The sequence below is a fragment of the Sebastes fasciatus genome, chromosome 3 (genome assembly GCF_043250625.1).
Source record: "Sebastes fasciatus isolate fSebFas1 chromosome 3, fSebFas1.pri, whole genome shotgun sequence".
NCBI classification, from domain to species: Eukaryota; Metazoa; Chordata; class Actinopteri; order Perciformes; family Sebastidae; genus Sebastes; species Sebastes fasciatus.
The window spans coordinates 1,212,390-1,284,478 of record NC_133797.1 but is presented as its reverse complement, the minus strand read 5'-3'; the positions used below and the strand labels follow the sequence as shown (position 1 = coordinate 1,284,478).

At 43.0% G+C, this 72,089-nt stretch overlaps 1 protein-coding gene across 2 annotated transcripts; it reads right to left on the bottom strand.

The window, feature by feature from the left end:
• Positions 1-29,404: 29,404 nt before the first annotated feature.
• LOC141763050 (axin-2-like) lies at positions 29,405-49,952 on the bottom strand. 2 transcript variants are annotated; one of them, XM_074627311.1, is made up of 11 exons: positions 49,417-49,952; positions 46,793-47,748; positions 44,186-44,326; positions 40,995-41,097; positions 38,973-39,113; positions 37,954-38,375; positions 37,684-37,833; positions 37,365-37,598; positions 36,426-36,530; positions 33,789-33,914; positions 29,405-31,247 (listed from the first exon to the last, which is right to left on the bottom strand). In XM_074627311.1, the coding sequence occupies exons 2-11, from the start codon at positions 47,635-47,637 to the stop codon at positions 31,121-31,123; spliced, it is 2,394 nt and encodes a 797-aa protein (XP_074483412.1). In that variant the 5' UTR covers positions 47,638-47,748; positions 49,417-49,952; the 3' UTR covers positions 29,405-31,120. The 2 variants fall into 2 exon arrangements, with proteins under 2 accessions (XP_074483412.1, XP_074483402.1); XM_074627301.1 differs by lacking the exon at positions 49,417-49,952 and adding an exon at positions 48,640-49,358.
• Positions 49,953-72,089: the final 22,137 nt, after the last annotated feature.

The window sequence follows — 72,089 nt, the reverse complement described above, 5'->3', positions numbered from 1 at the left end:
CTCTGGACCGGAGTATCGTCACCATCCCACTCCAAACCATCACTGTAGATGAAGCATACAATCGCTTTTGCAGCGCCATCTACAAAGCTACCCACACAGCAATTCCACGAGGCTACCGACCCCTCTATGTCCCATGCCTGGACGAAGAAAGTGCTGCCCTCCTACAAGCCTACAAAACATCAGGGGACCCCGAGATGGCAGACCATCTCATTGAATCACTATCTACAGCTCGGCGGAAAAAATGGGAGGAGACTGTAGCAGACCTGAATTTCACCCGCTCTAGCAGAAAATGCTGGAGCCTCATCCGCCGCCTTGGTGCTGCACAGAAACCACCTACCCAAAGCCGACCACCTGTCACACCCAATCAAGTTGCGTCCCACCTACTGACTATTGCAAAAGCAGCCCAAGACAAAAACACCAGAAGATCAATTACAACTGAGCTAAAGGCACACAGAAAAAAGCTCAGAGAGGAAAGCAACCCTGAGCCTTTTGAGGTCGCTGAACTGGAGAAAGTCCTGCAGGGCCTGAAATGTGGAAAGGCAGCAGGATATGATAACATCTCTCCAGAGTTCATGAAACATCTGGGCCCCCGAGCTCTAACCTGGCTGACCCAATTCTATACCAGGATAATACAGTCAAACTCAATCCCAAAGAAATGGCGGTCAGCAAAAGTAATTGCCATACCAAAACCTGGTAAAGACCACAAACTACCAGCAAGCTACCGCCCAATCTCTCTACTCTGCGTCCCTTTCAAAATCCTAGAACGCCTTATACTACAACGCATATCTCCAGGAGTAGAAGAGATTCTTTGCGTAGACCAGGCCGGTTTCCGCAAGGGCCGCAGCACAGGAGAACAAGTACTGGCCCTAACCACCTTCATCGAAAATGGTTTCGAGCGCAAACTGAAGACAGGAACAGTATTCCTCGACCTCACAGCCGCCTACGATACTGTTTGGCACAAAGGCCTCCTGCTAAAACTCACAAAAGCACTCCCTGCCTGGGCAACAGCAACAATTAAAACTCTGCTAACTAACCGGAGGTTCAGAGTTCACCTTGGACAGAATAAGAGTGCATGGAGAAAACAGTCAAACGGGCTCCCACAAGGGTCAGTCCTCGCCCCAACCCTGTTTAACCTTTACACAAATGACCTACCCACCACTAAATCCCGTAAATTCATCTACGCTGATGACATCTGTCTGGCAACCCAAGCACCAGACTTTGACTATCTGGAACAGGTGCTCACGGAAGACCTCGCAAAGCTGGACCAGTACTGCAAAACCTGGCGCCTAAAACCAAGCCCCGCTAAAACAGTCTCCAGTGTATTCCACCTCAACAACGCAAAAGCTGCTTCAGAGCTAAATATCCAACTCAGCGGACTTAAGCTGAAGCACGCCCTCAACCCAACTTACCTGGGAGTGACACTTGACAGGACCCTATCCTTCAAGGAACACCTGAAAGGAACGGCAGCTAAGGTGAAGACTAGAAACAACCTGCTCTGTAAGCTCGCTGGCTCAAAATGGGGGGCAGCAGCCCCCACATTGCGCACCTCGGCACTGGCCCTTGCTTACTCTGCAGCAGAATACTGTGCCCCTGTTTGGTCCAGGTCACCCCATACACACCATGTGGACACCCAGCTCAACACAACCATGCGAATCATAAGCGGGACTATTCGTTCAACACCACTCCCCTGGCTCCCTGTCCTATCCAATATAACCCCCCCACATATCCGGCGAGTAGCATCTACTCAAAGGATGCTTCAAAAGGTCGAAGACTCTCCCCATCTACCAATCCATGCAGACATCTGCAACCCACCCACTGCCCGTCTTCCATCTAGACGACCAATATGGAAGAATACCCCACCAGCCGACTTCACCACCCAATCAGCATGGGAAAAGGAATGGGAGTCCAAGGATGTCCCAAACAAACATCTGGTGTCAGACCCCACCCTACAGGTCCCTGGCACCAACCTGCCAAGGATACAGTGGTCAACTCTTAATAGATTCAGGTCCGGACATGGCCCCTGCTTGGCCAGCCTTCACAAATGGGGCAGCAGCCCAAGCCCATTGTGTGCCTGTGGAGAGGTGCAAACAATGGAACACATCATTGAAGCTTGCCCGCTCCACAGTCTAAAAGGAGGGTTAGATACCCTCCATACAGCAGACCAGGAGGCAACTGCATGGCTCAAGGACTTTGCATTCGCTAAATAAAAAAAAATGTAACTTACAAAACAAAACGGTCTCTTGGTGTATGTTGAGCCCATGCACCTCCCCACCCACCCACCCACCATAAGTGGTCTTTCTCACTTTTTATACTACGTCACCAACTCTTACTGTAGCATTTATACGTGGATGCGTTTACATTGTAGTCAGTAAAGGATACATGGCGTACAAATGACAAGCAGAAATCAAGAAAGACGTACTTATTGCATGTTAAATGCCTTGCACATTATCGTGGCATTTATACGCCTTTTCCTGTGAACGGGCTGGACTTTGCGCTGATATAAGTATTAGCTTTAATGTGTGATCTTAAATATGATTTATTTACATATCCCAAATGTATGTATATATACTGGAAAAACAAAGTTCGGAAACTTGTGTTTGGTGGATTATTTCTCTGTTGTTACAATGCTAATGGTCATTGTATTTTACATCGTTGGAAAGCCTGTTTATTTATCTTCGCAATGATGTCCAACTTGTAAGGATCATGCATTTGTGGGATGAGCAGCACAGCTGATTATGTGGGTAGTGCCCAAGAAAAATTTGCCAAAATGCTCTGTCAATGGTAAACAGTGTATTCTTATAAGGCTACCAGGAAGCCTGCAATGACTGCCCTTCACCGTCAGGCCCGTTGGCGCTGGTGTCGACAACACAGACAATGGAACCTGAACATGTGGGGGAATGTCATGTTCAGTGATGAGTCCAGGTTCTGTCTGTGAAAGTTGGATGGCAGGGTCAAAGTATTGAGACGATGTGGAGAACGCTATGCTGAACAGCTTTTGGTGGTCGGCATCTCCCTCACTGGCAAAACAAGGCTTGTCATCATTGAAGGCCATCTCAATGCAGTGAGATATCAAGAGGAGATTCTGCAGCCAGTGGCGATCCCATATCTCCACAATCTGGCACCTAACTTCATCCTCCAAGATGACAACGCTCGCCCCCACAGAGCCAGGGTTATCACAGACTACCTCCACAATGTGGGAGTAGAGAGAATGGAACGGCCTGCCAAGAGTCCACACCTCAACCCAATTCAACACTTGTAGGATCAGCTTGGGCGTGCTGTACGTGTTAGAGTGACCAACACAACCACGCTGGCTGACCTGCAACGAATCCTTGTTGAGGAATGGAACGCCATCCCACAGCAACGTGTGACCAGGTTGGTGACCAGCATGAGGAGGAGGTGCCAGGCTGTTGTGGCTGCGTATGGATCTTCCACCACTACTGAGGCTCCTGACGGTGTATTAAATGAATAAAGTGTAAAATAGCCAATATGTCTTGTTTGTTCCTTGTTACTGATAGAGAGTTCAATCATCCAATCCACCAAACAACTCGAAACAAGAGTCAATACCAACAGGAGAATACACTGTTTACCATTGACGGAGCATTTTGGCAAATTTTTCTTGGGCGCTCCCCACATAATCAGCTGTGCTGCTCATCCCACAAATGCATGATCATTACAAGTTGGACATCATTGCGAAGGTAAATAAACAGGCTTTCCAACCATGTAAAATACAATGCCAATTAGCATTGTAACAACAGAGAAATAATCCACCAAACACAAGTTTCCGAACTTTTTTTTTCCAGTATACAGTATATATATTTATTTATTATTATTTATTTTTTTCTTCATTCCAAGCAGCCACTGGTTCCTGTTCCTTTTTCTAAGATACAATCAACTGACTTGGCATTTGAAACTTGCTTGAGATCAGGTAATCAGTCACAGTTTGTCAATGAACCATGTGTGTTTCTAACAGCTATCATACCAAATGATCTAGATGGATAATCTTCTATGTCTCCAGAGTCTGTCGAGAACTTAGCAAAACTGCCTTTTTGTTTTATGCACCCTGGGAATAATCAACTAGACAAACTTCATTTGGAAATGCTGCCTTTGTATCACATATTCAAACAACACATTCAAAAAAATATTTCATGAGGAATTGTTTTAAATAGACAAGGATATCATTTATTTCATTCCTTTCATTACCTAATTTATTGTGCTAAATTCAATGTTGAAATGTTGATGTGTAAACTATTTAATGTTGCCTATGTGGCCAAGTCTCATGTAAAAGATAAAAGACCCCCTGATTAAATAAAGGTCAAATACAATTAATTGCATTCATTTAATTATTTTTTATTTGTTAAACCATGTAATGCAGTGTTTTGAACGTTTTCCTTGTCAGTGCCTTCAAGGACAAGATTTGAGAGTCAGCTGCCAAACACCAACCTTCATACTGCAATAAACGATCAAATCCTTTGTATCTTTGGATATCTTCCATGTTTGCTTGTTGTTTGTCTTTGATTTTGTGACAACATCACTCATGAATGCATTGCTTGTACCAGCAGACTAGCAATTCTTGGAGAGTGTCAGAGTGTCCTTGAATGCATCACCAAGAAGAGTTTTGAAGTTCGCAGTTGTATTATGGCACAGCAATAGCATGTGGCATATCATTTATCTCAAGCAAGTTGTCTTTGCGTTGCATTTTCCAACCGTGGTGGATGGGTCAAACAAACACAAGACTTTCAACCAGGAATCATCGGCATCGTCAGTTCCGTGAGTCGTTAGTCAGTGAAGTCAACCACGATCGTTTCCTAACCCTAACTAAGTGGTTGTGTTGCCTAAACCTAACTTCCTGTGAAAACTGAAGTTTATTTTGAAGGGACTCTATGCATGTAACAATCGTGTATTGACACACCGTCCATGGTCTGTCAAAAAGTAACGCAAGAGGGGTACCCCGTGCGTTGGTGTCTGATGCCAGGGGCACTGACCAGGCAGCGGTATTTGACGGGTTGGGAGCGAGAATGTGTTGTCCCTTGAGACCGGGTGTGTTACATACTGCTTACTCATTGATGTATTGCTATCGAAATGACCGACAGTGTCAACCTTCTTTCGGGAACACATCCTTCTTGACAAATCACCACATTTGGCCGATAACAACATGTGCAAAGAGAGGCAAAAATGAAGATCCGAAAACAATAAAAACAAACAAGTTTAGTGGGGCGGCTGGAAGAAAAAGGCCTAATCTGCATGATCATCACTATGGCACGCGCTAGTGATCAAATACAGAGGGGGCTAAATAATAGATCACAATGGGGCTGTCACTGCCTTTTGTTTTGATGTGTGCACTGTGATGAGGCAGAGAATGTGCCTTGCAGTTTAACTTACAGACTGCTGCTCATCTACAGTAGTGTGGCACATTTGCCCTGTCACCCGCCGCACATGACTCGATTTGGGAAGAGAAAGGAGCGGGATAAGAGAGAGCTGTCACACCGAGAGACGATATGATCGAGACTAAAATTAGATAGTGATAACATTTTCTGGAGAGAGACTAACAAACTGAGGCAAAGGTTGTCTCACCCCACCGCAACTGGTAAGGCGACTTTGAAACATTTGAAACGGTGACTGTGATGTACGCGGAAATGAAAGAGACAAAAATACAGGAGGGAGCAAACGGGTGCTGATTACAACGCTGAGGAAGAAAGAGAGGAGAGGGGAGGGGAGAAAACAAACTCCAGTCATCATCGCTAATCGTGTTCTCATACTTTGATGTGTCAGTGGCATACACAATGTATTTCTATCATTTATGACTTTAAGTGAACACATGATGGCAGAGGATTACATTTGTCAGTGGGGTGGGGGCTTTGAAAGAGATATGCTAATTTAGCCAGGGAGCAAAAGAACAACATCAAATATGTACCAGTGAATAGCCAAGGGACTTTCAAGTCTTAATATCCTTCAGAAGTGCTTTATCTTCGCACCACAACCTGCATTTACAGCACAAACAGGAAAAGAGCCAGTTGTAGCTTCAAAGCACCACTGGTCCATGAGTTTAATTCCAGATCAGGCTCAATAAAGGTTATCAGCTGGACCGCTAATGAAACAAAGCCGAGTGCACATATGCAGACGTTGCTAGCATGTTTTGCGCCGCCCCCTCTTTCTCTTCTCCTTTTCCTCTCTCCTTCTTTCATGGTAGATGTTTGATTTTTTTTTTGCCAGCATTTTAAGTTCTGCATCAAAGTGACTGGAAACAATACCGACCCGCCTGACTCTGACTCTCTTCTCGCTCTCCCGCAGTCAGCGTTTGGAATCATAGCAGGGTGGTGCTTGTTTGATAGCTTGATAGTCATTTGTTTTGATCTGCGACTCCTTTGTCTCTGTTTGGGTCTGAAACAATAAGAGATTAGAACCCTAGACTGAGGGTGCAAGCGCGAGAAAGAACAAATGCTTTCTTTGTTGCTTTCCTTTCAAGTTTTGCTTCTTTTTTCGCCACAAATCTCGCAATCTTTTTTCGCCTCCAAGTGACTTGCTGTGCTCTTAAAGCCCCCCAAAAAGCCTCTCTCAGAGGGTTGTTATGAGCTGGAGCAATAATGATTTTGAGCTGTTGCATACGAAAAAGGTTGCTCCGCTAACTTTCGAGCACACACACTGACAACAGGCAAAATTGGTTCCTGTGGTTCAGTGATGGTATCCCAATTATGAAACCACGAACACAGGGAGAAGGGATGCATGATGTGAGCATCACAGCGAGGAGAGTGGTAATCGAATAGGGACCATATTAAAGATCTTTTTCTCCGTCTTCGCCATCAAACATCAAGGCAAGAGACAAAGAAGAACAGGAAGAGAGAAAGTGCAGTCTACCAGTAGAGACCTTGACTGAAGATGAAAGCTTTCTAGGAATCAAAGAAGCCCCATCACTCATTATACCTTGGTGGGATGCCTCAATCCCCATTTGCCACTGTCACAGCGCAGGATGCCACACTAGAGGTGGACAGAGTATTCAAAGTGAAGGTCAGAACTTATTTCAATCCTTTCTTGGAATGACAGTGGTCAAACACAAAGCACGGACATCTCATATATTTAGTTTTTCTGGGTTAAATAACAGGAATTGCAGCCTCACTGGGATGGGAATGTTCAAAATGTGAATAATAATGTCATAAAGTGAAACAATATTTGGTCAATAGGAGGGCTTTCAATCAATTAAAATATTTAATCGCAATTAACTTTGGACAATCATGCAATTAATTAAATTATTGCACATATTTTTATCTATTCAAAATGAACCTTAAAGGAAGATTTGTCAAATATGTAATACTCGTATCAACATGGGAGTGGACAAATATGCTGCTCTATGCAAATGTATTTATATTTTTATTATTTGCGTTAACGCGTTATTATAACGTTAACTTTGACAGCCCTAGTCAACAGACAATACGGCTGAGACTTGTAGCTGCTGCAGGGCTGAAGCAGCACCTTCCCCTCACATGAAAGAATTCAGACACAGATATCTGTGTCTCTTTACTCAGAAAGCCCAAAGATAAGGCTGTACGGAGAGACAGAGAGCTCCAGTGAAGAGAGCATGGCAGGGTTGGCAGGGAGGTCAGCGATTTTAATAAGCAGGACACACAATCTGATAAGGATGTGACTCCACATTGACACACGTTGTCTCTCCGGCAATGCGAGGCTCGTCCCGGACAGTCACCTACCCTGCCTCCTTTCCTCCCGTCGTGCCTTCTCCCCCCTTCCCTTCCCCGCCTCCCCCTCCTTGTCCCCTCCCATCCCTCTGTTGTTTCGTTTTATCTCTGTGAAAAATAATGAAAGCAAGCACTTGCAACTGCGTCTCCATTGATGTTCGAATACACAACCAGCAGATTCAAAAACACATTCTGGGATCAAAGTAAAAAGTGTGGAGGGGGTCTTCTTCTTTCCAATGAAATTATGAGCGCGGGAGTCTAGGGTGCAGAGCTCATTTGCTAAGACTGTGAGGCAAATAGTCGTTAAAGAATGGCCTATAAGTAGGCATTAAATGGAAATGCCTGCGATTCCTGTGGATTAGCATAAGAACCTTTTCTTGCCAGGCCAGCTAATAATATTCATTTAAAATAAATACATGGGAAACGAATCTGTTTGAAAAGCGGGGCGATTGCACATATTTACTGAAGGGGCCGTCGGAAAGAAAGAATGGAGATTCACGGACTGCTCGGAGGGATGTGGACTTGCGAATCGTCAGTTCTTTGAAGTTCCAGAGACTAGAAAATTAAAGTCTTTACAAAAAATTAGAGGAGGAGAAAGGTTTTATGATTCAGTGTGCTCGCGAGGGAACACAACGCTGAAGATGTCAAGTACTTATAGTAATGTTAAATGAATTATTAATCTTGTCTCATAATGGTGTCACACAGCAGATGGTAACCTCTGATCTTTTACCTATGGCAGCAGTGACTTCCTGTTGAACTATGAGGAACTGAACTGCCAGGAGTTTTTGTCCCTGATTGAGCGTGTAACGCTAACAAGAGATGTGAAAGTTTTATTTTGTTGGCAAAGTCTTAAATCTGTGACATGAAAAAGTGAGTTCTCAGTAGTCCAAACACATCAGGCCTCTGTTGCTCATAGGTTCTCTGTTGCTTGTAAGTTCGTAGGCCAAGCCAATTAAAATGACCCCCCTACCCCCCTAAAAACAAACACACCCGCACATACACACTTCTACAAGGCCTTGTTTGTATACCCTGTGTCAGCAAATGTGTCAATGTGTGTCCTGTGTGCGCCGGCTTCTAATGATGCTGGCCCATCACGATGGCCCAGTCAGACGCTGACAGCCAAGCGCTAAAGTGGAGGAACTCCAGCCGTTTCTATAGCTACTGTGGAGTTCAAAGGCGGCCATCTTTTTCTGAGCATAACAAGAGAAGAAAGAGGCCATCACAGAGCAAGAGACCAAAGACGACCTCCAGGGTTACACGTCAAGCCTAGCCCCCTCGACCCACGGACCCTCGCAGCCCCCCTTACTCCATGGTGCGAAGGCACGGTCCCAGGATCTGTGGCTGGACTGTCAGAAGCCTCAGACGAGGTCAACACAGCCAGGTAAAGATTCTCCTATCAGTATTATATTAGCCCACTTTCTTAAAGTCAAAGCTTTGAAGTGACACCAAAGTCTGTTGCAAGTATCTCTCATCTTATGTCCTTTTTTCTAAAACACTGCAGCGTCGACATTTCAAGCATCTTTCAGCGTTTAATGTTGAGCCTTTGATTTTTTTTAAGACACTAATTTTAACATCTTCAAGGGAGAAGTGAAGTCTCTGCATTTGGGTTCTTTTGTCTGCTGTCTTCTGCCCTTTCTCTCTCTTTATGATATGAAAAGATCTTAAAAGGAGAACTTGTTCAAAGGCGAATCTCCATCAAAAGTAATGCAGAATGTGCTTTTTGGTGACATTTTTGCTACTTGGCCATTTTAACATGATGCCTGTCATCCTAGGGCTACTTCTGCTCTCAAAAAGAGATTTTACAAAGCACATAGACAAAGACTGTGTTTCAAGAGGCAAACAAAGTTAGATTGGGAAACCTTTGATATATTATCATACAAAGTTGAACAGCAACCAACTCAGACTGAGGCCAAAAATTGTGTTGTGAAATTTGGGGTATTCAGCAATGAGTATTGAGGCATCCGCCACACATCTGGTAGAGAAATCATGTCAGTATCTGCTGGATGGAACTGAAGACATATGGATTTACAAATGGGAGAAGTGAATGTTGAAATAGGGACAAGCACATCAAACTTTCTTAGTGAATAGTTTCCATCACTCTGTGTAAGCTGGATACTTAAAGGATAGGTTCAGATTTGTTTCTTATTACAATTCTTGGTCACCATAATCATTCCTTCTGTCCATATGGGCTGTGGAAATATCGTTTTGAATACATCTGCAATGTCAAGGTGTGTTCAGGCTGCGAATTTTAGATGGGGCCTAATACAACCTGTTCTCACTCCCATCCCGTCAAATACCGCCATTTGGTAAGTGCCTCTCGGCATCGGATACCGACATATGGAGGCACCATTTAGCAACAGTATGTGACGAACTTCAACTGACTCCAATCGTTATTCGACAGTCGGAGCAAGTGACGTAGTATTAATAGTGAGAGAGTCCACTAAGGGTGGGTGGTAGGTTTGGTGAATGGGTCAAACAGACACAAGACTTTCAACCAGGAGACCGCTGTTTGTGTGCCGTGTGAAAACGTTGTCTTTAGTCATGTGACTCGTTGGTATCGTCGGCCCCTTGAGTCCCGTGAGTTGTTAGTCAGTGAAGTTGACGTCAACCGTGACCGTTTCCTAACCCTAACTAAGTGGTTGTGTTGCCTAAACCTAACTTCCTGTGAAAGCAAAAGTTTATTTTGAAAGGACACTATGCATGTAACGAGCGTGTATTGACACGTTGTCCCTGGTCCATCCACAAGTAACGCAAAAGGGGTACCCCGTGCGTCGGTCTCCAATGCCAAGGGGCATTTGACGAGTTGGGAGTGAGAATGTGTTGCATAATAACATACAAAGTCAGGTGTCAACAGATGCAAATCCGCTCTACGCGGCACAACTTGAGCCAAAAATGTATCTGCACAAGTTGAAAATGATCTACCTTGAGGAACAAATTTGCGCTGATTTGGGGGGCTTCATGAATCTACTTCATGAACGTACAGACACGATAGGAAATTAAGACAGAGCATAGAAAACTGTTGAGTTCTGACATCAGTCAGAGCTGACACAAACACAGAAACACTCTCTGCACACACAGTCAGTGTGTACGTGGCTAGCTAGCTACAGCTAACATGTGTACAGTTAATGACCACAAATAAAGACTGCACAAGCTGTCCAGCGGTCAAATTTGTGCAAACAAGACAAACATTTGCTTTGCTTTCTGTCTAAAAATGAGGGACAAATCCGTCTTCATTATGCAAAAATTCATCCAAAGCTAATATGAGGCTCCTGGAGTCAGAGCAAGGCTGCATTCAGACCGATGTTGGCTACATCCACACTAACAGGTTTCCTCTGGCAAAATAAGCAGGTGTGATGAGCAAAACACAGAACACTGACAAGAGGTAGGTGAAGGTAAGATTTATGGAATAAATGGGGACAGTTGGGGAGGGCAGACCCCCCTCCCCCCCCCCCAAACACACACACACACACAGACACACATACAGAGAAAGACAGACTGGGGAGAGGGAGACACAAGAGACACCGGGAAAAACTGGAGCGACTTTTGCTGCAACGTGACATCATCTGGCAAGACAACACATTCTCACAACCCAACTCATCAAATACCGCTGTTTGGTCAGTGCCCCTCGGTACCAGAGACAGATGTATGGGGTACCTCTCTTGCGTTACTTTTGGACGTGTCAGAGATGGCGTGTCAATATACGCTCATTACATGTATAGTGTCCTTTCAAAACAAACTTCCGTTTTCACAGGAAGTTATCTAAGGCAACACAACCACTTAGGTAGGGTTAGGAGACGGTCGTGGTTGACGTTAACTTCACTGACTAGCGACTCATGTGACTCACAGGACTGACGATAGCTTACTAACGAGTCACATGACTAACAACTAACATGACTGACGAAACAGAAAAGACACGTGACTAAAGACTGACGTGACAAAATAAGTCAACGTCACTTTTAGTTTCACACGGGACACGAACAGCGGTCTCCTGGTTGAAAGTCTTGTGTCTGTTTGATCCATCCACTACCCCTCCCGCCCGCCCGCCATGAATGGACTCTCACGCTATTAATCTTACGCCATTTGCTCTGACCGTCGAATAATGTTGTGAGTGGGTATACATTGGAGTTAGTTTAAAGCCTGGTTCGTTACATGTTGCTAAAGGGTGCCTCCGTGCATCGGTATCCGATGCCGAGGGGCACTTACCAATCGGCAGTATTTGATGAGTTGGGAGCGAGACCGGGTTGGGCAAGACGCTTTCGGTGTGTGTAATGTGTAATATTATTTACTTCAAAATATATTTGCCATCGTGATCATTTTCTGGATTTCTAAAATTTAAGTCCGTTTTCGACCAAAGAAATTCTTAATCGACCAACACTCATATGATTTTGTTGACTAATTAACTATATAATCGACAGATCGGTGAATCTGAGTTTTTACATAAAGAACCACACAAAAGCACCACTTTAAATCTTGTGTTTACCAGAAATGTGCTACTATGTTTCTTGGAAATAAGTCATTCACCATGAAAAAAAGCATAAAATACAACTAATCGACTAAAGAAATCTTAGTCAACTAAGACCAAAACGACCGATTAGTCGACTAATCGACAAAGAGGGGGCGACCTGTCTCATAGTATAAACTGCTGTATAGCATTTTGGCATCTGATATAAACCTTCAAACCTGGAATCTTGGCCGCAGATGTTGTTAATTTCTCGCTGATTTTCGGATCAGATTCCTCCGGTGGCGTGCGCTGGGTGAAGTTTCTGGTTTAAGTAGTTTATATGTGAAACTCCTGCTGCCTGCTTCTCTGTCTAGCTCAGCTAGCTGCAGCCGAGGTTGCTACAGGGAGAGCTACACGGAAGATAGTGATGCTGTGTTGAGGGCGTTTGATTGACAGCTGACAGCAGGAAACGCTGACCAATCAGAGCAGACTGGGAGGAGACAGGCTCTGAATCAGGGTTTTTCAGACAGAGGCTGAAAAGGACTGCATGCAGGCAGACCGAGGCAGACAGTATGAGAAGAATCAAGGTTTTTTTTAACATTACAGCATGTAAACATGTTCTAGTACAACATTAAAATACATCTATGAACCTGGAAATGAGCACAATATGAGACTTTTAACAACATGCCTCCTCTCAGGATACTTCCTGGTAGTCGGATGTAGATTTGTTGCAATAAACACGACACGATGAAGATAAGATACCCACTTGATTTGTCCAAAGGCCCAGACACCCCAACCCGGCATCAAAGAACTAGCGGCGACGAAGGCCAGCAGCTGTGTCTCTTCACGTTGCCTTTGTCTTGGCCAAAAAGTTGCACTTGAACACACCGCAAAGACTACAGTCGACGGCCAGTTAGCACGTATACGTTCTGCACCTGTGTGAAAGGAAATAACTCTCCACACCAGCAGGTGGCCGTAGTCTGTATTTGTCATTCAAAAAGGGAAACAGGAAGACCGAGGATGGCGGATATACAAGCCGTTGTTATGATTCGTACATGAAACAAAGCGGTGTTTGCCGACCACTTTCACACCACTCTCACTCACCACTTAGCTTCATTCCAGATGTTCATGTTGCTGTGAAGATATCCGTGTGTTGGAACGATCAGATGAGACGAAGATGAAAAATGAGAAGAGCCTTCTGTGTGTGTCCTCTTGACTTTACTTGTTGGCTTGCTTTGCTTACATCCATTTCTCATCTTGTGCACTGATTGTTTAAGCTGAACAGCCAATCATTTCATTTCGATTTCGATTTCGATTTCTCTCACCGACTGGCTCCGCCGCCGATTCAACATGCTGAAACGGCCGAAAAAACTTTTAAACGGGCAGACTAGAGCAGACAGTACGGGACTCACCGAAAAAACTATCCTGACGGACGCTCACCGACGGCCCCAAATTGTCAGACAGCCGACTGTCGGCTTGGTGTGTCAGTGCCTCAAGACAGACTGCAGAAGCCATATACTATAGTAGTTTTGACTGAACTTAAGGAAGCATTTTTGCACAGAACAAGGATTGTGAATTTTCTCCCATATCTTAAGAATTGTTTCAAGGCCAGCATGAAAATAAGGACTGATAACTGCAACCAATAACCATTTCAACATAGGCTATATCATCATAGTGTTTTATTAAGACAGATTTGAAAAATAAAAAAAATTGTCCTTTAAATCTTTTTTGCCGTACTCTCTTGGCCAAACCTCAGCTACACTCTGTAACAGGTGTGATGCAGCTTTAATGTCAATCTTGTCCCTCTTCCATCTATCCATCCCCTCTCTGCTCCTTTTCTTACTCTTTTCCAGCCAAGGATACCAGTTTGTATCTATGTATGGAATCATCAAACAAAAGTGGGCTTCATATCACATCAGGTAAAGAAGGCATGCCCGGGCACTTCTAACAGCCTCCCAAAGATGCCTGTTTCAAGTCCTCACAAGAAGGCTGCCTCTCATTGAAGTTCAAATGGATAGCTCTTGGGCACAATCTTTCCAGGGGGGAGGGAGGGAAGCTTGCTCACCTCTGTACCAAACTCACACATCCTACCAGGGAGCTACGTGAGGGGAAAAAAAACTAAAAGTGCAGCTCATGGGCAAAGCAACTGATTCCTTCTTTTCTGTCTCTCAAGTAGCCCCCCCCCCCCCAACCCCCATCCCCTTTTATCACCCAACCGCCCCTCATCGCCTTCACCCCCTCGAGCCGCTATTGCAATGTCAACAAAATTGGGGCTGGGAATGTGGCCGTCTGATGAAAATCAGCTTGCTCAATGGGATCCTCACATGAAAAGAACAGCGCCTCAGCACAGATTTCCCTATCTATCATTATGAGCCCCATCTATAGTGAAAATGAACTAAATGTCTAGTTATTGGTGCCTTGTTATCCACAGTATGCCCCAGCTGAATGGTCTTTTGCCATGAGGACCTGCCATTGAATAAAGACGATTAAACTACAAAGGGCTCGATTACAACTCTGCCACTTTGATGAGGGAACAATAACTCCACCAATACCGATCCTTATGAGTTCCTCAGGGTTAAACATTTGGGGGAAAACAGTGTTAAGCTGTATCAAATTAAGTCAGAAGGGGGAAGTTCATTTAATAGCTTGGAACTCCCAATCTCAGACTAAATATCTTTTCCCATGAGCCCTTGCCTGCTGTGCCCCTCCTCCTTCCCTGCAGTGAGGCCTAATTTTCCTGTTTTCACCGAGAAGATTTCACGGTTCACAAGATCAAAAGCTTGCATAAGCTCGCCGTTTGTTTACATCAGCCTACACCCAGGCAAATAAAGTCATGTTGACTATCTTTCTCTTTCCTGGCTTGCATTCGTCCGCCATCACACATGACCTCCCACCTCCACTCACTGCACATTCTCTGCTTATTTTCTCCTTCCAACACTCCCAGGTGGATAGCAGGATCATTCCTTTCTCTAACTTTGTCCATATTCATGAAGGGATTCCAAAGAGTTTACAGCTAAAGCTAATGCTAAACTTGGATCCATCAGAAACGGCTGTCTCAATCTGTGAGAGCAGTGACGACATCTTGTCCGTCTCCACGTGGTGCATTTTGACACAGCCCAAATGAGGTCCTTTGACATTTGAGATGGAAGTGTGACAAGAGGGACAAAAACAACCACCAGATCAACACATGAATAAATAATCTGTTTGCCTTTACAGTGTCCCATTTCGTCAAACCACAGGCCATCCTTCCTGAAACATGTCTGTGACTCATTTAGTGCTGAACTGTTTTGAATGAACACATCTCTTTGATGTTTGGCTGAGTTTGACATGGCTTTATAGTTCTATTGTTTTATAATTTTCTACTGATTGTCCCTTAAACAATAAAAATCAAATATCATGCGAGCAAACATCTTGAACAAACTGCTCAAATATTACATGTTGCAATAATTTTGTTTGTGTTCAAATCTGTGCTTTCCACACATTAACACTCTCTGCAGCAGCAAGAGGTCTATAGTAAAGATGGTGGAGTGTTGTGAAGAGGCCATACGTGCCAAGTTTGTGTTTTTTTCTCCAAAATTGAGTAATGTTTTTTAATGCAATCCAATTGAAAGTTATGAAGTTACAGAGAAACTTTTGTTAGGCCACCACTGTTGACAATTTTTATTATGCAAACACAACAAATACAGAGAATCAAAGAGTAACCTCATGTATCTTGTTAAGTATAAAAATCACTTTGTATTGGCCTTGCAACATCTACTTTGTCATGTATTAGTCACAAAATGTTTGCTTCAAACTTCTAAGGCCGCCCCCTCTGAGTCGATTAGTTGGTTTGGTCTTAGTGGACTAAGATTTCTTTAGTCCATTAGTTGTTTTTTATAAATTTTTTTCATGCTGAATGACTTATTTCTAAGAAACTTATGAGCACATCTCTGGGAAACACAAGATTTAAAGTGCTGCTTTTGTGTGATTCTTTGTGGAAAAACTCAGTTTCACAGATCTGTCAATGAAATCCACTAATCGATTAGTCAACAATATCATACTAATAGAGGATTAAGAATTTCTTTGGTCAAGGACAGCCCTACAAAATTCACATACCATAATGAAAATGAAGATGCTCTTTGACATGAATTCAAACACATTTAATTCAAACAAAGAAGATAATGGGCCGAGGAGTATCGTTGAGGTCATATATTGTCAGTGGGACGCTCAAGATCCAGATCTTTTCAACTGTTGGTACAACATCTGTTCCACATCAGATACGTTCATCTGTCATCACTCACTGTGGTTCTTTCTCGAAGCTAGCATCCCTCCTGCTCCACTTACCAGATGCCAAAAAACAAATATTCATACAAAATAACTCCAGTCAGTCAGGGGCACATTTCACCAAAGTGATTTGCTAGCATTGCTTACGCACAGATGAAAATTGTGGCAGCATCATGTTTCCCGTTTGGGCTCCATACCATCTCACTAACATAGAAACAAACACAAAATCTATAATATGTCAAAACTTTTATGAATTTGGAAGTCCCTAGAATTACTGATAGTGCACTGTACAAAGGACTAACTCTGTACTCTGGCAACAACGCATTGCTAACCAGCACTGATGCTACACCAGCAACACCTGGCACATGATTTGATAACAGAAACAAGTCATTTGTGAAATCAATGTTTTGTTTCGATTTTCAAAAGCTTTACAATACTTTCAAACACTCCCAGTGAAAACGCTGCCATACGTAATGTGTATCCTTGTGTGGAAGGCTGTCATTTATTTCAATGTAATGCAAAACTTGGACCAGGACAAACCAACCATCATTTCTCCAGAGTACAACTGAGAGAGTGTCCAAAAACAGTAAATATGACACATCGCGTGTTCCTCCACCTCACCGATACATCAAACCGCCACTACGTCATCCAGAGTAGGCTCTCGTGACCACGCCCCCTTTTGGGGGAAAACAATCCCGTGTCCCTCGTAGACGGTAACAGAGTAAAGAGAAGAAGCTGAAACATGTCTCCAAACTTCTACTTTAAACTTTTTGGTAACAGTAATAACTAAGAGGTTTGGTTGAAGGTTCTTGAAACTTCAATCATTAACCAAAGTACTGCAGATGAAGTAGAGGAGGTGAAGGGAAAGTGGTAAATCACACAACCTTCAAACTGCTGTGGATCACAAAATGGCACCTGGAATTACTGATTGATGATATTTTGCAGTGTAAGAGTATCTAAGGGTGGAGTTCCTGCTATATAAAACCAGGCCAACAGTTCCAATGAATTTACACAAAACCTCCCACAATCTGTGGAAATGACGAGGATCTCGGGCGATAATACTTCCCACAGTGTATGTAAAGTCTGGCCTTGAGCAGATTACAAGCCAAAGGTGTGCAAAGGAGAATGGAATGCCCCCCCAACTCCCACTCCCACCTCTACGAGGCAATTGGACAACCAGCGACTCATGTGGGTAGGGGCTGGCACACCTCAGAGACAGAAGAGGAAGAAGGGGGAGCAAAGTACCTGGTTCTGGTTCTCATGAAGGCTTTATAATGGCGAGACCAGTGCCAGCAGTTGAGGTGCCCAAGGCGTACAGAGTGAAAGAGTTACAGCAGGGGAGTGTGCACCGTTGAGCCTCGGCCAGAGAGAGAAACTTGTGAAAGAAGGAGAGTTTGAATTACCTTTTTAATAAGCAAAGTTTTTCACTTTACAAAATCTTGTGAATGTCCTTCTAAAGACCCAAACTGCAGCTTTTCTGCTTCAAATGAGAGTTCTTGTATTTATGGAGGTATGTGTGTACAATGTATTGTTTATATATTTATATAAATATCTTATTTCAAGGAAAAGGCTAACCACTGCCTGGGGAAGAGTCAAATTTGAAGATGTCTACGAGGACGTGTTTCCCTCTGCTCATCGCAAGAAACAAACAGTCCGACTCTGAATTTAACTCAACAAACAAGAACCATATGTCTGTCTTTCCTCTCCCGTCATCCCCTTCCACCACCCTCTTTTCCATGAGAAACATGTAAATACAAAGACCCAGAAACACATGTGGTTAGTCATAAAGCTGCAAATGTAACCCCCCCTCCACTCGTCTTTCTTCTTCTCTCTGTTCCGCCCCCAGCCTCGACCTCCTCACCCGAGAAACAAACCCGCAAGAAGGGGGAGAGAGGGAGAAAAAAACTAAGGAACAGGAAAACAACAAAAAACAAGAACAAAGAATGTTGGAGGGGATCACAGAATTGGGAAACTGACTTAATTGCCTGTGTGTGAAAAGCAAAGGAGAAGAGGGACGAGCGGGCGACAGGGAGCCAGTAGGAGAAAAAAAAGACGGAACTGCTGTGGGCTCCTGCAGACTGCGAAGCCATTTCCTCACAATGGTGGCCTCTTGTCGTGCCAGGGGGGCTATGTTGGCCCATCAGTAAGTGGCATGTGAGATGAAGAACACAAACAAGGAAAGACAGAGCTACTACAGTCCTCATTAAGAGACGGCTGAAATGTGCGGTTGTCCATTAGCTCGTTTGGAGACGGACAGATTCTCTGACATTTCAAGCCCGCACCTTTCTACCTTCTCATCCAACTCAGTCCCCTCCCATCATCAAGGCCGATTAGCCTAATGGTTTGTGCTTCAGGGGTAGTTATCTTCTTGGGTGTTGATGAAAATGGCTTGCAGCTGGGTTGTGTACAGCTCAATCTCTAACAGGTGCTGGGCTCTGTGGGTAAAGAGTAAACAATGGCGGCTAAGCCTCAAGCTTTGCCAGGCAGAGCGTCTACGATGGGAAACAGTCAGGCTTGAGGGCTCACACACCCACAACCCAGGTGGTTTTCTGAGGTTCATTTAGGCATGTGTAAACTCTTGGTGTGGTTTAACTTAAAAAATAAATAAATGAAAGGAAGGTTTGGATCATTTTAGCCACTAAATGATCTGGATTCCATCTTAGATGCAAAGCAAAAGACTAGAAGATGGTAGCGTTATGGAATCATTAAGTCAAGCCAATTTTATTTTTATAGCCCAAAATCACAAATTTGCCTCAGGGGGCTTTACGATCTGTACATGAAACGACACCCTCTGTCCTTTACAGTGCGACCCTCTCATCGGATAAGGAAAAACTCCCCCCCCAAAAAACCTTTAAACAGGGAAAAAAGAAAATGAAAGCAACAGTAGGCAGATAAGAGCAAATATGATGAAACAAATATATTTTTTTGTCACTATATCCTGACAGTAGTGCATGAAACAGGTAATCTGAAAAAAATCATGTGCCTCTGTGTCCTTCGGCGCTCCTAATGACATTTGAAAGAGTTTAACAGACCGGAGGAAAACAACCAATCAGAGCTGATCACATATGAATCAATATTCTGTTACTGTAATGCCTATTTCTCTCCTCAGATGTTCTCAGAATCATCTTGTAGTGTACTGTTTAGCTGTGAAATGAGAAAGTTTGTGACCCGGCAGCCATGTTGAGATCAGTTGAGGAAATACCAAGCACCGCCCACCAGCTGGAGCAGACTTTCTCATTTTACAGCTAAACAGTACACTACAAGATGATTCTGAAAACATCTGAGGAGAGAAATAGACATTACAGTAACAGAATATTGATTCATATGTGATCAGTTTGATCGGAGTTTGCGAGTGATTGACAGCTGCCTCCGTTGAATGGACAGCCAATAGGAACACTCTCTCTCTCTCTGAAATGACCTGTGATTGGTCAAAGTCTCCCGTCACGGGCTAAATGTTCTAAAGCCTGAAAACAAAGCCATGAGGAGGAGCCATGAGGAGGAGCTTGAATTACAATATGCTGAAAGGGTATTATGGAATTTTTGCCCAATGATGCCCAAAATATACTGCCGACTGAAGCTTTAACTTAAAAAATAAATGATCTGGTTTCCATCTTAAATGCAAAGCAAAAGACATGAGATAGAAGATGGAAGCATTATGGAATCATCAAATAAGATATATTATGACATACTGTATGCAAAGTGGTCTGACCGAGTTGATGAAAATCCTCTGTACCCCCTTTGCCTTTCCTCCTCATACTGACTCCGCAAGAGTCACATGACCACGTCACATGACCGAGGCTAGTTTTTATCCCTGTGGTGCCTGGGAGGCCTCCAAACCCAGAGTGGCCTCACCACATTTCCCACAGCCGTCTGGGGAATGGACTGCGGACCTGAAGGTATGTGTGAGGCACAACACTGAAGCACTACGGCTGTCTTAGGATAAAAGTGCCGAGAAATTCCCCAGTTTCTAAAAAAGAGCTCAGTTCAATATTGTCTGTGGCAGCCACACCCAAGCAAGACACCATGTATGGATGACAATGTCTGGACGCTGCTGCAGGTTCTCTGTGGTTCCTGTTGTCGTTTTGGAACACAAACTGCTTATTTATGTGCCTTGAGCTGTAATTGGCGACATATATTGTGTACATTAAAATGCTGCTTTATCGATGCTAAATTTGTATCGTGCAACTTATCGATACATGCCGGCCACACAAATAGGGTCATTTGCAGCACCAGGACATGTTGGTGTACATGTGCAAAGCAATAACAGAACTGCAACAATTTCATCTTTCACTTTTGCAATTAGGTAAACTTAAGTGATAATATGACAATAATACACCTAAATCCTAGATTGGATAGCCAGATCCATGTTGTACATCCACACCCAACAACAGAAAGAACAACCACAGCAGCAAAACTCTAACAAATCCTGTTCTAGCAACGACAATAGGACCTCCACTTTCATGGCTTCTTCTTGACGCCTGAATGAGAATTGTGTTCTACCGTAATCCCAGTTCTCTTTTTAAATTAGCTTTTGTACTACCAACAGCAAAGTCATATATTTAAAAGGAACTGCTTGGCCACTTGTAACCAAAAAGGCAACCAAAATCGCAGAAGCAGCCTTTATCTGTAGTGAATTTTAGTTTTCCCACTTCTCTATGCCACCAACTCATGACTGGACTTCCAGGGCTTCAGTGTGGTGCTGGTTTATTGGTCTCATCTGTCCCAGATATAACTTTATGACGGGAGTATGTTTAGCTTCAAAGCCTTTTCTGACCCCAAACTCCAAACCGGTTCTCTGTTTGCATACCAAGCTGCCCGCAATGTAATGTGGGCCAATGTGTTAACAAGACTCAAGGTTGCCATATCTTGACACATTAACGTACTTTGTGTGTGTACAACGGCCCGGAGGGAGTTTGGTTGGAGCATTCATGTGAAAAACCACAACGCTTTAATCATTGTATTTTTAGAAATGCCGCTCCCAATATTCAGGATCGCACAAGAAAAGACAAGAGTCTGATGGATTCAAAATACACCACACAGCCTCCAAACTGAGGCCACAGGCGAAGCCTTTCGAGGGACTGCATTCCGTTGGGTCACTGAGGAATGTGGACAAAGTCGCTTGCCACGACAAACTCGTGTTATCGGATCATTTGGCCGTTCTGAAGTTCTAAACAATGGTGGTCTGAGCAGTGGTCGGCATAGACCAACTTTGGGCTGCCTGGCATGATTCTATCTCTATTCCTCCTCTTGAGATCTGAGAAAGATACCGTCCTGCGGTGTTTACTGACGAAAGAACACTGCTAAATGGAGCTGTGGTTCACCGATCTGTAAATATGGCCCTTGCCAGCCAAATTGTTCCCCTTGTTGACAGTGGTTTGGGCCCAAATCTCTATCTTGCCCAAAGAACACAGGCTTCCCTTGGGGGTGGTTTGAGACCCGACAGGGGGTAGTTAGACAAAATAGATAATGCCTATCCACTGCTGACACTGAGTTGGCAGAGGTAAAGAGGAAGGGAGAAAGATGGATGGATGCTCCAAAAATAAATGAACAAAAGTTGTCCAAAAAGAGTCCTCTTAAATCAGAGCCAGAAAGCTACTATAGGCTTCTTCTCCTTTGAGTTTGTCTATTTTTTGATTACTGTAGACATAGAACTACTATCAATGAGATATACAAAGAAATGTGCTCATGATTTAAGAGGGAAAGTTCATTCTTGACCTTGACCCCAGAAGTTCCATACTTAGACCACGTGATGACAAGCTAGAGCAGGTTGGACAGATCTGGCATCTCCACCTTGCTGACAGATTTCTATAAGCCCTATATATTTTCCTGAAAGTGTATTTATTTCAGTTGCATAATTGATAATCATTTGGCTATCAATTTACAATACTTGCATCCTGAAAAATAAGCAATTTCCCATCATAAGTGGTTAGAGAATTCCCATTTCAATATCTCTATTTTTAATTCATATCTTGTGCACATAATCTTACAATGAGATTTTTTCGGGTAAAGTCAGTAAGTTGAGTACTTGCTCAAAAGGCTTGCATTCTAGTCAAGGTTATGTTGAATCTAGATATTCCCTCCAGATAACAGATACCCCCACAACACCCTGACACCCACATACACATCACCCTCACAACAGAATGACAGAGAAACAAGATAGTTCAGGGAAGCTGGAGAGATAAGCAAAGATGACAACACGAGAGAAGGGGAGAGTGGGTGAGAAAGACAGACAGCCAGACTTGAGGAGAGAGAGAGAGAGAGAGAGAGAGAGAGAGAGAGAGAGAGAGAGAGAGAGAGAGAGAGAGAGAGAGAGAGAGAGAGAGAGATCTCCAGCAGTGCCAGTCGAAAAGAGGATCAAGGTGATTTTGGATGAGTTTCAGAGGTAAGCTGCAGTTAAAGCCCCTAGCTTGGACTGTTCACACGCAAATGCCAAGCCCCACTGCACACACCACGGAACACGAGACAACACTGAGGTGTTCGGTGACAGGAGAGAGGACAGCATCCACTGTTTGGAGTTCGTTTCAAGAATGCAAATGCTGTATCATATGCAGTATCCTTCCATCCTGTGGGGGAAATATTCTCATATTGCACTTTTTTTTGTCTCCTATCTAGTTGATACTGAAACTACAAACTAACTCATGTGCGTGTTAATAAATGATTTCCATTGCCTAAATGTTCCTGTGAGTTGCCTGTGGTGACAAAATGTTCCTGAATAAAGAATATAATGGTTAGATGTATCAAGAGACATGGTTGGTATTGTTTGGACTGGGTTTGTTTCATAGACTGTATGAACGTAGTCACCGTGATGCCATCCATTGGTTTATGGACTGCCGTTTTGTAGCCTCGAGTTTAGCACTTTGGCTGTTGCCATCTTGTTTTTTTGCAACCAGAAGTGACACGGGCGGGTGGAGCTTAGTACAACACAATTCTGAATAAGACAGTTGTAGGCGACCAAAATGTTACAATTAACTTTCATTAACTGAAAACACACTGTGAAAGGGTTAAAGTCCTAAGACAAAAACATGGACAACTCCCAGACCGGACAACAGCGTGGTACCAGTCCACTCAGCCTCTCTGTCCCAGTATAACCAGTCCACTAGGCCTCTCTGTTCCAGTATAACCAGTCCACTAGGCACAGACCCAGACCCAGCCCAGACCCAGACCCAGACCCAGACCCAGACCCAGACCCAGACCCAGACCCAGACCCAGACCCAGACCCAGACCCAGACCAGACCAGACCAGACCAGACCAGACCATTGTCAGCTGCAGCTGCTGATTCTCTCCTTTCTTCTGTTCCATTCTCACTCAGTTTATCAGGACTTCTTCAAGTGACTTTGGTTTTCACTCTGTAACGGATGTGTCTTGAAATGTAGCGAAGTAGGCCTACAATATTTGTGATCAATAATACAATTACAGATTTAACATAAATAAAGTACACACATTATAAAATATAAACATAAAAAAACTCAAAATGAATTTGTTCCAGTAACAGGAGTAAATGTAGTTCGTCACCTCCAGCCCTTCATTTGCCTCCAGCCTGGTCTATGCTCATGCTCTGTATAGAGTGCTACAGGAACGAGTCCTAAAACACAGAACTGAGTGAGCATTTTAGCACTTCCAGTTCCCTCGCCTGGAAGTCAATGGGTTTTTCAAATAGGTTTTTAGTTAGATGTCTGAAATAAGGTCCGTGGTTAACTGTGCTTTTGTTCTACGATATAAATTACGTTAGTAAATATTCCACTCGTGAATTTTGAAGCCGTTACGTGTCTTAAAAAAGGCGGTTGCTAACAAGTGTCTAAATGAGACTACTAAACGCCATCACACCGACTCGTCCTCCTTTACAGCCTCGTTGTGTATACTCACGCTCATGTGACCGTGGTGTAGCTGGTTTATAGCCTAACATTAGCTTTCTACTTCTGGTGATTGCATTCACACTTCAAAACTCATAAAGTGGTGTTCATTTGTGGAGATTATCTTGCTGAACAAAACGTGTCAGTATCATAAATGTGTGTTTGCCACAGAGCTTTTTTTCTGCAATAATCCAAAAGCCAATGGAACAATCCCGTTGGCTTTTTGTTGAGGGAATCAGGGCGATGCTGACTTCCTGGTTGGCCTACAAACATACGTCATCCCTGGAGCACTTTATTACTGATTGCATTTAGGATGTAGTGTAACCTCAACGGGCCTTTGTCCAATATTTGGATCAAAAGAAGTTCGGCTCTATGTTTCCTTAGAAGATTCATGCAAAGTGTTGCAAAATCAGTACATGCTAGTAGCTTTAGTTGTGAGAACGACATCCAACCTGATGTATTGTTCTCTGATGTCCTTGTGGCTTCAGATGAGTTAACAGGCATTGATTGGAATGGTGTGGTCTTTTTAACCTAAACGTTTAACGTGGCGATAGCCTCGTAATCACTGCCAGCCTCCAATCAGGCCATTTGACCCATCTCCTGTCTGTAAGTCGCCCTTCAGTCATTACAGGAAATGAAAGTGAACAATCCAACTAGCTTCTCTTGCTCTCACTTTCTTTCTCTCTGTTCAACCCCTCTATCTGGCACTGGGTTCCAATGTTTATGCATTTACTGAGATTGCTGGCGGGATTGTCAGAGAAAAAGGAGGGTTTATTTTTTTTTCTCTTTCTTTTTTTTCTGTGCAATCTCTTGCCTTCAGAAACCATTAATGCCCATTCAACATCAACATCAAGGCACAGCTTTGATGTCTATTCTGGCAACAGACCTCTTTCTTTCTCTGCTGCCTGCTGCTCTCTCTCTGTCTCTCTCCTTCTCTCTATCCCCCTTTATCCCTTCCTCTTCCCTTCGCTCACTCTTTACGGTTACTGTACAATCAAATAATTAAACGGATTGTCGACAAAATGATTTTACCTGGCAATTAAATATGCAAAGCGAGTCGGCGAGCGGTGTATGAGAAGGCGATTAAAAAGGGGCCCGCTGCAAATCTACAAAGGCTTCAGCAGCACAATAGGCAGCAGCCCCTGCCTGCCTCGCACACTAGCTTAGCCTGGGGAGTGACTGGTGCCTCTTTATACCAGTCTCACACATCTATGTTTACAATAGCCTCAACCATGCTATGCCAATTACCACAATGCAAAGAGAAATGAATGCCACTGTTCGGAGCAAAGACGGGGATGAAGGTAGCGCCGTATGGGATGTATGGGGGACGAAAAGTGTATGCTGCCAATGAAATCAAAGTTACACCACATAAATGTTCGCCATTGATGAAAAGACACTGTGAAAGTATCGTGTAGGTATTGAATTGAAGTTTGAGGAGTCGAAAGTCATGTTTCCGTGAAAGCAGGAACTTCAGAACCTGTGTATAACCTGCATTGCACTTCAACAAAGCACCTATTAGGACTGGAATGCCACAGAAAGGCTGAGAGAAGATAGCGGGGGGGGGGGGGGGGGGGGAGTCTGAGCTCCTGATGTGCAAGAGAGGGAATGCGACAGTCAATGTCCATCTATCAACGCTTCGGTGGGGAAAAATGCAAGCAATTTTCCTGGATAGGTTTCCCTTCAAAGCCGGAGCCCCAAGAGGCTGTAAAAATAGAGTTGGGGAGAGGCGGAGAGGGGTGGGGGGTTACACCTGCCCCGTTCCACACAGTTCAACAGAAACTAGCTGGTTCAGCCTGATTAAACCCTCCTCATTGTCAAGCTAAAAGCATGGAGGAATTGATTTGAAGGTTTTGGGGAGTATGTAATGCATTGATCATGTGTTGAAGTTTCACCGCGCCGTGCCTTTGATGAAAAGAGTCGGAGAAATTAATCCGCTATTTGTGGTGTTAAAAATACAAACTGTTCAGGGATGGCTGCAGTAAAATTATTTTTTACGGGGAAAAGGGAGTGCTTTAAGAAAGAGAAAAACCTACAGTATCTCCTAGATGTGACAAGCATTGGCGGCTTGTCTGTTTTTCTTCCTCTTTTTTGCCATATTGCCAGGAACAGCTACCAGGGGAGAAAGAAATGAGAAAATCATTTTGTGGGAAGTGAAAGCTTGTCAGTAATGACTGTTGTTATCTTTGTTACGTGGCTACCTCTGCTTTATGCCAATTGCAAGTCTCTTTTTATGTCAACAATTTGAATTGAGCTGTACAAGTGAGTGAGTCTGCACGCAGTAGACAGCGTGCGCTCCCCCACCAATGAATTATTTCCTCCCACTGCTGAAATAAAGCCAGATAATTGAGGCAAACATGGCTCGGCCCTCTGATAGGGGATGCAGGGTGCTTCGTTAATGTTTGTGTTGACTGTCAGAGAGTAGCGCTGGTCCTCATTGCTCTTTAATAGGACCAATTAGCCCGTGCCCCCATTTCCATGCTTAATGTCTCCCATTTAAGTGCTGAACACAGTACTGAATACTGAACGGGCACGTTTAACCACTGAGGGGCTGTAACGCATCACAAGGTTACAGGCTTTTAGTGATTTCTGTTTACGCAGTGAATTAACGGCTTATATTCAAGAATTTAAAGCAGCAGTAGGTAGAAATGGAGCAAATATGATTAAAAAAAGTTATTTTTGTAAAGCGGTCACTATATCCTGACAGTAGTGCATGAGACAGATAATCTGAAAAACATCATGTGCCTCTGTGTCCTCCGGTGCTCCTAACGGCATCTGCAAGATTTCACAGACCGGAGGAAATCAACCAATCAGAGCCGAGCTGGAGCCTCGCCGTCTCTGAGCAGCTGTCAATCACTCAGCGTTGATCAAATATTAATCAATATTCTGTCACTGTAATGTCTATTTCTCTCCTCAGATGTTCTCAGAAACATCTTGTAGTGTACTGTTTAGCTGTAAAATGAGAAAGTCTGTGACCCAGCAATCATGTTGAGATCAGTTAAGGAAATACCAAGCACTGCCCACCAGCTGGAGCAAACGTTCTCATTTTACAGCTAAACAGTACACTACAAGATGATTCTGACAACATCTGAGGAGAGAAATAGACATTACAGTAACAGAATATTGATTCATATGTGATCAGTTTGATCGGAGTTTGCGAGTGATTGACAGCTTCCTCCGTTGCATGAACAGCCAATAGGAACGCTCTCCCTCTGAAATGACCTGTGATTGGCCAAAGTCTCCCATCACGGGCTAGATGTTCTAAAGTCTTAAAACAGAGCCATGAGGAGGAGCAGAAGTCTAGTTTTCTCTCAGAACACTTGAATTACAATATGCTGAAAGGTTATTATGGAATTTTTGCCCAATGATGCCAAAAACATTGTGACTACTGAGGCTTTAATCATTTGGTTCCGATGAAGTCACCTCTCCACCTTCAATCTGCAATGTGATGTGATCACAGCTCTGCGCTGCTGTACCTCTCTAATGGTGATGACTATGACATTTTATGTTCTTCATTTCTATGAAAGACATGAAGGTTATACAGAAGGCAAGTAACTGTCAAGAATAATTAGTGCAAGTATTTAACAACAGGTTGCATGGACCTGTCCTACTTTGCAAATTCTTTTATTTTCATCACCAGTGCAGTGCACGTTGAAAACACGCCTGTTCAGAACGGGCTGAGTGCTCGGCCGGTGGTGTTGCCGCTTGCAGCTTTCCCGAGAACCGCTCATTCAAACAACCTTACACTCGACACTGTGCTCCCTTGGGTCCTCAGCAATACACCTGCCATGATATACTGTAGTTGTGTCACACACCCAAGTCACCGCTACTGGTGGGCAGAAGCTCCAGGGAACATTACCAGGGGCAGCCTTTACTGATAGGCAAGGTAGGCAACTGCCTGAAGCCCCCAACCAACACATCTATAGATTTCTTATGATCAGGGCTGTCAAAGTTAATGTGATAATAATGAGTTAAAGCAAATTCCTTTTAACGCCACTAATTTCTTTAACGCATTAACAACAACTTTGGGTCTTTTGGGAGTTGTAGCGGACCCAGTTTTAAAGCTAGAGTGAAGATACTGGCCTCATATGAAATTAGAAAACCCAGAGAATCCAACCATGTCATACTAGCTTGTTGCGAAGGAGGTTAAATAATGCTCCAAACTTGCGCTAAATTTTAGTGAGGTAAAACTTGCATGGTCATTTTCAAAGGGGTCCCTTGACCTCTGACCTCCAGATCAGTGAATGTAAATGGGTTCTATGGGTACCCACGAGTCTCCCCTTTACAGACATGCCCACTTTATGATAATCATATGCAGTTTGGGGCAAGTCATAGTCAAGTCAGCACACTGACATACTGACAGCTGTTGTTGCCATGTTATGATTGGAGCATATTGTTTTATGTTAATTGTTAATTGATTTCTAATAATAAATATATACATACATTTGCATAAATCAGCATATTTAATTAAATACTTGACAAATCTCCCTTTTGAACAGATACAAAATTTGAGATTAATTTGCGATTCATCACAATTCATGGACAATCATGCAATTAATAGTGATTAAATATTGTAATCAATTGACAGCCCCTAATTCTGATGTTTAGATATTCTATTCTAACTCATTGTTCCCTGAAATAACTTACAACCCAAAGCACTGGAGCACAGCCAATCATTTCACTATGGAATGGTGAGGAGTGTTTCCACTATCCAATATTCCTCATCATCTATTTAGTGTTACATTGCTAATTGAACAGCTGATACTGATGTTTTTAGCGGGTCTTAACTATTACATTTGTTCACAGTATTCCAGGAGAGGGTATGACATGCAACAAAGGTCTCTGCCCAGAACCATACCCTAATACTCACACAGGTGCTGAATCCAGGATCTTTGCTTGTCCAGATTTGCACGACTACAAGGACCCCTGTATCTAACATGTTTATGCTTTACCAGGTGTCCCAGACCAACTTCAGCTTTATAAGTTCCTCAAAATCCACTCTTGTCACCTCCAAAAAACTGTCAAAAGTACTATCTCACTAATGCTGCGCAGTATGACCTGGCTGGAATACGAAGAGATATCATGATGACGTTGAAGTGCAGTGAAAAACGAGTAACATGTTATTCAGGACAATATGAAAGAAGCAAATCCAGGCACAGCAGCTTTCATTTGAAAAATATAAAACTTTAATAAAGGCTACATCTCTCAATAATTACAATAATTATAGGTCCATGTAAATCTTTAAATGAAACTCTTTATATAATGTATAATTTACAGTTTAGATAGAATGAAACAAAACAAAACAAAAAGGCCAGGTGTAAAAACAAACAAAAAAAATGATTACAGGATATTATTAAAAGCATAAAAATATCTTTTCAACATAAAACCCTTCTGAAAACCAAGGGATATATATTAAAACCCTGAAACAGGGTAGCACATGGTATGGCATCCATGTAGGCACAGGTGCTGTACTCAAAACACCAGCGATACTGTGTGTGTATTGTTTATGCGTGTGTGTGTGTATACTCTATGTGTGCATCACATGTGTCAGTATCCATACTTCAGAATGCATAATTACAATGTATACAGGAGCTCTGCTATATACGATGTTACTGTAACGACATTCAAAAGGATATCGGAGCCATACAATGTTCACTTTCTGTTCTGTTTTGACACGCTAGCTGACTTCCTCCAGAAGCCGTTCTCAGTGACCCAAACTTGTTCTTGTTAGCACAAGTTATTTTGGTGTGCGGGCTGTAAACACTGCCATTATTAGATGGTACAGCTTGTGCTCCAGGTCTCCTCTCTGTGTGAATCTGCAACCTCCCCCCTCCCCCCTCGTGCAATGCCTGATTTACAAACAAAGGCACAACAAAAAAGATTGAGCTCTGTCGCCGGACTGAGAGAAAAAGAGAGGGAGGAGGGGAGAACGCGGAGAGAGAGGAAATATTTGTGTGACAAACTTAACGTTACAAACTCTCAGCAGCATATAAGACTGGGATTGACTGTTCTAGAGGAGGGAGTGCGCCTCGGACAAGACCACTGCTAAGGTTGTTAGTTTGGGGCTACAAGGCTATGGGAGGTGCTAGGCTAGTGTCACATCCTTTGAGTAAAGTCAAAACCAAACAGAAACACTAAACAATATCACCACAGTATTCTATTCTCCCAACATTCAAAGCAGCTTGCCCATTGGCTGGAAATAGGGGGGTGGGGGTGGACACAGGTTTAAGAAGACTTAGGAAGGGGGAAAAGTGTGGGTTGTTTTTCTTTCAATAAATACTTAATAAAAACGTTCAACTCATGACAAAAAGCATCTATATATAGAATACATGTATATATACATATACGCATGTATGCATATACACATGTACAGACGTTTTTGTAACGATGTTGGAGTGAAACGTTAAGAGCAGGTTGGTGACGCTGTGTCTTCAGCGCCTGCTAGTCCGCCGCACTCGCAACGCACCATCAGTCTCTCATCACATCACAACGAAACAGTCATCTACATCTTCAGTGGTTATATATTCAAGAAGAGGCGGGGTCTCCCCCCACTGGCCTCCATCATCATCATCATCATCCTTGTATTGGTCTTTTAAAGTCTCTCGTGTCATTCCCTTGTGTTTCTAAGGCTGATTGGTTGATAAAGTCAGTGAGGGGCGCCACCTCCTCTGGGTTCGGCATACTTCATTGGCTCGTCTTCCTTCAATCACTCCTCTTGTGCTGGATATATTAACTCTGTTTAGCTTAATATTAAGAAATAGAAAAAAGGAGTCCAGAGTATTTTTTGTTAACTACAAAGAGTCTCTTGCTCAAGTTTTATAGGGACAGTTTAGCTTTTGGTTGGGCGGGGAAGGGCGTCGTTTGGTTGGCAACAAAAGTGGCTTTTAGTCCATCCTCTCCACCTTGCCCAGGACCTTGCCCTCATACATGGGCAACACACTGGCATCCTCCCACACCTCCTCGAACACGGCACCGCACTCAAACTCATCGCTGGCTTTCTTGAAGTAGTACCTGAGGAGGAACAACAAAAGAGAGAGGTCCGTGATTAGAAAATGTTGAGCGTAGGTGTATGTGAAAAATAAATAAATAAATACAAAATTTGAACTCAAACGAAAACTGACAGAGTGGCAGCGGGAGCGCATCTGATACATTTCATCGTGTTTTAAAACCGCTTTGAGGCACCTACACGACTACTTCCATATACATGCTCGCGCGCAACTCCCTTTAGTCCAAATCAAACACACACACTCTGAGAGCCAGAAATGGATCCTGCTCAAAACAAGTTAGTCATAGCCTTCAATGCCATCCCTGCACACTTCAAAGGCAGAGCCTGACTCCACATCACACCGCTGCACAAACAGAGCTGAACCCTCCGTTTAAACACTCCCTGTGATAATTCCAGCTGCTGGAAACGGCTCGTTTGTGTGCGTGTTCATCCGTGTGCGCTCCACTGCTGGCCATTCTACAGATGCCTATCTGTCCTGCAAAGTCTTATTAAAGTTGAAGGGTTAATTAGAGGCTGTCTTAACCCCCCCTCCTCTCTCTCTTCAGCAGTGGCCCCCTCCCTCTCTGTGCCTCCATGGCTTCTAATTGGGCTGGCTGTCAAATGAAGGGCCTTTCTGTCACACAGGTTGGCATTTCAGGTGCCTGAGAGTCTGCAAGAGCACACTCCGCTGCTTGCACATAAACATGCCCTATGTTTTTCTCTCCACACACTTGCCATCACACACAATCACACACACACACACACACACACATACACATACACACCCACCCACACACACACACACACATACACACTTCGGGCAGCTTTCCGATCACCAGCGGAGAACAGAGGGAAAAAAGAGGGAGCGGGAAGGGAAGAAAGTGGGGGGAAGCGGAGCGCAGGCCTTCCCTGGCTCGGTGAGTGGGTGTGATAGGTTGGATGAGGGCCGCGCCTGAAGGGCTTTACCCTGGGAGGGAGGGGGGGAGGGGGCGACCGCTCAGACAGTCTCCTGGAGGTCACAGGTCACCTAGCTAGCCCACTCTTCTTCTTCTCTCAAGCAGAGATAACTCCCAGGGTTAGCTTGGTCCCAGTGACTGTGAAGTCTCCCGGAGCTCCTAATGATTTCTCCTCTCTACTTTCAACCCAGCAAAAGATCAGCGGGAGGGGATTTAATGATAAGCTTTGTAATGGAAAAATGCCTCATTTTGCCCATGTGTGCCTGCGTTCAGAACACACAAAAAAGAATAAAAAAGGGTAGAATAAAAAAGCTTTTTTATGAGCAATCTCTCAGCTTAGAGTCATTCAAACAACACATGTAAGGAGGGGCGTACAAAAACGTACACACAGTTTTATTTGCCATGTCGATTGTAATTACACACAAACGGAGGAGGAGGAGGAGGTTGCGTTGCCACAGCTGCAAGACTTTCTGCTCAAGTGTGCAGCGATGTGACAAAGCTTTGTTTAATCATATGGCATTTCAGGAGTTTTCCTCTTATCGAAACCTTTCATCTTCATTAGTAGAAAACCAATAAGTGCATTACCCTTCTCAATTTAATTGGCTGGATTTTTTCTTTTTTGAATAAAATGCTACATTTTCACTCACAAATACTTGAAAGTCATCACTTTGTTTCAGAGAGTGAGACAGAGAGAGACAGAAGGAGTCTTTCTATTGGAACATGTTTTATGTGGCAGGATTTTTCTCTCTTCGCAACATCTGGCACCAATATCGTCTGGCAGAGCCGCGGCATACTGTTCTCCACTGTACCGCTGCCATGTCCAAATTAACCAACTCCACACATTCTGCTGCCATTGAAGCCAGACGCTTCATCCCCACCTCCCCCCCTTTTCTCATTCGCTCGCCGAAGAGTTATGGGATAGCAGCGGTGCGATGACTTGTTTGCAGGCCTTGCCTAACTAGCAGATGTGGCCTAATGTTGATGTCATGGGCATGCAGGCTTTGTGTATTTTCAGTGGCATACAACCTACGCAGTGCTGGGACAGTTATTTGATGAAGCGAGCCTTGACTTCCTGATTTAAATGTCCTCAAACTGCCATTCTATTTTAAATAAGTCCTTACATTGTTTAGGAATTCCCCGTCATCATGTGACATTGACAGGATGTATTTTTGCTGCGTTAACTGCTATCAGTCATTAACAGAAGAAGGTGCTTGCGGCATTTGATTTGAATGCCTGATGCAATAGTGTGGAGGAGGAATGTGAAGGCCTCGCAATGGTCTTTGTGCACAAAATAAAATGGCCCAGTCTTCAAAGCCATATTTATTAAGGCTGCCTTACCATGGAAATCAGTACCAGATGTGGGAAAAAATTTGCTCCAGAACCCCTCCCCTGCCCCCCCTCTCTGTAAGCTCTGAATACAGTGGATCAGCCCAGTTTCTTTTCAACTATCGGGCTCCAGTGTTTCACACTCCCACTCAGCAAACAAGCATATACAAGTACAATAACAAATGCACACACATACATGGATAACTAACCCTGCTACAGCACCGACCCCGTCCAAACAGGTGTGAATAAACATCTGTGTGCTGTTGTCAGTTGGTTCATAATTACCGGTAGTTGCCTTTCTTGCTGAGCTGTTCCTTGAAGTGTCCCAGGGTGAGGCAGTGGGTCTTCATCATGCTGCGATACGGAATCTCCTCACCACAGAAGAAGTAGGTGACCACCAGCTCCTTAGACCTGAAGATGCAAAATGAAAACTGATTTTAAAACAGCTGCACTTGTGGGGGAAAGAGTCAGGCTGTTGAATAGCGTTATCACAATTTCTATCCTACATCCGATATTGATCGAAATCAACCTTCCAATTTCGACCATCATAATCACAGCAGTATGGATGATTATTTTTTTTCTCTCCGCCCCCGCCTACAGACAGGTTCGAGGAAAACGACAGCTTAACTCAAGAAATGTAACAGCCATCTCACTTATGGTCAAAACTATAAACCAGCACAAAAATCACAATTACCACCATAAGCCACCATGTTCTGAACAGACACCTTACATTACAAACACTAACAAAAGTTACCCCCTCCCTGTTTTTCTCCTCTCTATTGATGATGTATCATTTCCTTGTTTTGGACCAACATGCTTGCACATTGATGGATAAACCAGCCTCCCACTCTATTGATTAGTGTAACACAATATAGGTGTGCAAGCTACTGCTGAATGCTGACAATGACCCAGATGAAGACCTATGTCGGTCGCAACGCGTTGGTCATTTTAAACAATTATTGCCAACGCCAAGTAAAATAATTGGACTATTTTTGAAGGAGACTTGCATTTTATACTTTTTTCATCATAGTCCACCCATACAATGAGCCCTTCCCAAGAATGAATACTAATAAAAGTAACATTTGCATTTTGTAACATAAAACAGAAAACTTAAAGTGGCAATAGGCAGAATATTCCATAATAACCTTTCAGCTTATTGTAATTCAAGTGTTCTGAGAGATAACTAGACTTCTGCTCCTCCTCATGGCTCTGTTTTCAGGCTTTAGAACATCTAGCCCGTGACGGGAGACTTTGACCAATCACAGGTCATTTCATTGAGAGAGCGTTCCTATTGGCTGTGCTCCGGTCATGTGACCAGAACGTGGCCTTCCTTCAACAGATTTTACAATGGTGGCCGCGTCACAAACTTTCTAATTTTCCAGCTAAACCGTGCACTACCAGATGATTCTGAAAACATGTGAGGAGAGAAATAGGCATTAACGTAACAGAATATTGATTCATATTTGATCAGCGCTGCGTAGTTTGACCGTTTGGTCGGAATTTGCGAGTGATTGACAGCCGGCTCTCATAGACGGCAGCTGGACAGCAGACCTAAGATCAGCTCTAACTGCTTGTTTTCCTCCGGTCAGTGAAATCTTGTAGATGCCATTAGGAGCCCCGGAGGACACCGGAGGAACATGATTTTTTAATCATATTTGCTCCAATCTCGCCTACTTCAGCTTAAAGCAGCAGTCCTGCACTCGGGAGAACGCAAGCATGATGGGAAATTTAGGTCGTCCCTGTCGCTATAATATTCAGGGCACTTCCTGCATATGCCCAAGTAGGGTGAAAAGAGGAGATGTCATGCGTCATCAGCATGTCATATCTTTGGTATACAATACATGCGCAGTAACATCTGGTCTGCACTCGCCAAAATTGAGCCAATCGCAACGCACAACCGCAGCTCCAGTTACACTGCGCATGTGTTATACCCCATACCTCAAGACCCGTGTCCCAGCCTCTTTAAATCAGAGAGGCGAGAGGAGAGAAACAAGTGCGACAGTAAATGACAACAAAACCGCATTTTTGTAGATTACAGCACATTTGTAATGCACTGCAGAAGGATTTCTGTTTAGTTTCTGTAATGATTATGTACTGAGGTGGTCACACAGATACTGAGATTGAAAAGATGCAGCTTTTTACTGTTGTAGTCTAATTTTTGAAACACTTTCTAAAAATGGAGTTTAGTTCTCTTTTTAAAGAGGAATTTGAAAGTGTAAATGACAGTTTCAGGGAATAAAACCAATGATCTGTTGATCTTTACAAATCAAGACTTCATAGTCTAACAATGGCGTGTTTAAATCGAACATCGAATCGTGACTTTATAATCGAAAGTCAAATCGAATCGTGACACCCCTACTGTATGTAATGTAGACAAAGAATCTTTGGTGTATAATTAATTAAGGGGGCCAACAGACAGCTGGCTCACCCAAGGGTCAACCAATTAAAACTAAAAGAGGCCTCGCAGTCAAGTGGCTGTAGCTTAACATCAAACAGCCAACCCATTCAATAACAAATGCATGAAGGGGGCTGATAAATTTGAGTTACCAGGGGCTACTTAACACATCTTTGTTGGGTTCCAGTGGTGAGTGTGTGTGTTGGGAGACGGGTGGGTAGTTAGGATTCTGTATTAAAGCATGTTTAATCTTAAATGATTAAAAAGTGAGAGAAGAGGAGTTCAAAGACATAGCTATGCTGACTCACAAAATCTCTCTTTGAAGGGAAGAGAGAGAAAATCTGAGGAAGAGGTTGAAAACACAAGCTTGGAGAGAGAGGGAACGCTAAAAAAAAAGTGTATGAGAAATGAAATCTGGGAAACTAGAAAGCAATTGAGAAAAAAATTAAGAAAAGTTGAGCTATAGCAACAAAGACAGGATTGTGTCATAGATTCAAAAGGAGCGCAGTAAAAGAGGAGAGCCGTACTCGTCTGCTTGGAGTCCAGGGCTGGCTAGCGGGCTGCCTCCAGCGGGGAAGGCAGCTGCTGGATGGCTCCTGTCTCTCTGAAGGCTGCTTGCTGCTGTTGAATGCCTGTTAGAATCACAGAGATCAATGACTAATCAATAATCACATCGATATGAAGGGAAACCACTGGACGCCATTTACAGTGTATATATACTGTATACGGAAGATGGGGAATTTGTATGATTGGCAGTTTTGGTATTATGTGTAAAACGTAGGGCTGTCAATCGATTAAAATATTTAATCATGATTAATCGCAAATTAATCACTTTTTTTTATCTGTTCAAAACCGGACCATAAAGGGAGATTATTCAAGTATTTAATACTTTTATCAAAATGGGAGTGGACAAATATGCTGCTTTATGCAAATGTATGTATATATTTATTATTGGAAATCAATTAATAACACAAAACAATGACAGATATTGTCCAGAAACCCTCACAGGTGCTGCATTTAGCATAAAAATATGCTCCAATCATAACATGTCAAACTGCAGCCCAACAGGCAACAACAGCTGTCAGTGTGTCAGTGTGCTGACTTGACTATGACTTGCCCCAAACTGCATGTGATTATCATAAAGTGGGCATGTCTGTAAAGGGGAGACTCGTGGGTACCCATAGAACCCATTTACATTCACTGATCTGGAGGTCAGAGGTCAATAGGCCCCTTTGAAAATGGCCATGACAGTTTTTCCTTGCCAAAATTTAGCGCAAGTTTGGAGTGTTATTTAGTCTCCTTCCCAACAAGCTAGTATGACATGGTTGGTGTCAAAATTGATATTGATCTGAGATTGATTGCGTTAATTCGTGAAAAGAAATTAGTGGCGTTTTAATAATCTGTTGTTATCGTGGTAAATTTGACGGCCCTAGTACAGCTGAATGTATTTTTTAAGTGTGTCCTACCTTTGTTTCGGTGGCTTGGAGACCTCTTCTAGTCTGCGGCAGGCCTCCTCTAGCTGTGCCAGGGTGTTGGGTGGGGGCAGGGGTGGCATGGCCGGGTCCTGGATGAACGGGTGGCCTGGGTGGTGGCCACGGAGGTGGGCCCCACTGCCAATGCCGCCTCCGCCCCAAGAGGAGTGAGTCCGACCGGGCAGAGTCTTGGAGTCAAGCGGGTTGGATTTCTTTAGGCCTTGAGTGCTGTTGGGATAAAAATGGTCTGAGAACTCGAGACACTAGTGTTGTGTGGTAAATGATGTTGTGGTGATTCCTGACTGACACTTACCTATGTGGCTTGTGCTTGCCTTGCCTCTCACTCTCTAGGATCCACTGCCAAACATTCTGAGAGCGGTCGGTGGCATCTAGGGGAAGGCGTGGTGAAGACACGCCCTCATCGATGGCCTTGACTGGCCGTCTGGACAAAGTGCTGCAGCGTCTGAAGGAAGAATGAGAGGCAAGTTAGGACCAGAGACGGAAAATTGTAATGTGCAGCATTACAGCAATGTACAACGCTGACTGACAACTAGTTTCAGCACAGCTCAGAAGTTACACTCACGCAGGGGTGAAGTCGGAATAATTGGCGCCCCCTGGAGGGCAGAGGCACTGCACGCGCTGAGCCGCCTCAGCCTCGATCTGCTCCTTGGTCTTGGGCCCAGCATGGTGATGGTGAATATAGTGGTGGTGGATGTGCTTTGTGGACTGCCTGCCTGTCATCAGAACCTTTGCGGCCCCGGGATAAGCACCAAAGAAGGGCCCGTGGCCAGAGGACACTGTAGCATCTGTCTGATCTGGGGAGCGTGAGCGCGGCGAGTGCCGAACCACACCTGGTGACTGGCAGCCAGGTGTCTTCAGGACACGGGATAGGTGCTCGTCCAGGATAGCCTGGGGGTCTTCCTCGCATTGGCTGCCAGACGGGAGCAGAGGGTGATGGAGGGAGGCGCTGCTGGTGATGTCACCGCTCTCCTCCCTTTCTTCCTCCTGGACAGGCAAAGAAAATAAATTTTAAAAGTTAAGGCAATTGACAAAACATTCATACACAGTTACATGTGGGAACGGCAACAGGCAGAGGAATTTATGTCTCAACTTACACCAACTTATATCTATCGTCCTCTGAAGTCAGCGAGAGCAAACGCTTGGATAACTTGATTTGAGTTTCCTTTTTGCCGCACTGTTATCTTCGCTAACAGGCTTTGGGTGCGCTTCATCTATAATGCAGAGTGTGCCTGTGCTTCACAAAGATACTGGCACTACACATACTCAGCAAACGTGCCACTGGAGAGTAGCTAAGTGCTAACTATTTGAAGGAGCTTCAAGTGTGTCTAGAAACATAAGTTTGAAAGTTCCTCCAGATGAAGTGGTGGAGGACAGAGAGGAAAAGGGAAGTAGCTAAACCAAGACAGACTTTCAAATCCCTTGGTCTTTTCCCTGTTCTTCGACATACTAAAGCTGGCACAGAGGCTTTTGTAGTGCAATATGGAACCATCGTGCCGAGTTAACTTGGATACAAGTTAGAATTTCCAAGTGGCAGCCATGGAAGTGTCAGACTGTTTCGAACAGGTCTGTGTGCATCCCTACCTCCTGGATCTGCTGCAGCCTCTCCTCCAATGAGCTCATGGTGTCCTGCTCTCGCTTCAGCTTCTCCAGGCGGGATATGAGCAGGGCAGCAAAGGCTGAGGGCTCCACGGGGGTCATCTCCTTAGGCAACCTATGTGTCCTCTGCAGGGTAAATGACACAGGGGAAAGGACACTTTAATGTGTGTGTGTGTGTGTGTGTAACTGCGTAGTGTTTTTGACGGATGCAATATGTCGCATTAATCCACTGTCCTATCTTGTTCCAAAAAGCCTGCTACTATTCCAAAAGGCCTAATCCAGATGCCCTTGCCCTCGAGCTAACCTGAACCTTCTCCGTCGCCCATCCCTCCCCAGATCTTCTCATGCCCAGTGCCCTTGGCAGTGCCAGGCTGCCGGGTGAGGGGGAGAGAAGGGGGTAGCGATGGCGGGGTAGCAGTTGGTCTCGCTTGGAGGGGAGGCCCCCTGCCTGCACCCTCTGTAGCCCGACCAAGCCATCAGCTAGGCAGCCTCTGAAGTCAGCACACTTCAAAGGGCCCTTGTCAAACATCAAACGCACACTAGGGGTGGGAGGGACACGCAGCTTTAAATCTCCGAATAAAAGCCACATATCGACAGAGAGGAGAGAGTGAGGAGAGGAGAGGGGAAGAAAAAAGGGAGAGGGGGACAAAATTAACAGCATGAAAAAAGAGGAAGAGGATTGAGATGTGCGTTAGTGAAGTGGCAATGGTGGCGGAGAGAGAGAAAGCGAGACATAGAAGGAGGGAAAAGAGGGAGGGAGAAGATAGAGGAGTCAAATACTGGGAAGATCTGGGGGGAAGTAGTAATTTATTTCCCGGCTGCATGCAGGGCAGCTCAGAGGTACTCTAGTCACATTATCCTCCTTTTTCTTTAACTATATGCACCGGCTTCTCTCTCTCTCTCTTTCTTACTTTTTTGTTATTTGGCACACTGGCTTTCTTGATTTTGACTCTTTTTTTGTTGTTCCTCTCATCTCTTTGTAGACACGATGAAGGGAAGAAGAAGAAAGGCAAGCAGAGCTGCTGGCAAAGGAGCGCCAGCCCTGCACGGGGCCCCCGCTGCCTGGGGCTGGTGCATCATGGGAGACAGAGCCATCTCCAAATCAGGAGGGAGACATTAAAGGAGTGCAAGTGGGAAAGGAAAAGAGAGAGACAGAGAGAGAGATTGAGAGAGAGAAAAGACAGAGAGGAAGAGAGAGAAAAAAGGCGGAACAGACAACACTGTCAATTGCATGCAGACAACACACAACTCTTCCACACATACCTGTGTTTGGATATGAAGACAAAAGAACTTCACATTTCTTTTCTTGCCTCAAACAGACCCACCTCCTAACCCTTGTCCAATCTGTTCTAACCCAGTTCCTTAAACCTTCCCACAACAACTTCAGCAGGTCAACAGTATCTTGAATTCAAAGCACATACACCGTCTGACCCAAATACTGATGGGACTAGATATCAGGGTGCAAAGTCGAATTAAATAGTGATGCCTCCTATTCATCTGCTGGGATCTAAATCATAGTTTTGGTAATCATTTATCCAGTTCGAAAAGTAAATTGAATTTAATCAATATCATTAACACCGCTGCGATGTCTATTACCTATGCTATAACCACAGCTCTCATTGATGAATAATACATATTAAGCTATGACGCTTTATGACATACTACAGTTACTGAAACGGAATACAAAAATGACAACACAGGTTTATATTTACATCCCTACCGAAGCTACTGGGAAGGGTGGTGGGGATTGAAACAGCAGAAGAAGAAGTGAAGTGGTATGCAAATCCTGCCTTTCATTTACCCTGACTTTTATATGAAAACGAGCCAGGGAATGAAATATAGTATTCTGTCACAACTTGAGCTCTGAAAAAAATAAAATAAAATAAGGCACAACTCCTCGAGGGAATCAGGACCCAGTTGTCTGTCAGCGTGTAAAAGTTTGAGTTTAGCAGATTACAAAAAAAGGAAACAGAGACAGGAAGTAGAACTTAAGGAAGTAGGACTTACAGGAAAGTGGGGTAGTATTATCTGGCCATTGATCTTGACACTGCGATGTATCTCTCGCTGGAGTTGCTTCTTAGTGCCCAGCTTATATGGAGGGATTCCATCTCTGTAAAAAAACAAAGATAGAAAGATATTCCATTTGGTAAGAGAAGCGGTTTCATGGCTCCATTCGCTAGCACCTGAATACACTGACGCATTTTGGTCTCCCATCGCTGTCATGTGGTATAAATGTCACCATATTTTCTCAATTTAGCTAGTTGCTAGTTTGGGCTTAGCATCACTTGACGATGTGGACTGATTCAAATATTTCTCCATGCTCGCCAGCTAGCTGGCTGGCTAATAAATTAAGCTAAGCAGCAGCAGGAACGGTCTGTTGCGTCCTGGGTGAAAAGACTGATTTATGACAGATTGACGTGATGTGTCACAATCATATCAGTTTCTATTGGCCCAAAGCTAACATGGGTGTGGGAGTAATGGACACAATATGCTTGTTTTATTGCTGCAAATGGTCCCTGTCTGTAAATATGTACTAATTATTTCACGAACGCCCTGACAGAGTGCCACTTTGAGAATCATTGATCTAGTGGATGTTATTTGTCATCATTTACTGCAACTCATCATGCAGGTCACAATACCTCCACACCAACTGTTGGTGCATTAGCACCATTAGCCAATCTTTGTGGAGAAAGAGCCCTTCGGAGGCAGTTGATCATTGAAGTGACCGACACAACACCACCCAGTAGCCACCCACTAGGCACGTTACAGCTAAATCAAAAGGCCGGGGACCCCTTGAAGCGAAGGCAACAAAAACACACATAACAAAACACACTAGGACAATGGTAGAGATATGCTAAACACCCCACTGTGGGCTTCAAAAGAAGATACTCACTGATAAGATTACATCAGTCCCTGTCAACTCTGACAGTGGTTGTTTAAAAAGCAGACAAATTAGCGCTAAAGTCAGTAGAGTCGTAAACTACAACAGGCTAGCAAACACAGCGTAAGTGCTGCTGAATTTGTAGCTCTGATATATTAATATGAAAATAGAGATGTAGCTAGGAATATCAATAGTCTTTGGACAATTAAGCATTTATTCTGGGAATCTTATTCTCCGTTTTTCATTCTGTGTCTGCTAGCTTTTCCAGTCAGCTGCCACTTAAGCTGGGCCAATTATCTTGGCCGTTTTGGCTGCTCAGAAGTGTCTGACCTAGCCCAAACGCTACTTTTTCTGCTGCCTCTTTGAAATCTCACACTCATGCACATATGCACCCGCTGCCATCTTCGTTTGGCAAGCGCTGTGCTGTGAGCCTCTGATCTCAGCAACATCAAAAGGCTGGTTTGTAAGATAAGGTAATGTTTGAAGTTGGTGCAGCAGCATTCCCCAGCGTCCAAGTAAATCCATAAATAAGATATAAGCAAAAAGAGAAAAAAAATCCCCCCACACCCCTTCTTCCACCCCCCCCCTTTCCCAAATCCTCCTCTTCTTGTTCTTTATCTGGGAAATGAGATTCAAATTTGCAGTGTGCCTTTTAACCACTGTAAAAGGACACACTAATCAAATTGTTCCTTCGAATGAGAGAGGAAGAAGCTGCGTCTTTATTAATATCAGTTATGGGTGCAGAGAGGCGAGAGCTGGGGACAAGGACAGGAGAGATCGCTCTGTCAAAGACCTTGGCGAGAACTATTAAAAGAATATGACTTTGACACATGACGCTGTTCAACATTTAATCTATTTTTTCTTCTTTATTCCCCTAAACACGTTCTGCAATCCACATTTCAGAGTGACATTGTCAAGAAGAATCCGATAACGGAGCCAAGCTGCTGATATCACCCGTGTTGCAGCAGGCTTCTTGTAAGTGGGGGTCTACCAAAATCAATGCTTCACAAACTGTTCCCCTGAGACTACAAGCCATCGTCCCTCAAGGTGCAGGAAGAAACACAGGAAACTCTTCAAAAGTAAAACTCACCCAAAGGAACTTCTGCGCTAACAAGATCCCCAAACTGAGCATCATTCCCACATGAAGCTTGCAACTTCCCTATCACTAACTATGTTTTTATCAATCCAAACTGTCTCCACCCTGGTGAGACCATGTGACGGCTGGGTACTTTGTCCAGGTTGGGGAAGAGAAAACAGCCGTGGACTCTTTCATGGTTTCATGGGCCCTTACTTTATGGGGATCTCCTATTCAGTTGTGCAAGTCATTTTCAAAGCAGCCAGCCACCCTCTTATCCCCCTAAGCTCCCCTCACCTAACAATAGGCTGAAAGCGATTCAGTTAAGCCCTTTATAGTCCATGCACTTTATTTTCTCACTCCCTTGCACTTCGAGCCTAACCACTCCTGCTATTGGCTCGGGCGGATGGAGGAGAGAAGCTGTGGAGAGTTGGGTGGGTGAGGTGATTTTTTTGGGGGTGCCCTAGTCTGGCCAGGGGGAGTTCCTCATGCCTTGTCCCAAGGTCTAGAAATGAGTAACCCCTGTGAAAGCCTCACAGACACATGATCTCAGCACGCCGCAGAGGCCAGTGGCAGGAAACCGACCCACCATGTGAGTAAGCCTCCTTTCATTTGGTGCCAACATTTTTCAATGAGTTTGTCTTGAGGCCCGAATGGCCATTTCCCTCCCCCTCTCCTCCAGCTCTTCAAAGGGAAAAAGCGATTAGATAATATGAAAAAAACAAGTCTGTTGTGGCAGAAGGGTGGGTGGGATGGATACATTTCAACTTTGAGGAAAAGGAGGTAACGCCCCCACCCACATCAAGACGTTCTCATTTTTTTTCACCCTGCTCTCCAGCCTGCAACGCATCAGAATAAACTTCAAAAGGTCCTCAGACATAATGACTTTCCCAGAGTTATCTCCCTGGAGGCCACAGTAACAACTACATATTAATAGAATTACCTGGAGTCAATCATAGAGGATAATTAAAATACATTATGGACCATTATTTCACAACAGCGCAGTCCCTTGGCCTCAAGAAAAGCTGAGTCTGTTGGACTACAAGGCCAAATATTTTTCTTCACACCCCTAGACTTTTTCCTGGAAAGGTGTTGAGTGAACCCTGGTCCAGGCACATTTAGATACTATGGAAACAATCAAATTCAGAGCCTTGGCCAGGGTCAACTGAATGGAAATTATTTCATTATTTGGGTTGAAATGAAGCACTAATCAACTTTTTCATTTCAATAAAAAACACTTACACGCTACTGTCCGTCATGGACATGGAATCATCTGTTGTAGCATCACTGGAGATCTCGCTGTCGTTGGCACTGGTGGCAGGGGCAAAAATGTAGCCGGAGTTGACAAAGTAGGGGCTGGCGGGGTCTCCTCGGCGGTGGGACCTGCGAAAGACCAAGGAAGAAATGTGCCATGTTTTAATGTGATGTCCCTCTAGGTTGTGGTGTGAAGTGGAGACAGTGGAGAGGTATGACAGCTGAGTAAAGTTAACTTGCTTGTTATTAATTTTTATCAAATTTTAAAAGCCAATGTGACAGCTTGGAGTTTGTTTTGTTGACATTTTCTTTATATTTCTGTAATTAGAATCCCTTTCTTGAGACTTTGGGACCAGAGGAATGTGACAACAATATTGGAGATGGAGGCATGGGTTCTCTTTTTCTTTTGACTCTCTTTCATGTCCCTCCTCCCGAACATACAGGGGTTGTGTGTTTGGGGGTTGAGGGGTGATGGCTGAAGTGAGCAGCCTTTCTGTGTGTGAATGAATAACAGCATTTCCCTTCTTTTTTCTCTCTTGTGCTACCTCCACACCCTTTTGTTTGGGCCAGGCCCATACTCCTGCACTTTTCTACTCTGATACTCCACTCTCTCTTTCCTTGGAGTGTTTTCTCCTCCACTTCTATCTCTCCCCCTCTCTATCATCCAGTCTGGGGCCCCTCCTTTACCCATTCGCCCCTGCTTTCCTTTCTAAACTCCCTCTCTCTGTCTTTCTACTCTCTCCTGCTGTGTTGCATTCCTGTTTCAGTAGTGAAGGGGGTTGACAAGGAAGAGGGAGGGAAGAAGAGGAAGGGGGAACTTGAGCTTTAGAAAGGGAGGGAGAGGGAGAGAGGGAAAGGGGGAAGGAGGGCCCCTTTCTTTATGAGAATGCCTTCTGCCGGGAGTGCTGAGAGGAGAACCCCAGCATGACTAAAGCCGTAGGCCCCAAGCACAAACCTGACCTTTGGAAGGTCCGCGCAAAGAGTCAGGTATTTAGCACAGCTGGGATCTCTGCACCCCTCGCTCTCTTTCTCCATCTCTTTTCTTTCTTTCATGATCCCCCCCTTCCTGTCTTTCCCCCTTCCCCTCCTCTTGTCTCTCCCTGTCTCTCTCCAAAGCATGCTTAGTCTCTGTCAGACAGATTTTTTTTCAAAAAGGAGAGATAAAAGTGCTGGATAGAAAAGAAAGAGGAAGGAAAACACTGAGACACACACACACAATCTACGGCAAAGTGGGATTGGTGGTTGAAGCTGCGTAACTGAGCTGAGGATGTTTTGTTGTTGTGTTTTTCTATCACTTTGGAGTTGGAGGTTTCTCAAAAAAAAAGAGGGGAAAAAAGGAATCTGTGCAGTGGCAAAATTAGTTCCACATGTTTGAGATGGAAATTGGTTGACCTAAAGAGATGGTGAGGGGCAGGGGGAAAGGGGGAGGGCGCGGGTGACAGAAGGGAGAAAGAGGGGGCTCTCTCCCTCCCGGTTTTCTTTTAGTGAAAAACAAGAATGCAGGGGATCACACCAGGAAACCAGGAGATGCCCACATGTCAACAAACCTAGTGCTTATTGGTTCCTTACTCAACATGGGTCCTTTCAAGCAAATGAGTAACCGTGCTATGATGTTATCTGACATCAACTCACATGAAGGATAAAATGTGTTTAAATTGAGTTATTAGACCTTTTTTCACACTGTTATTAAAAATAATGCGGGAAACCATTTTTAATTTCTAGTCTCACTAAATGTTTAGTTAATTTGAGAAGGAAAGTATGGATTATCTATAAATTGCACTTTTCAAACCAAAGTATCAAGACATTATCCAACCTCTGAGCAACAATTGCGTCCAGATGTGAGGACAAAGTAGTTGAGAGAAAACATTTTTTTAAGTGCCCTTTGATGCAGGCTCATGCATAAAATCCAGTTTTTGAAAATGTTCCTGGCTTGAAAAGATTTCAGCTGTTGGACAACGTGTGGGACGAACTCTTAAGATAAAAGCCCAAATGCTTTCCACAAACAGTTCTGCTTTCATCTCTGACCAAGAGAACAATATCTCCGCTTGGCTTAACACCGACTGCTGAAGTTCTCTTAACTCTGTATTGCCATTTCTAGAGAGATTTTATGACAGTATACAATAACTATATGGCTTAGGAGTAGAAAAAAAGAGAAAATACAGCATAACTTTACAATAGCATCATACTGTTTCATGTAGCTGTAATAGACATGAGGCTTGGTGTCTGAATTTGTGCCTGAACCAGAGGAAGGGTTTCAAAGCACAGGAAACTTGGGCAAGCCAGCAGAGGGCTGCCTGCAAGACACCATTTACTTAAAAGGAAGGCTCAGATCCATTGATGTTTTGTACCCACCCCGCCCCTCCACCCCCCTGACTAACTGCAAGGCAGGAGGGCACATATATACAGGCATGTTCCTCTGTGACTCTTTGATCAAGTGCCTTTATCTCTCTCTTAGGCATTTGTGAAAATTGCCACATATTCACTGTTTAACTAATGAAGGAATGGTGATCACAAGAAGCAATGTTTAAAAAAGAATCACATGCACTAAGATGTAATAACAGAGGCATGCATGCTCTAGGTAAGCGCTGCTCTTACCTGCAACTATTCTCCAGCACTTCAGCTGCTGTCCGGATGGTAGCAGTAGCCCTCAGGGTTTTCGCAGACAGTCCAACCACAGACCCTAACGTTTTTGCCTTCAGGTCATTACAACTCCACTCCTCTTCCTCCATGAGAGGAGGAAGGTATCCGCACATCAGCTTGAGACTGCCGAGACCGCCGTGGTTCATGTAGGCAGCGTTCTCGCAGCCCGTGCGCACGTATTCGAGGTATATGTCAGAGGTCAAAAACATCTGGTACGCGTTCTCTTCCATGTTGGACTGAATTTCCGTCTGTGCCTGGTCAAACATGGCCGAGTCTATTTGTTGCTTCTTAATACTATCCCTTATGAAGGTCTTGGTGGCGGGTTTCAGCTGCTTGGCGACAATGCTGTTGTTCTCGATGTACCGCTTGAAAATAACTTTGGCAACTCGCAACGTTTTGGTATCCTTTAAGTCCATCTGCCTGAAGCCGTTGCAGGCGAACCAAAAGTCCAAAGTGTCCACGCAATTCTCCCTCTCCAAAAAGGTCCGAAAGAGGTGAGCGCCGTCTTGGTCGCCCAGGAGAAAATGCAGAGACTTTGTCCACCGGACTAGGGGCGAGTCCGGGGACGCGCTGCCCTCTGGCTCCCCGAGTCCATCCTCGTTCCTCCGCGGTGTGGAGCCGGGAGGCGCGGCGGCTGCGGCGGCGGCTGCGGGGAGGTCTTTAACCTTGCTCTGGGCTCTCATTTTGCCAGATCTGCTGGGGTTGTAGCATGACGCCTCTCCCTCCTCCCCCGGTACCGGAGGACGAGGAGCATCTTCTCGGAAGCTACTGCTGATGTGCTCCGTAAGCGCCCTGCTCATGACTCCAGCTCCGGTTGCCGTGTGAGAGTGCCGTCGTGCCTCCACTGAGCTCCAGCCTAATCCTCCTCACTCTCTAAAAGCAGCGGGGGAGCTTCTCAGCTCCTCTTCACTCTGAAACACAAAGTATTGATCTAATCAAAGCCAGATCCTGCTGAACTTCAAAGAAAGACATCAAGTAAACAGTCCCTTTCAAAAAGCCTCGCCAGGTTCACAGAGAAAGGACATTTGAAAGGCTATTTTCCTTTCATTTATCTATTTATAATCTAAATGAGAGATCAACTGCAGCCTACATTCTCAACGTGCATTGATCTGTCACATCAAAACACATTTTACAAGTGTAATCATCTCACACAGCCTCACTCTTCACCAAAACCCGATTCTCACAACTGTGGCTTACACGTGTTTTCCTAACGAGTCCATGTCACAGGCTTCAACTCCAATTAATTCCCAATCTGTTTCGGACGACCGTACCCTACCCCTGTCTGCAGCACACACACACGCACAAACACACATACACAAACGCGTTTCCACTTAGAGCCAACACTTGTCCTCACCATCCCACAAATGTACAGACGAGTTGAAATGCATCTGATGTGCACCACAATGACCTTAAACGTTGTAATGTACGTAAAGAGCCCCGCGGGAGAAGACAGGCGCTCATGCGTAAATGGTAGCGATCAGTCGCCTTAATATGTGCCCGAGAAGGCTATTACTGCACATTACTATTAGTAGTAGTATCGGAACTACCAACACGACAGCAATACATCTGGACTAAAACCTGATTGAGAAGCTGAATCATTGCAATCGGAGCCTCTTCTCCAAATCTAAAGAGACTAACGACACGCAGCTAAAACCACATCAAGTGCTTGGCTGTTACAAACGCCACATAATAATTCATACAGTCACATAATAATTCATACAGGCACAACAGGCAGTTTAAGTCCACATCACAAAAGAAGTGATTGTAAAACTCAGCGGATGAAGGCTGGATCAACAACCTACCATCGCAGAGCACATCCATCCGGCGGAAAAAGCGTCCAAAAGTTCAACCATTACTCCATTTACAGCCGAGCTGAATACAGGTTTAAACTGTCCGAGCAGAGCAGTAATCCAGCACTAACAGCAACGACGGACTATTTAGAGCCTTCGCCGTGCCGTGCCGTGCCACATGTGTCCTATCTCACTGCAAAACAAGCGCTGTAGTTTCATGTACCCTGTCCCTGTCCCGTCCAACAACTGACCTCAGAGGAGGCAGGCTCGGTCCCTATGTAGATCACTGGGGTGGGGTGGGGGGGGGGGCAGTCTGGAGGAGGTAACAGAGGAGGTGGAGTGGGGGGGCTCAGATTAAACAATACATCCCACTAGTTTACCAGCTAGAAGACGCACCACCCGACAAATACTCGCTTTTTATCTGGAATACACACACACACACACACACACACACACACACACACACATAAGCTTCTTATCTATCTCACCGTATTTCTCGCCCACAAACAGAAACATAGCGCGCATTGCTCAACTTCAAAGCTCAGCAGCAGCACATCAAAGCGGCCAAGAGAGAGGAAGGGGGGGGGGGGGCTGTGGAACAGCTTCCTACAACTCACCATCACTGTACCCGAGTACCCGACTAGAGTAGCCCCAATTTACCATCACTGTACCCGAGTACCCGACTAGAGTAGCCCCAATTTACCATCACTGTACCCGAGTACCCGACTAGAGTAGCCCCAACTCACCATCACTGTACCCGAGTACCCGACTAGAGTAGCCCCAACTCACCATGACTGTACCCGAGTAGCCTCGTTCTCAAAGTAAAGTAGTCCAACAACAGGCTGTGGCGAGAACCCTGCCCTGTAACGTCCTTAATATCCTTAATGTCCTGTCTCATCGGACAATGTTTAATGCAGCTGCAAATAAAGGAGAAACGTTTTGCCCTCGACTTTTCTCCCCAGGTAGTTTTTCAAGAAGTCGTAGCAGCCGGTAGAGTTCCTCCGGTAGGTAGAGATCCTCCGGTAGAAGTCCTCCGGTAGGTAACAGTCCTCCGGTACCGGTAGATAGTAGTCCTCCGGGCTGTCTCTAAAGCAGCTGGGTTGAAGGGTTAACTGTTTTACTGGACTTCAAAGTAACAAACCGCTTGCCTGGTCCCGGAAGATACATAAAAACGCAGCGTCTCATCTTCGCGAAATAAAACAAAATAAAATGAACTGAGTAAAGATAAAATAATACAAACTACTACAAATTACAGCATATTTTCCGTTCAGCAGTTTCTCGTTAGCAAACCCGCCCGTTTACACGGTCGTTCACGTTTAGTAAACTTTTCAAGATAGGGAAAGGATTTACATATATGCCAGGACCTTATCAGAGACAGGCAATCTCGAGCCAACTCCCCTAGGCATTGGAGCGTCACAAGTCACTGATCTACCGCGCCAATAGCATCATTCCTACAGTCCGTCTGTTACTGTTACTACACACAGTTACAGTCCGTCTGTTACCACACACAGTTACAGTCCGTCTGTTACCACACACAATTACAGTCCGTCTGTTACTACACACAGTTACAGTCGATCTGTTAATACACATCGTTACAGTCCGTCTTTTACTACACTAAGTTACCGTCCGTCTGTTACTACACACAGTTACAGTCCGTCTGTTACTACACTAAGTTACAGTCGATCTGTTAATACACATAGTTACAGTCCGTCTGTTACTACACTAAGTTACAGTCGATCTGTTAATACACACAGTTACAGTCCGTCTGTTACCACACACAGTTACAGTCCGTCTGTTACTACACTAAATTACAGTCCGTCTGTTATTACACACAGTTACAGTCCGTCTGTTACGACACACAGTTACAGTCCATCTGTTACTACACTAAATTACAGTCCGTCTGTTACTACACACAGTTACAGTCCGTCTGTTACTACACTAAGTTACCGTCCGTCTGTTACCACACACAGTTACAGTCTGTTACTACACACAGTTACAGTTCATCTGTTACTACACTAAATTACAGTCCGTCTGTTATTACACACAGTTACAGTCCGTCTGTTACTACACACAGTTACAGTCCATCTGTTACTACACTAAATTACAGTCCGTCTGTTATTACACACAGTTACAGTCCGTCTGTTACTACACTAAGTTACCGTCCGTCTGTTACCACACACAGTTACAGTCTGTTACTACACACAGTTACAGTCCGTCTGTTACTACACTAAGTTACAGTCCGTCTGTTACTACACACAGTTACAGTCCGTCTGTTACTACATACAGTTACAGTCCGTCTGTTACTACACACAGTTACAGTCCGTCTGTTACTACACACAGTTACAGTCCGTCTGTTATTACACTAAGTTACAGTCCGTCTGTTACTACACACAGTTACAGTCCGTCTGTTACTACATACAGTTACAGTCCGTCTGTTACTACACTAAATTACAGTCCGTCTGTTACTACACACAGTTACAATCTGTTACTACACACAGTTACAGTCCGTCTGTTACTACACACAGTTACAGTCCGTCTGTTATTACACTAAGTTACAGTCCGTCTGTTACTACACTAAGTTTCAACAGCAACACAAAGCAAACCAAAGCGCTACTCTGTTGCCGGTGGCCTCCTCAAGTGACAGGAGAGAGTTTAGTGTGTTCACCTAGCTGAGAGCTGAGAGAATAGGGTTGACAATAGTTTTACAGTTCATTGTTGTATATAGTAGGGCTGTCAATCGATTAAAATATTTTATCGCGATTAATCGCATGATTGTCCATAGTTAATCGCGATTAATCACACATTTTCTTATCTGTTTAAAATGTAACTTAAAGGGAGATCAATCAATCAATCAATCAATCAATCAGAAATCAATTAACAACACAAATCAATGACAGATTTTGTCCAGAAACCCTCACAGGTACTGCAGTTAGCATAAAACAATATGCTCCAATCATAACATGGCAAACTGCAGCCCAACAGGCAACAACAGCTGTCAGTGTGTCAGTGTGCTGACTTGACTATGACTTGCCCCAAACGGCATGTGATTATCATAAAGTGGGCATGTTTGTAAAGGGGAGACTCTTGGGTACCCATAGAACCCATTTACATTCACTGATCTGGAGGTCAGAGGACCCCTTTAAAAATGGCCATGGCAGTTTTTCCTCGCTAAAATTTAATATAAGTTTGGAGCGTTATTTAGTCTCCTTCGCAACAAGCGAATGGATTCCTCAGATTTTCTAGTATCTTCACTCTAGCTTTAAACTGAGCCCTCTACACCCTGAAAATCGCATGTGGCGTTAAATAAATTAGTGGCATTAAAGCAAATTTGCATTAACGCGTTATTGTTCCATATATTTCTTTCTAATTTCTAATGGTTCACAATGTATAGGGAGATTGGGCAACATATCCTTAAGTAATTCCAGTAATATCCCCTCTTAATTACAGAAGTACCAGAGTAAGGGGAGTGACAGTAAATCATTTGTGGTTAAATATAATTTTACAATGTCCACAAAGATTTCAAACACATTCTTTAAGTTATAGCACTGATTTGATAATCCTATAGAGTGTAACTGTCAAATAATTTACATATTAGTCACAGGCTTTTAGCCACAAAGATGTCAGCCTAACACACTTGCCAGTTCCACATTCAGGGAAAATGGCACAGCATGACATTTTGATTGAAATTGGACAGAGAGCAAAGGCAAGAGCTGTTCTCTAGTCTTTTAATTCACATGACTTGCCTAATGTCATTGTGACAGAATCTTAAAGAGTGGGTTAGACAGTGATCCAATCCCATGCTACTTCAAAGGCTATATTGTCCCTTTGATGTTGAAAATCAACTTTAAAGGAGAATATAATTATATAAGTCAGACGATTCAAATTCACAAAACTCTCATGATGGTACAGGACAAGGGAACTAATGAAATCCAACTTGTCTGAGTTCCTCAAGTGGCGATTCATTTGTGTTGAGTTATACATAGAGAGATTAGCATGCTGTGTAGCAGTTCCCATGTGGATTTATGGTTGCGTCAGCATCTTGGTCCATTTGTCCAACTCTTTACCCTTGGTCACATGGTTGTCATCTAGTCTCATCCAGCATGAATTGGCACTGTTGATCGCTGAGTAAGAATATTCACTGACCATAGATCATTCTTATTTTCAATTAAAGGCTGGCCCACACTAAAAGATTTTTCAAATCTTAACAGATTTTGAAAATGTGAGAGACCCCTCACATAACGACATGTTATGTTCAATTTAACAGTTTTGTTCCTATAGTGTGTGATGAGCAACGATTTGGCCAAAACAGCACACCCCCCACTAACAGATTCATTCATGAACAACAAGAGTCACAACTAAAAAAAATCTCTGAAATCTTGCAAAATCTCAATCAAACGTGACTTTAGTACATACAAACATGGCGGACAACGGTCAGGAAGAATTAGCAATGTTAGTTTTTGCACTAGTTTGAACTTGTTTGAAGGATGGATGAAGTCATGGAGACATGTTAAATAAACACTTTTGTTGTTGCCACAAATTAACAAGTTGCTCCTCCATTTCTGAGCTCCATCTTACTACTACTTTATGCTTCGCGTTTTACATTAGCTCATGCATTAGCCGCTGCCGAAATGACGGCGGTGGTTGTCCTTCTACTTTAGTCAGCTTGGTTCCCAATTGGCTATCGTTCTTTCCCATGTGACTGCGTCCTTGGCTGTGTTTAGGGTTCCTCACATACAACAGGATATCAGATTGTAAATACTGAACATGTTTAATATTTGAAATGGGTGAGGCCAGGACTTCTGGGCCGATCAGGAGATGTCAAAAACACTCTTAACATACCTCACACAACAGTGATATCTGGAAAGATCATCTTCTGAACAATCAAAAAAATCGGAGCTTTGCTGGCAATTGTCGGGAGGGGGGGATCGGCTTGATTCTCGTGTAGTTATTTTAGTTCTGACACATGTTGCTGAGTAATTTTAACATACTCCAGCTTTCGTGCAAATATGCACAATAGCGAGCCTTTCTTCTTTTCTTGGTAAAGCACAGGAGTCTAGTTGATTACATTGACATCCTGCCAACCACTTCCTGCTTGCTGTGAGCTTGTCTGATGATTTAGTCCAGCTTATTTTAAAATGTAATCTTTTAAGAAATGCTCGCCACAAGGCGTTTTCAGAAAGCCGTATGATAGCAGACACTACAGTCTCTTTCTCCGTCCGTCTGTCTCAGTGTGAATATGAAGAGGTCATTCATAGCCACTGTTTATACTGGAGGGCTGTGTAAAACAAACATTGCTGCCACAAATCCAAACAATCCAGCGCCCAAAATGCACAAAAAGCTTCCAACACTTCGCAATGGGAAGTGCCCTGCACGCCGTCTGCAAGATGGAACACAAAATCACAAAATGGGTCAGCAGCGTTGGCATCATGACGTTCAAGGGGCACATCGCCGATCAGCGAGGACCAAATTAAAGCCATGAAATATGGAGCCATACTGTTATCTGCGCACTAACTTCTTTAAAGTCAGCTTTTAAAGGAGAATTGAGATATAGAGGGGTTATAAAATGTAATTTTTGAAGTGCAGGACAATCTTAAAAATGGGATATTTCACATTCGGGATAAGATGTTATCTTCACTCAAATTAAATTAGGCCGCACATATCACTGCAAAAGAAAAAAAGGAGTCCACAGACAGTTTAATTTTTGCTGACAGGCAGGAAACTTCGTTCACGCTTTGCTCAGTCTGCTTTTAATGACATGTAAAGATCAGGCTATTCAACTATTCAGGATGTTTTTAATGCTTTTCTGCAAACAAAACTGCTGTGATCACCAAATCAGCCAAATACAACTTGCTGTATTTTTAAAAAATTCATCTGCAAACTGTTATGAGAGGCTAAACTCATGAGACCACACCTGTTGACCCTTGAATGCCAACTCTTGTGTTTAGCAGTGACAAAAGAGAGAGAGGGTGCTGTAAAGTAGCCACAAGAAGCCCCTTTTTGATGTTAACCCTGCCCTGACCCCTTTGTTGGGGCCCTAACCATTTCACAGGAAGATCCAAACGCTTTAAAAGCACAATACAGGACGAAGGGCCACCACTGACTTGCTAGAAGCCCCAATAAAACAGGGTGACCTGGAGGCTAATTGAGAGCCTGTGGTTGGGAAGAAATTAAAGGCATCTGGTGTATCACCACAGATAGGAAATGAAGCTGCTCTTTAATTAGAGCCTGCATTAAAGGCACAAAGAAAGTATGCATTTCACTACTGTCGGTACAGGTGTCAAGGTTCATTATTTGTCATTTGTCAATTCCAGCAAAGCAGTCATTGGCAATGAAAATCTTTGGTCTCATCAATTCTCATAAAACATGTATATATAAAAGGGGAAATCACACAAGTAAATGTAAAAACAAAATGATAATCTAAGGCATTAAATAGTGCAGTTCAAATAAATATAAACATAAGTAAATATAGAATAGTATTGTAAATGTAAATTTGTTGACGACAGTATTTCAAATGGGAGAACTGAATGTAAACAGGATGTAGTATGTATATGTATGATGAGAAGTAAGATATGTACACATAGGTGTAAACAGTATGTAATAATGAGACAGGAATGTAGTATGTATTGAGAAGTAATAAATTAATCTATATAATTTTTTTTTTTTATGTGTTGTGTTAATGTTGACATCCCTAATATATATATATATATATACAGTATATATATATATATATATATATATATATATATATTAGGGCTGTCAACATTAACGCGATAATAACGCGTTAGCTCAAATTTGTTTTAACGCCACTAATTTCTTTAACACATTAGCACAATCAATCTTTCGGAGGTTGTAGTGGGCTCAGTTTTAACGCTATATACTGCTATCATGAAACTAGAACACCTGAGGAATCCATTGATACCAACCATGTCATACTAGCTTGTCGCGAAAATGCTAAATGTTGGCGAGGAAAAACTAGTATGGTAGTACTATGCTAGTATTTTCAAAGGGGTCCCTTGACCTCTGACCTCCAGATCAGTGAATGTAAATGGGTTCTATGGGTACCCACGAGTCTCCCATTTACAGACATGCCCACTTTATGATAATCACATGCATGTCACAAGTCATAGTCAAGTCAGCACACTGACACACTAACAGCTGTTGTTGCCTGTTGGGCTGCAGTTTGACATGTTATGATTGGAGCATATTGTTTTATGCTAAATGCAGTACCTGTGAGGGTTTCTGGACAATATCTGTCATTGTTTTGTGTTGTTAATTGATTTCCAATAATAAATATATACATACATATTTGCATATAGCAGCATATTTATCCACTCCCATGTTGATAAGAGTATTAAATATTTGACAAATCTCCCTTTAAGGTACATTTTGAACAGATACAAAATTTAAGAATATATACATATATATATATATATATATACACAGAGGTGTAACAGTTTGTAAAACAGTATGTAAAGTATATAAGGTAAATAAAGGTAATGTGACACATTAGGAGAAACAGACTTTTACAGTATTGTGTGTAGGGTTGGTTTGTTAGAAAAAAAAGTTTTCCTTTCTTTCTTTCTTTCTTTCTTAGTCTAGTCTTTCTTAGTTAGTACTGTACTGCTGATGCTTTTGATGCTTCTGATGTATAATTAGTTGCATTAGTCTAACAGCAGGCCAACTCCCTTTTTTGTCGCTTTTTCATACGATTTTTTAGATTTGCATCATATCACAGCCCACACTAGGCCCATATGTTCCCACAATGTGAACAATAAATTCTGTACAGCCCGTGTTGTCGCCCTTCCCTCCGCTCAAATCCTACACTTGTGCTAAAATAGCACAGAAAAACAGAGGAGAGGGTGGCTAATTGCAAATAACCCAATATTTTGGAGTTCAAAGGCTGTGGTGGGTTTGAGTGATAATTTTGGCTGAAGCATCACCATAAACACTAATAAAATTAAGTGCGTCGGAGGGGAGGAGGGGGCGTGGCCAGGCGTCCCTTTGAACAGACCCTGTGATCAGTTCCCCCTCTCAATTAGCGTATTGTCCACTTGTCCTTTCAGCTGGGAGGGAGGGGGCAGTCTCCCCCCTAGCTTCCCTTTGAAGTGATTATCCCTTTATCTCAAGCCTGAGCGAGGAATATCTTGGGGGACAATGGCAAATTAAAGCCCATATGGAGAGAAGCGTGAATGTCTGTTTGTAGGCTCAGAGAGAAATAGAAAAAAAGAGCGATAGAGAAATAAATAGAGTGGAGAGAGAGAGAGAGAGAGAGAGAGAGAGGGGAAAAGAGTGGCAAATATCATCATTCTGTTTGCATGAGCTGAAGGCTGAGTGGAAGATGTCAAAACTCATTCAAAAAAGTAATTTAGGGCTTGTGCCTGAGCTGACACTTGTAGCAGAGACTTTAGAAGAGCTAAAGGAAAGAAGAGGGGGGGGGGGGGGGGAACACGGAGACGTAGGAATGAAGAGATAGAAGGATGAGCATGAAGAAGAGAGAGGAGTGCAGTTGTCAGCAGAATCAGATGGCGGTCAGGCAGACAGGCTTGAAGAAGATACAATTAAAGTGTGGAGTTAAGACGGGCTTTGAAGTTGGACATGGTGCATAACACCCTTAAAGTTTGAGACGCCAGCCATTCATCTGCTTGTTACGGCTCGTTAACACCATTCATTTTAAACGGCCCAATTTGAGAAAATAAACTTTAATTTCAACTTTGGGAAAAGTCTAAATATATCAATATCACAACAATAATCAGGTGAAAATAAAAACGGAGTGGTCATCTTTTGAAATGTGAGTGAGGGATTTGCTAAAGAAGTTGTGGGGGTGTGGGTGACCGCGGAGGATGAATAATTACTTTCTCATCCCACTCTCCCTCTTTTTTCTTACAATCCTGTTTTTCGGTGGCTTAAAAGTTTAATAATGTATAGAAACAATGTCTGTGATGCTCGGCCTAATCCGGTTTGGCTTGGCAAACCTTTGTGGTAACTGAAACCCTATCTGATGTGAGCAAATGTTTGCCAAGCCAGCATGTAAAGACAGAGAATCTGTCTTTCCTCTGGGCAAGATAATATGTGCAGCTGAAAAAGAATATGAAACAACAACCTTCTGCACAGCGCCTCATTGCATCAATGCATAGAATGGAAAACATTTGTTTTTTTTTATCACAAATTGTATTTAAAGTGTAATAACTATTGTTAGCCAGGCCATAGTAGTAGTCATAGGCCATATAGGCGGTCGCCTAGGGTGCCATCTTCTGGGGCCCTCTAAAAATTTTTTAATTTAAATTAAATTAAAAAAGAAAAAAAATGCCGATGGGCACTCTTCATCATTTTCTGCATTGAGGTAACAAATGAACAAATAAAGAAATACACTTTTCACCCCTGTAACTCTCATTGTAGTGAAACTGACTAAACATTTTTAAGCCAACAATATCAGGGACCAATTGTTTATTTATTTAATAATAAATACAGTTATTTATGAAAATAAAAATCTTAATTTTTTGTCTTAAAACCATTGTGATGTCTGATGTGTGTTATGGTTTACAGGGCTTGAGTGAGGGTTTTGGGTGGGTTGAACCCTAACCCTAGTCCTAACCACTGTCAGTGGCAAGAGGGCGGGGTGGGGGGGGGGGCTAGATCCGGCCTTGTTGTTAACACGCTATACATAATCTAGTGATGTATGCTGTCATCCTGCACTGAATGCTCTGTATAACTGTGTCAGTTGTCAATTTCATGTGTATTCATGATGTTTATCAATTTATTATGCTCGACACATCAAGTGATTCTTCTTCTGATTGCAAAAGCGAGAGTGTTAACTTTGAGCTCCATTAGCCATCCTTAATGATGTAGAAAAATGCTTATGAAGCAACGGTCAGGCCTATTAGAGGCTGAACAAAATATGTTACAGGCCAGCGTTGGTTTAAAGTGACAACGGCTAACTGGCCGAGGCTCAGCCCGACAGCAAATCCATGTACTGATACGGCAAATGAAATAGCCCTATTGATCAAATGATCCAGTATTTAGCTGTTCTGGACAAGACAGCAGCAAGAGACAACAGTGACACCATTAAACCAACAGACAGACGTGACAGTGGTTCATTGTTTGATTTACAATCATTACAGCCAGCCGTTATGATATCAACATATCCACATCCTGCCATTTCAGAAACGCTCCAACAGAAAAGTGCGGGTGATTGCTGTGTCCATACACAGTGTCAGATTCTGTGGCAAAAACCAAACAATTCCGTGTGTGGTTAGCACTAACCAGACAAGTATTTCATCACCTGTGTGAATTGATGCACAGGATTTGTTATCATTGTTTTCTATCCACATGTTGCGTCTCGCCTCTAGCTGCTTCCTTCTGTTTGTCACAAAGCATTTCACTGGGAACAGCAACAAAACTCGCAATCACAGGATTTGCGGTCGATGGGAGCATAAATTCAAAAGGGTGGTCAAAGTAATGCAAACATCACATGAAAGGAGACCCTAACCTTGAAGTGAGTGGACTGTGATTAGAAAGGCAGCTACACAGGCAAATTAAGCTGAATGACAATTAGCAGTATGTGTCAGCTTTAAAAGAACGTCAGAGTGAAAACTGACACTATTATATGTGAATTTTCAAAGTAGTTATCAGTTCCAAAGCTGCAAAATAGTTGGTCTCTGGATTAAAAAGGCTACTGTTAAAACAGTAAAAATGTACAAAAAAGAAAAAGGCTTGAAGGGTCTCAAATATATCGCCATAGTATTAAAAAATTAGACAAACAAGGGGCAAATCAAGGTAACAATATTGTTGATACTGGACGATTCTACAAAACCCAGGATTATGTTCTCTAATCTAAACTCCACTTCCGTAGTTATTTTAAGCCAAACCAGGATCTTTTTGTAAGCCGAACTAAGTAGTTTTCTTGCCTAAAACTAACAAAGTAGTTTTGTTGCCTAATCCTAACCAAGTTGATCTTTTCCTAAACCTAACTCAGTAGCTCTCATGCCTAAACCTAATGAAGTAGTTTCCTGTGAAGGTGTAAGTTTATTTTGAAAAGACTGTATGCATGTAACGAGCGGAAACCGACACATGTTGCTGGACATTTCGTAAGAAAACAAACAAAAAACGAGAAATAACTTTCTCCCAAGATATAATACGAACTGTTGTATAAGAATATGTTGCATCAGGTGCAGTTCTGTGACAGAACACAAACTCTGGTTTGCAAACTGGACTCGCTACACGCCATTCACCAATTCAACCTGCACAACCTTACTTTCCACCTTGCTACATAAAAGCACACTGCTTCCTGCATTGGCACTAAATTGTGGCAGCGGACATAAATTGTGCGTGTGTGTGAAATTCCTTGGGATACTTGCTTAAACAACCAAAACGTCAAACTGGGCAATGCCATGGCTGATAAAGCAGGAAACATCGGCATGTAAAATACTTTTCTATCCCCCAACAGCTTCTGTTGAGTTCTTGGAATTTCTTTCCAATTAAATACAATTTCCAATTGTATTGCTGTACCAAAGAGTATTTTTGTTTGTGAGAGTTCAGCAAAGTTCTTCTAATCTAGAAACAGATACCGGTATTTAGTGTATCAGAGCTCAGATATGTAGAAACATGAGTGTCTGATTATCACACATACAGATGCAAATGGCCTCAATGAAACCAGATGGAAAAAATATGCTTATCATAAAAATCCATAACATTATAGCTGTCAACTGGATGTTTTGGCATGAGATGATTACTTGCCAATCATGTATAGTGATGGTGGGTTGTGTTTATTTATACTAAATGTTACAGTGTGTGTATGACTCGCTCTGCTCCGCCAGCTTCTAATTGATTGGATTCTAGAACAGCTCTCCTATTGATTGTTTAAAACATGACTCCTTAACATAAAACATGCTTATTCATACACATTACACATATATTCTTTCATTTTTTTCCTGATGCTTTCGCTGTGTATACAGTATGTGTAGGCTAATATGCATGAAAGTAGCATGTGCATGAGGGATGGTGAGGTTTTGCAGTGCTTTACTATGTATAGTCTGTAGGCCTACAGTAAATCTAACTCAACAGACGTAACAGCAAATTCAAAGTCAAGGAACACAACAACGGCAAGACTGCCTGAATTTTGCAAGAAAGTTAACTAGTATTTATCTCTCATGGTTTTGGGGTGAGTCATACACTTTTAAGGCCGTGCCTCACACTCTGAAAGTCCCCAAGAGTATCTCATACTAAATCAGGCACTGCAATTACGAAACAAATCGGCCTAAAATTAAAATAAAATTGTGATTTTCATATTGTGCAAGATTTTTTGTGGAAAACAAACTTTTTGAAGCTTTAAGCAAGAAGCCCTCAGTTAGCACATTGCTAGATTCATGGTTTTCACATGAATATGACGTAGATTTGTAAGTTATTTGTAAGCAAAACAATGAGATAACAATGTAGGCAAAGCAACACCAATTACTTTCTTAGAGTTATGCCTACCAGACACTAGGAGACTTTGAAAAGACTTTTAAAAGACTGAAGTCCGACACCCTCGCACATCTAAAGACAATGTGTCTTAAGTCACAGAGTTTTATAGACTAGACTATAATATTTTGCAAAGACTGGGGATCTTGGGGGTCACTATTTACAAGACTACAACTAGATTCCTTTTGAGATGATGTCACATCCTGTTCCTGGTGGAAATTTACAACAAGTAAAACTGTTTAGAAAGAAGTGGCAGCTGTCGAAATCCCCGGTGAGTATGTGATTGTGTAATGTTTGCTAGTAACCTACGAGCTGACTGTATGTTTCAGCTGAAGATTGCTAGCTTCAATCATATAAATCGACACGCACAAGTGTATGAGAGATAGAGAGATTGAGTACTGAAGCCAGATTTATATGATTGAAGCCAGCAATCTTCAGCTGAAATGTACGCTTAGCTCGTAGGCTAATAGCAAACATTCCAATAGCGAGCGCTAGCTTGCAAGTAGCCCCGGTTGGGACAGTGGTTAGCTAGCACCGAGGATTTCCAGAGCCACAGCCATTTCTGTCCACCTTTTTTCCTTCTCCACTCTATCGTGGTACAGATGGGAGGACACGTCAAAGAGACACTTTTGTTCACTCCACAACTCCACCAGTTCCTCCATGTTTACTTTCTACCCCGTTTGCTGCTTCCTGTTTGGTGCTGCAGAGAATGCTCCTATTGGTTGTTGACAATGTTCGCGTCATTGAACTTACGATAATATTAAACTTGTTTGATTTTATCAGAACGTTTTCATCAGGATGGCTAACTTGGTGCACCTGTGGCATTGGACATTTTGTCCAGGATGGAGACACCGTCTTGGTCAAAGACGGAACGGCCGGTCCTGAGGGAGTTATAAGAGGAGCAAAATGCCTGTTGATGCGCAGAAGGAACTGTGTAGAATAATTGAATAAGACACATCAGCTTGAAACCGGGACTGTCCTGGACAAACCGGGACATCTGGTCACCGTATGTTTATGCAAAGATAGTGACCATGAGGTTAGAAAACCTGCTAACTATAGGCAGTGCCACAGTTTCTATAAAGGGTGTGGATGTGACTGTATAATTCGACACTAGTGCTCAAGTGCATGCCCATACATGTTACGTGCATGCATGCATGCATATAAACTACTTCTGTTTGCTTTTATGAAGTTCTAAACATATATGTGTGTGTTCTTGACTTTACTCTGTGAGGTTGTGATATTGTTACAAGAGTTAAAGCCACCTCCTGTGAATAAAGGAAGTCCCGGATACAGCAAAAGAGAGCAATCATCCAGGACCTCAGCTCTGGCCAGCTGCATATTGTTCCTTTATTCCCGAGAGAGTTTCTAAATCCATAACTAAAACTAAGATAAAAGTGTTTTGACCCTATTGTGGGATGTTTCCCAGTGTCATGCAGCTACTCAGCAGGTGTGCAGAGGGAGGGTGAGTTTCAAAACACACTGCACAGCAGATAGGCAAAGAGGAACATCAACAAAGCACTGCTGCTATGCACCTCACTGACTGCTCTGACAACCGACGGGGAAAACATTCCGACAGAGAGAAAAAAGAGATGGAGAGAAGGAGAAGAGAGATGTAAAGTGAAAGACAGAAAGAGAAGAGAGAGGAAGACAAAGTAAGACAATAAAGATGGAAGAGAAATAAGAAATATATTCTTTTATTCATGTATTATATCTTGTCGATATGCTTTAACAACACTGAATCTAGGAGCTCAATTTACATGTCATGCCAGAAACAAGGCATTTGAAATTTGAGGTTTTCAAAAGAAGGGAACTGCAGAGAAAGGGAGGAGAAATTCAGGCATAGACACAAAGATACAAGCGTGGAACAATAATAGAAACACCTGTACAATCTATTGTTATCAGGTGCAGCAGCTGCACAACAAACACTACATTTGTGAGGCCTGTATGTTCACTGTTAGCTCAGCCTGTGTTGGAGGTGTTGTTAGCTCAGTTTGACTACTTTTGATACCATAGTTTGCACTTTTCATTTGGGTTGCATTGTACTGTAAATGCACTTATTAATACAGTAATACAACTTAAAGCTGCAGTAGGCAGAATATTTTTGGCATCACTGGGCAAAAATTCCATAATAACCTTTCAGCATATTGTAATTCAAGTGTTCTGAGAGAAAACTAGACTTCTGCTCCTCCTCATGGCTCTGTTTTCAGGCTTTAAAACATCTAGCCTGAGACTCTGGCCAATCACAGGTCATTTCAGAGAGCGAGCGTTCCTATTGGCTGTTCTAGAAATGCAGATGTGTGTGCACGTCCCTTCAGATAGTGAAAGCCTGATTCGATGGCGGAACATCCTGCAGAAAAAGTTGCTATTTCAGCAGCAACTACCCAAAAAAGGAAGACGGACTTATCAGAAAGAGTCAGACAATACCGGCGAAGCGTTTCAGAGACGGATAGAAAATGTTGCAAATAGTTTAGCCTTCTGTTTACAGCTGTGACTAGCGCTTTGAGCTAGCCTCACGGCTACGGTTGCTACGGCAGTAGCTCGGGGAAAGCATCATTTTCTCTCCATCTCTCTAATAGTTTAGCCTTCTGCATGAGCTCACCCTGACAGCAGAAGGCTAAGCTACCGGTATTAGCAACATTTTCTCTCCATCTCTGAAACACTTTGGCGATATTGTAGCTCACTAGAGCCTCGAATCACAGTATGGCATCTCAAAGGGCTTACAGGCCCATAAGTATGCAAAGAAAACGACAAACAAGCATGTGTTTTCTGTTTCGGAAGGATCTCTTGCCGGCTAATTCGGATTTGCAGGTCAGAGTTCATCTTTGTTGAACTTTGACCAAGTGGATGTGCTCAGTCGGCCAATAGAAACTCTGATGGAGTGTGTTTGGAAGTGGCGAAGTAAGCGCAAAGCAACCATACCTTTATGAGAGAGGCCGCCTGCCTCTTTGTATATGTATTTGTGAACATAAAGTAAAGGGACCACCAAATTATACTATACAGTATCCATTATTTGTCAATTTGTCCTCCTCCTGTAAAGGGACAAAAAAAAAACAGAATAGAGGAAGGGCAGGGCAAGAGGAAGATAGCAATCGGAAAATCATATTCGGTTCCAATTCTTGAAAAACAAAAATGAATTCATAGACTCCACTGTTCAGCACATTTGGAAATGCTACTCAGACTTCCTTTCTACTACTATCAGCCAATAATGACACACCCAGTCCAAAACTGGGAAGTCCTAACAGTAGGGCAGGACAATAACAAAGACTGTGGGAGTGAAAAGGTCAACAGAGTTCACCAGGCCTTCTATTAATGAGTAATCATCACTGCTCCTCCAGCGCTCCTCAAATGTGTCAACAGAGCAGTGTGAGAGGAGCATGCTCCACTGTTTGCCCTCCCACACCTGACGATGATGGGATAGGTGGAAGAAAAGAGTGGAAGAGGATAGGGTTGACAGAAAGCAGGAGTGAGAGACCCCCTCACTCTCCCCCCACTCCTCCCTCTCAGAATAAAATCCTGTGCCATAAAATGTAAGAGCGGGCAAACAGCTCCTCCCCAGCTTGTCGGGGAGTTTGTTTTAAAGTGGAAATGAGGCTGATGGCGCACTTGGCGATTAGCCCCGCGGCTAACATGAAAGGAGAGGAAAAGACAGCTGCTAATTTTCTCCTTTGACCTTTGGCTCCCGCTGGTATTTCATACAAACGCTGATTTATGGAGGAGCCTAACAGCTCACTGCTACTGGAGGGATTACCGTAAGAGAAAGAGGGAGGGAAGAGAAGAACAAGCTGACCCCGAGGACTCACAGTATCTCAATTCATTCATTTCATCTTTTTGTTTCTATCTGTCCTTTTTACTTCATATGTCCTTCTCCTCTCGCCCATATCTCTTTGTCGATTTTCCTTTGTTTCTCTGTCTGCCTGCGTTAATGGATTTTCAACTCTTTATCTATTTCCATCTTTATTTGTAGTCTGTTTCTGTCTGCATTTGTCCTTCATCCTGCCCATCCTTCCACCCATGCTCTTTCTACATTTCCACTGTGAAATAACAACACAGTCTCACGGCAGCTCGTCAAATAGTCATGAAATTTAATCTATTTGATTTGTGTACATAGACACAAATTTCCCCTTTTTCCGTGACACTCAGCTCGCACAGCTTTCAACAACATATTTTTCATACGAATTTCCAGCAACACGTGACGCACTTATCAATATCTGCTCCAGTCTTTTCAAAATAAAACTATTCAGTTAGGTTTAGGAAAGATCGACTTGTTTAGGCTTAGGCAACAAACTACTCAGTTAGGTTTAGGAAATATCGACTTGTTTAGGCTTAGGCAACAAACTACTTAGTTAGGTTTAGGAAAAGATCGACTTGTTTAGGCTTAGGCAACAAAACTACTCAGTTAAGTTTATGAAAAGATCGCGGTTTGAGTTTAAATAACTCTGGAAGTGGCGTAACTTAAGTACGTAAGTTATGTGACAAATAAATAAACGTTGACTTATGGTGTCACACGGGACACAAACACCGGTCTCCTGGGCAAAAGTCCAGTGTTTTTTTGGCGTTCGCTGCCCTTATACTTCCTGGTTCACAATTATGTGGATTACATACAAATTGATTTCGTGCTGACCATCACAACAAAAAAACATGTGAAATTCGTGTCTATGTACACAAATTAATACATTCAATTTCGTGACTATTTCATGAACTGCTGTGTGACTGGGCTGGAGATAACCATTTACAGCACATTAGGTACATACTGTATATGAGGCTCTTCTGTGTCATTATCATTACAAACTGTCTAAAAACAAACCCAGACATGCTGACGCCCTGTGGTGCAAAAATGAGAAAGATGACACCCTTTCTCATCCACTGTGCAGTGCCCAGTTGTGAATATGAATACACATTGTGTCCCAGCACTTTAGCTGTAGGGAGATCCCATCAAAGTCAGTTTCATGCAAATTCCATGTGAGGAGGCCCTGGAATGCCTTTGGGGCAGCGGAGACCCAGGAAGTGGAGATCCGGCAGCACATTCCCTTCTTCCCCTCCTCTCTCTCTACTACTGCCCACCTATTGTTCCCTCAGTTTGCCAAAGGGGGAGAGAGGTGCAAGGGACAATTTAAAAAAAGCCAATCACTGGAAATCCCCACTTCAAACATTCTGGTTGGATATTAGCTTGCAAATCACAGCATGATTTTTCCTGTTGTGCATTTAGTGGAGTCATTCAGTGCCTATAAGATAAACAGTTACGTTAAACAAAAACTGTGTTTATATGAAGACCAACTGCTCAAATCCATATAAATGTTTCACTTGTAGCAGCTGAAAATGATCCCAACAAGTCATTTAGCCTTCATGGCTGATTTGTCTTAAAACAAGGGAAAAGTTTGTTAATGCTGTGAAAGTGGCTAAAGTGGCTCACAGTGCGGCCCCTTTGCCCTTTTTGGTTCAAAGTGCCCCTCTGGAACAAAAAATAAATCATATTTTTCATTGCTAGTAGAGCTGTCAAAGTTAACGCGATGATAACGTGTTAGCGCAAATTCCTTTGAACACAACTAATTTCTTTAACACATTAACGCAACTTGCAAATTTGAGGTTGTTGCAGGCTCAGTTTTAAAGCTAGAATTAAGATACTGGTATCATGAAACTAGAAAACCTGAGGAATCCATTGGTACGACAAATCTCCCTTTAAGGGACATTTTGAACAGATGAAAAATATGTAATCAATTTGCGATTAGCTATGGACAATCCTGTGATTAATTGCGTTAAATATTTGAATCGATTGACAGCCCTAATTGCTAGTTTTAGTGTTGTTGCCACTGCTGCTGTTATACGAACAAGCTGTCTTAATACGTTTCATCCACAATTCTAGTGTTATGACGGTCCTAATGCCTAGCTCGCACTACATGACGTAAACCCTGATTTTCTACTCGCCATCAGTGTTTGGAGCTCCCCAGCAAAAGTCCCAAATCAGAGGCAAATCCGCCTTGGCTCGGCACTCGCACATCGGTGCTCGAGCACTACGTGTGAACTGGTCAAAGACGCGAACCATGAGGCTTGCTGGTGCATTGCAGACACATTCCAGATATCTACCAGGCTAAATATCTGGACCTGTCAGGGAGTCTGCAAGAGTGCTACAGCCAATGAGAGCGAACCTGAGTGCTGCAGGGATGACGTATTTTTCTAGGCCAACTAGGAAGTTAGCATCACCCTGGTTCTCTCGACAAAAAGCCAACAGGATTGTTCCATTGGGTTTTGGATTATTGCAGAAAATAAGCTCTGTGGCAAACACACTTTTATGGTACTTACACGTTTTGTTCAGCAAGATAATCTCTACAAATTTAAACTTTATGATTTTTGAAGTGTGAATGCAATCGCCAGAAGTAAAAAGCTAACACAAGGCTATAAACCAGCTAAACCACGGTCACATGAGTACACACAACGAGGCTGTAAAGGAGGACATGATGACTTTTTGTTGTCTCATTTAGTCACTTGTTAGATAACGCCTTTTTTAAGACATATAAAGGCTTCAAAATTCACCAGTGGGATATTTACTGACGTATTTTATATTGTAGAATAAAATGTTAAAATGTCTTCAGCTTGTGTTAACCATAGACCTTACTTCAGGCATCTAACTAAAAACCCATTCAAAAGACTTGCAGACGAGGGAACCAGAAGTGCTAAAATGCTAACTCATGTCTGGTTTTAGGACTCATTCCTGCAGCACTCCATAGGAACTTTACTATATGTCTTGCATTTGCAACATGGACCAAAGTTGTTGTTGCACCTAGGGTAGGGTGTTGGATGTTTGCATGAATAAACATAACACAGTGACTGATCTACATAAAGGAAATAGTAAAGATGTGTGGAAACGGGCTATTATCTGAACACGTGTGCCAACGACAACATCAACAAACATGACCACGGCCATGTCACTTCTCGCGTGTGTTTCCGTGACAAAACGTAGTTTGGAGAGCTCATCATGGAGTCCTCCTGGTGAAAGATCTTCCCCTAAAATATCTGTTTACGTCTCTGGACTCAGTGCAGTTTGAATTGTTTTAAATGAGCATCCATATCTTGGAGCATGACCGGCTAAGAAAATCCTCATGAGCGCTGGAAACAGCATTAATAATCGGACTTTTTTCACTTTCTTTAAGAAAATAAGACTTGAGATCTCAGTAATAGACAAAATATTAGTAGTTATGTAGCCAATAGCAATAGCTAATATTGAGTTATGCTTGCCGAAGCAATGGTTTATTTGTCCCACACAGAGAAATTCCTTTAACATTAAAATACAAAACAAAGCTCAGTTTTCCAAGACAAAACACATCAGTAACATACAAAATCAAAAATACTAGGAAGTGAAATAGTCACAACGAGCAGTTCGTCACCAGCCAGACACAACAACATGATGAAACTTGAAGGCAGATGTGCGGCACGTTGAATGCAATCAACCAAGGAGAAAGAATATTGTATTCCTGTGTTTTTGGACTAGATATATAAACATGAAGGATATGTGAATTTCTCAAAGATTGTGTCATTGATGCCCAGTTCCATGGGAGGTTTCTTGATATTATTACAAATATAACCCTTGGCACTCTGGTTTGCAGCTTTGGGAATTCTCCCAAATATTAACGTAACTGACAAATATCATGATATTCATATTGAATTTGTTTTAAGGTGGAATTTGCTTCTTTAAAGGTATGAATGGTATAGCTATTAAATATTCAGAGCATTAAAATAGCAGCAAACAACTATTTGCTATGTAAAGATACAACACAGTCTCATGAAATTTCATCTATTTGATTCGAAATTTCCCTTTCTTTTCTCGTGACGCTCAACTTTCAACATACTTTTTGTGCGTTTTCTTATAAATGCTAAGCACATGTTAATTTCTGCTCCAGTCTTTTCAAAATAAAACTACTCAGTCAGTTTAGGAAAAGATAATGGTTTGGTTTAAAATAACACCGGAAGTGGCTTTACTTAAAGCTGCAGTAGGCAGAATATTTTTGGCATCATTGGGCGACAATCCCATAATAACCTTTCAGCATTTGTAATTCAAGTGTTCTGAGAGAAAACTAGACTTCTGTTCCTCCTCATGGCTGCTTTCAGGCTTTAGAACATCTAGCCTGTAACGGGAGACTTTGACCAATCACAGTACAGGTCATTTCAGAGAGAGATCATTCCTATTGGCTGTGCTCCGGCCATGTGAGCGGTGCTTGGTATTTCCTCAAGAGCTCTCAACATGGCTGCCAGGTCACAAGCGTTCTCATGTTACAGCTAAACAGTACACTACAAGATGATTCTGAAAACATTTAAGGAGAGAAATAGTCATTACAGTAACAGAATATTGATTCATATTTGATCAGCGCTGCCTAGTTTGACCATTTGATCAGAGTTTGTGAGTGACTGACACCCGGCTCTCATAGACGGCAGCTGGACAGCAGACCTCAGATCAGCTCTGACTGCTTGTTTTGTTCCGGTCTGTGAAATCTTGCAGATGCCGTTAGGAGCACCAGAGGACACAGAGGCACATGATTTGTTTCAGATTACCTGTCTCTACTACTGTCAGGATATAGCGACCCTTTATGAAAATTAGCTCTGTTAACAGCGTTGCTGTTGTTTTCACGTTTATCGTGGTTAGCACCATTAGCTACCAGCCGCTGAATCTCATCCGTCGCCATGTTGACAGCCGTGCGCAGTCAATAGAAATGCCCCTAATCTCGCATTTAGCCCCTTTAAGAGAAAACTGGCAGTGTTTTGTCAATCACTCCAGTGTGGGTGACGACGAGGAGCTGTTTGTCTTTCTCATAAAAGGGAAAGGGATCAAAAGGGCTGGTCTACCAGCTGGACCTTCAATCACACTGGAACAACGTGACTTTAGAGCCCTGGGCAGCTGGAGCTCTGGGGACTGATGGCGTGTGTATGTGTGTGTGTTGAACCCTTTTAATCACAGTCCCTGCACATTTTCAATTTCCAGATTCCACACTTACCCTATACTTTAAAGCAGGGGTGTCAAACATACGGCCCGGGGGCCAGAACCGGGCGGCCAAAGGGCCCAATCCGGCCCACTGGATGACTTTGCAAAGTGTAACAATTGCATAGAAGTCATTCATTCTAATTTTACAATAAAACACACTGCTATTCCTTTTAGGGGGTTGCCCTGTCCTAATTAGTGTAGCAGGCCCTATGCTGATATGCTATCATAGATCCCACATGCTTTCATACAGACTACATGACACAACACTGTCAAGCTACTGTTCATGCCGGTGGAAAATGTCTTTGTCAAAAAAAGAAAAGTGGAAACAGTGTTGAGGTTTCCTAGAAGAATGGATTCCTATTTCTTCACAGAGATAAATTGGAAACCAGTGTGCTTGGTGTGTTCACAGCATCTTCCAATGCTCAAGGAATATCATATTAGTGTACTACTGTTTTTAGTCGTGGCCAAGAGATGAGCGGGACATCTCAGGCTGTTCATTGTCTCTTTTGTAAATGGATTTTCCATTAATCATGAACGTTTTTACAATGTATTTGTACTTCATTACACTAACAGGAACGGAATATTTGGCGTTGTTGTTATTTATAGGTTGTTATACATTGGTTTTACTGGTCCGGCCCACTTGAGATCAAATTGGACTGTACGTGGCCCCTGAACTAAAATGAGTTTGACACCCCTGCTTTAAAGGGTCATTCTGCTTTATTACCGGCCGCGACAGCAACGCTGGTATTGTTTTCACCTTGTGAGTCTGTGTCCTCGTGGTAAAATGTGTCATGTTATCAGTACCACAGAAGCAGTTTTGAGTACATTGCCAGTTGATATTTCTGTCTGTCTGCGGACAGATTTTGTCACCATGATAGAGTCATAAACGTGCAAGATGCAGTCACAAAACTTTACAGGTGTGTAGTTGAGGTCAATGAAGGCAGAGTTTGAAGATGGGTCCGTCCGACAAAGGGCGCCAGAAGTAGGGGGGTTGGAAGTGGGGAAGTTGCCATTCAAATTTAGCCAGATTAAATAATATATATTATAATAATACATATTAACCAGATCTGGAGGGATAAATAGTGCACCTGAAATGTTTTATTATCAATGAATCTGCCAATTATTATCTATAATTAATGCATTAATCATTTATTCTAAAGACGGTCAAACAATAGTGAAACAAGCTCATCACAATTTTCCAGAGCCCAAAGTCTTCAAATTGCTTGTTTTGTGTGAACAGTCCAGAACCCAAAGACATTTTATATGACAAGGAAAGCATTGGATCCATTCAAGAAGCTGGAACCAGCAACGTTTGATACTTTGGCATTAAAAATGACTAAAATGATTAATCGATTATTAAAATAGTTGCTCCTTTTCTTTCAACCGATTAATTGATGAGTTGTTGCAGGTCGAGGTCACAGTTAAAGCTGTGATGGATGTTTAAAAATGGGCAGATTTGATAATCATTCCAATGTTCATCTTGTTTTTTTCTTCCTAATAAATTTGTCCAAGTTTGTTTAAAACTTTTCATCTCACAGTTTGAGGTCATCGCTCTGCCATGTTATCATGTTCCCAGATCTCAGCAATAAGCTTTTGTGACGTCAACATCTAAATGATGACCAAAACTATGAAAATAAGACCCAAGTTGAAATACACTGGAATTATCATTTAATTGCATTCTGTATGTTTGAGGATAGTGGTTTGATAGTAGGACTATAAATTCCTACGAATGTCCAGCAACATGTGCCGCACGTGTCACTTTACGCTCCAGTCTTTTCAAAATAAAACTACTTAGTTAGGTTTAGGAAAAGATTGCAGTTTGGGTTAAAATAACACCAGAAGTGCCGTAAGTATGGAAGTTACGTGACAAAAACGGCTTAGTGAGCTTTAGGAAAATATCCCGGTTTGGGACTTAAGTATAAAAGTTACGTTACAATTAAATCAACTTTGGCTTGTGGTTTCACATGAGACACGAATACCGGCCTCCTGGGCCAAAGTCTTGTGTTTTTTGATCCGCCCATTCACCCTGACCTCCTTC

Bases quoted from the DNA above. Each gene is read 5' to 3' on its own strand.
- LOC141763050 (XM_074627311.1), bottom strand. From the start codon at position 47,637: ATGAGCAGGGCGCTTACGGAGCACATCAGCAGTAGCTTCCGAGAAGAT. The intron at 44,327-46,792 runs GTAAGAGCAGCG...GGTCTTTCGCAG, and splicing joins GTGCTGGAGAATAGTTGCAG to GTCCCACCGCCGAGGAGACC. The intron at 31,248-33,788 runs GTAATTATGAAC...GTTCCTCCTCAG, and splicing joins AGCAAGAAAGGCAACTACCG to GTACTACTTCAAGAAAGCCA.